This window comes from Scyliorhinus torazame, chromosome 13, assembly GCF_047496885.1.
Source record: "Scyliorhinus torazame isolate Kashiwa2021f chromosome 13, sScyTor2.1, whole genome shotgun sequence".
Classification (NCBI taxonomy): domain Eukaryota; kingdom Metazoa; phylum Chordata; class Chondrichthyes; order Carcharhiniformes; family Scyliorhinidae; genus Scyliorhinus; species Scyliorhinus torazame.
This window is the reverse complement of record NC_092719.1, coordinates 21,433,980-21,485,348: the sequence shown is the minus strand read 5'-3', so window position 1 is coordinate 21,485,348 and position 51,369 is coordinate 21,433,980. Positions and strand designations below refer to the sequence as shown.

General features: G+C 47.1%; 1 protein-coding gene across 1 annotated transcript; it reads left to right on the top strand.

Moving 5' to 3' along the window:
• Nucleotides 1-12,970: 12,970 nt before the first annotated feature.
• tspan33a (tetraspanin 33a) lies at nucleotides 12,971-51,101 on the top strand. The gene is made up of 8 exons (XM_072471168.1): nucleotides 12,971-13,319; nucleotides 37,824-37,881; nucleotides 38,564-38,691; nucleotides 39,154-39,228; nucleotides 43,312-43,407; nucleotides 44,128-44,253; nucleotides 45,993-46,154; nucleotides 50,482-51,101. The coding sequence occupies exons 1-8, from the start codon at nucleotides 13,230-13,232 to the stop codon at nucleotides 50,581-50,583; spliced, it is 837 nt and encodes a 278-aa protein (XP_072327269.1). The 5' UTR covers nucleotides 12,971-13,229; the 3' UTR covers nucleotides 50,584-51,101.
• The last annotated feature ends 268 nt before the right edge of the window (nucleotides 51,102-51,369 follow it).

Sequence of the window (51,369 nt, the reverse complement as noted above, 5' to 3'; positions counted from 1 at the left end):
GTTTCGATATTTCAGTAAGCCCAGGGAAGGTGGTAAAAGAGGGGGAGGGGTGGCATTGTTAGTCAAGGACAATATTATGGTGGCAGAAAGGACGTTTGATGAGGACTCGTCTACTGAGGTAGTATGGGCTGAGGTTAGAAACAGGAAAGGAGAGATAACCCTGTTAGTGGTTTTCTCTAGGCCTCCAAAAAGTTCCAGAGATGTAGAGGAAAGGATTGCAAAGATGATTCTGGATAGGAGCGAAAGCAACAGGGTAGTTGTTATGGGGGACTTTAACTTTCCAAATATTGACTGGAAACACTATAGTTTGAGTACTTTAGATGGGTCCGTTTTTGTCCAATGTGTGCAGGAGGGTTTCCTGACACAGTATGTAGATAGGCCAATGAGAGGCGAGGCCATATTGGATTTGGTACTGGGTAATGAACCAGGACAGGTGTTAGATTTGGAGGTAGGTGAGCACTTTGGTGATAGTGACCACAATTTGATTACGTTTACTTTAGTGATGGAAAGGGATAGGTATATACCGCAGGGCAAGAGTTATATCTGGGGGAAAGGCAATTATGATGCGATGAGGCAAGACTTAGGATGCAGCGGATGGAGAGGAAAACTGCAGGGGATGGGCACAATGGAAATGTGGAGCTTGTTCAAGGAACAGCTACTGCGTGTCCTTGATAAGTATGTACCTGTCAGGCAGGGAGGAAGTGGTCGAGCAAGGGAACCGTGGTTTACTAAAGCAGTCGAAACACTTGTCAAGAGGAAGAAGGAGGCTTATGTAAAGATGAGACATGGAGGTTCAGTTAGGGCGCTCGAGAGTTACAAGTTAGCTAGAAAGGACCTAAAGAGAGAGCTAAGAGGAGCCAGGAGGGGACATGAGAAGTCTTTGGCAGGTAGGATCAAGGATAACCCTAAAGCTTTCTATAGATATGTCAGGAATAAAAGAATGACAAGGGTAAGAGTAGGGCCAGTCAAGGACAGTAGTGGGAAGTTGTGCTTGGAGTCCGAGGAGATAGGAGAGGTGCTAAATGAATATTTTTCATCAGTATTCACACAGGAAAAAGACAATGTTGTCAAGGAGAATACTGAGATTCAGGCTACGAGACTAGAAGGGCTTGAGGTTCATAAGGAGGAGGTGTTAGCAATTCTGGAAAGTGTGAAAATAGATAAGTCCCCTGGGCCGGATGGGATTTATCCTAGGATTCTCTGGGAAGCTAGGGAGGAGATTGCTGAGCCTTTGGCTTTGATCTTTCAGTCATGTTTGTCTACAGGAATAGTACCAGAAGACTGGAGGATAGCAAATATTGTCCCCTTGTTCAAGAAGGGGAGTAGAGACAACCCCGGTAACTATAGACCAGTGAGCCTTACTTCTGTTGTGAGCAAAATCTTGGAAAGGTTTATAAGAGATAGGGTGTATAATCATCTGGGAAGGAATAATTTGATTAGAGATAGTCAACATGGTTTTGTGAAGGGTAGGTCGTGCCTCACAAACCTTATTGAGTTCTTTGAGAAGGTGACCAAACAGTGGATGAGGGTAAAGCAGTTGGTGTGGTGTATATGGATTTCAGTAAAGCATTTGCTAAGGTTCCCCATGGTAGGCTACTGCAGAAAGTACGGAGGCATGGGATTCAGGGTGATTTAGCAGTTTGGATCAGAAATTGGCTAGCTGGAAGAAGACAAAGGGTGGTGGTTGATGGGAAGTGTTCAGACTGGAGTCCAGTTACTAGTGGTGTACCACAAGGATCTGTTTTGGGGCCACTGCTATTTGTCATTTTTATAAATGACCTGGAGGAGGGCGTAGAAGGATGGGCGAGTAAATTTGCAGATGACACTAAAGTCGGTGGAGTTGTGGACAGTGCGGAAGGATGTTACAAGTTACAGAGGGACATAGATAAGCTGCAGCGCTGGGCTGAGAGGTGGCAAATGGAGTTTAATGCAGAAAAGTGTGAGGTGATTCATTTTGGAAGGAATAACAGGAAGACAGAGTACTGGGCTAATGGTAAGATTCTTGGCAGTGTGGATGAGCAGAGAGATCTCGGTGTCCATGTACATAGATCCCTGAAAGTTGCCACTCAGGTTGAGAGGGTTGTTAAGAAAGCGTACAGTGTGTTAGCTTTTATTGGTAGAGGGATTGAGTTTCGGAGCCATGAGGTCATGTTGCAGCTGTACAAAACTCTGGTGCGGCCGCATTTGGAGTATTGCATGCAATTCTGGTCGCCGCATTATAGGAAGGATGTGGAAGCATTAGAAAGTGTGCAGAGGAGATTTACCAGACTTGCCTGGTATGGAGGGAGGATCTTATGAGGAAAGGCTGAGGGACTTGAGGCTGTTTTCGTAGAGAGAAGAAGGTTAAGAGGTGACTTAGTTGAGGCATACAAGATGATCAGAGGATTGGATAGGGTGGACAATGAGAGCCTTTTTCCTCGGATGGTGATGTCTAGCACGAGGGGACATAGCTTTAAATTGAGGGGAGATAGATATAAGACCGATGTCAGAGGTATGTTCTTTACTCAGAGAGTAGTAAGGGCGTGGAATGCCCTGCCTGCAACAGTAGTGGACTCGCCAGCACTAAGGGCATTCAAATGGTCATTGGATAGACATATGGACGATAAGGGAATAGTGTAGATGGGCTTTAGAGTGGTTTCACAGATCGGCACAACATCGAGGGCCGAAGGGCCTGTACTGCGCTGTAATGTTCTATGTTCTAAATTGCCCCTTACTTGGAAACAATTAATTTTGGGTATTCTAAATTAATAAAACAAATTTAAACATCTTTATTAAATTACCTTTGGTGATTACAGAGTATTGATACAGAGCAGCCCCTCATTGAAGGCCGTGTGGGTTTTATAGGTACATCCAGCTTGGCGCAGTCCACAGTATACTTGTCCCTGGGTCAGTAGGTTGTGGATTTTTTTTTCCTTCTGCTAGAATTTTGACCTTCCAATCCAGGCTCACCCTTCTGTTCAATACTGGAGGAGGTGTTACACTGTCAAAGATGTTGTCATTTAACTGGGATGTTAACCAAGGCCCCATCTGCCTTGTCAGTAAGACATTGAATAATTCCATGGGATTTTTAAAGAAGAGCAGGGAGCTCTCCCAAATGTTCCTCCCACTGCCCAGCAACCCCCAATATAGAGAAACTGGTCATTTATCTCATTGCTGTCATTGTAAATCTTTTCAATGGTCGAATCTACACTAAAAGAAAGACTTGCATTTATATGCTACCTTCTAAAACCTAAGGGTATCCCAAAGTGTTTTTACAGCCAATTAAGTACTTTTTTAAAAAGTGTTGTCACCGCAGTAATTTGGGAAACATGGAAACCAATAGGTACTGCAAGTTTCCACAAACAGCAATGAGTTAATGGCGAGCCAAACTGCTTTAGTAATGATGGTTAAGGGATTAACTATTGGCTAGAATGGATATAGATGTGGAAGGGATAATCCTTTGGATTGATGAACTTTATCTATTTAATTTTTCCTTTGTGAGTCTCAATAGGGAGTGAATATGAATTGAAACTAGGGTGTTTGTGGGGGGGGAAAAACCGAACATTTTCGCTATGCATGTGTTCCTCCTGCAGAGGGCAGTATTGCAGAAAAACAAGTAAGCATGGGACATAATACAGTCTTTCAAACCCTTTTTTTTCCCACTAACTACATACAGCCAGTGTATTGGAGACACACAAACAAATTCACCTCCTCAAGAAGATTTCTGCAAAGGAGAGAGCTGTTGAGGATTAGGGATGGAATTCCAGAGAGCAGGACCCACGTGGATGACGGTTTGCTGCCAGTAAAAGGAATTGATGGATGCACAAGAGGCTAGAACCGGAACAAGTCAGAGCTGCAGAATGTTTGGGAAGATATAGGGCTGGGGACTATTGCAGAGATAAATTAGAATGAGTCCGTGGAGGGAATTAAGAGATGAGGACAAGCAGACTATAGTAGTTTATAGAGTGTGATCCTCGCCAAACAAAAAAAATAATAAATTAGGACCTTCCTTTAATATGCTGAGGTAGTATTTTTCAACAGTTATTGTATGTGAGCTTGGTTATATATTTCCCCATGGAGTTTGTTGCCAATCTTTCAGTGACCTCAGAAGAGGAATTCGCCGGAGTAATTCCCTAATACAAATTTCCAAGATTCTTTGAAGTTCAAGCAGGACTGAAGGAAATCAGAACTTTACCTTTCAAAATTGATTAAAGCTACTGATCTTCGGTCACAGAGCTTGTAGCCTAATGGGAGGCAGAGGATGCCGGAGGGTTTGCGGGGCGGGGGGGGGGGGGTTCTTTTGAGTCCGCACAATAGTCAGGCTTGGGCTGACAAGTGGCAAATTGTGTTCACACCCAGGCAATGATCATCTCCAGCAAGAGAGAATCTATCCAGCGCCCCTTGACATCCAATGGCATTATCATTGGTGAATCCCCTGTTATCAACATCCTAAGGGTTACCATTGCTCAGAAACTGAACTGGACCAGCCATATACATACTGTGGCCACAAGAGTAGGTCAGAGACTAGGAATCCTGTGGCAAGTAACTCACCTCCTGAGTCCTCAAAGACTGACCGCCATCTACAAGGCACAAGTCAAGAGTGTGATGGAAAGGGCAGCACGGTGGCGCAGTGATTAGCATTGCTGCCTCACGGCGCTGAGGTCCCAAGTTCAATCCCGGCTCGGGGATTTGTCCGTGTGGAGTTTGTACATTCTCCCCGTGTTTGCGTGGATCGCGCCCCCACAACCCAAAGATATGCAGGCTAGGTGGCTTGGCCACACTAAATTGCACCTTAATTGGAAAAAATGAATTAATTTTTTTTAAAAGGAGCGTGATGGAATACTCCCCACTTGCCTGGAAGAGTGCCGCTTCAACAACACTCAAGAAGCTCGACACAATCCAGGGCAAAGTAGTCTGCTTGATTGGTGCCCCTCTACAAAAATTCACTCCTTTCACCACCGATGAACAGTGGCAGCACTGTGTACCATCTGAAAGATGTACTGCAGGAACACCCCAAGAATTCTTAGGCAGCACCTTCCAAATTCACAATGGCTAGTACCATCCAGGAGGACAAGAGCAGCAGATACCAGGGAACCCCACCACCTGGATGTTCTTCTCCAAGTCACTCACCACCCTGACTTGGAAATATATATCGCCATTCCTTCACTGTCGCTGGGGCAAAATCCTGGGACACCTCCCCCTAACAGCACTGTTGGTGTACTTACATCTCTGGGACTGCAGAGATTCAAGAAGGCAACTCACCATCGCCTTCTCGAGGGCAACCCGGGATGGGCAATAAATGCTGGGCACAGATAGTGACACGCACATCCCATAATTGATTTTTTTTTAGGCTAACTTGGCTGAAATGAAGCCAAGCGAATGCCAAGCTGCGAACTGTAAGGATCCGCAGGTCAATCCTGGAGACTAAAGACAGATGAAACACAGCAAAATGGAGGCAGGCAGTCTTTCACAGTTGTGTTGCCCACCCCAAACCATAATATCCTCCCAGCATCCCCTACACACCCTCAGCATCCTTGCAGTCATCCCTACCAACACAATCCCAACACACCCACAAGTAAGACATAGGAGCAGAATTAGGCCACTTGGCCCATTGAGTCTGCTCCGCCATTCAATCATGGCTGATATTTTTCTCATCCCCATTCTCCTGCCATCTCCCCATAACCCCTGATCCCCTTATTGATCAAAAGCCTATCTATCTCTGAATTAAAGTTACTCAGTGATTTGGCCTCCACAGCCTTCTTCGGCAAAGAGTTCCACAGATTCACCACCCTCTGGCTGAAGAAATTCCTCCTCTCTTTTTTGAAAATTAAAGTACACAATTAATTTTTTCCAATTAAGGGGCAATTTAGTGTGGCCAATCCACTTACCATGCACATCTTTTGGGGTGTGGGGGGAAAGCCCATGCAAACACGGGGAGAATTTGCAAACTCCACACGGACAGTGACCCAGAGCCAGGATCGAACCTGGGACCTCGGCGCCGTGAGGCAACCGTGCTAACCACTTGCGCCAACGTGCTGCCCCTCATCTCTGTTTTAAAGGATCGTCCCTTTAGTCTGAGATGGTGTCCTCTGCTTCTAGTTTTTCCTACAAGTGGAAACATCCTCTCCACGTCCACTCTATCCAGGCTTCGCAGTATCCTGTAAGTTTCAATAAGATCCCCCCTCACCCTTCTAAACTCCAACGAGTACAGACCCTGAGTCCTCAACCGTTCCTCATATGACAAGCTGTTCATTCCAGGGATCATTCTTCTGAACCTCCTCTGGACCCTTTCCAAGGCCAGCACATCCTTCCTTAGATACAGGGCCCAAAACTGCTCACAATACTCCAAATGGGGTCTGACCAGAGCCTGATACAGCCTCAGAAGTGCATCCCTGGTCTTGTATTCTAGCCTTTTCGACATGAATGCTAACATTGCATTTGCCTTCCTAACTGCCGACTGAACCTGCACGGTAGCCTTAAGAGAATCGTGAACAAGGACTCCCAAGTCCCTTTGTGCTTCTGATTTCCTCAGCATTTCCCCATTTAGAAAATTGTTTATGACTCCATTCCTCCTTCCAAAGTGCATAACCTCACACTTTTCCATATTGTATTCCATCTGCCACTTCTTTGCCCACTCTCCTAGTCTATCCAAATCCTTCTGCCGCTCCCCTGCTTCCTCAATACTATCTGTCCCTCTACAGATCTTTGTATCATCTGCAAACTTCGCAACAGTGCCTTCAGTTCCTTCCTCCAGATCATTAATGCATATTGTAAAAGTTGTGGTCCCAGCACCGACCCCTGAGGCACACCACTAATCAACGGCTGCCATCCTGAAAAAGACCCCTTCATCCCCACTCTCTGCCTTCTGCCAGTCAGCCAATCCTCTATCCATGCCAGGATCTTACCCTTAACACCATGGGTTCTTATCTTATTTAACAGTCTCCTATGTGGCACCTTGTCAAAGGCCTTCTGGAAATCTAAATAAATCCCGTCAACTGGTTCTCCTTTGTCTAACCTCCTTGTTAACTCCTCAAAGAACTCTAACAGATTTAGAGTCAGACACGACCTCCCCTTGGTGTTGAGCTTCTTGAGTGTTGTTGGACTGCACTCATCCTGATAAGGGAGAGTATTCCATTACTCTCTTTACTTGTGCCTTGTAGATGGGGGAAAGACTTTGAAGAGGTGAGTTACCTGCCACAGGATTCCTAGCCTCTGACCTGCTCTTGTAACCTCAGCATTTATCGTAGAATCATAGAATTTACAGTGCAGAAAGAGGCCATTTGGCCCATCAAGTCTGCACCGGCTCTTGGAAAGAGCACCCTACCCAAGCCCACACCCCCACCCCATCCCCATAACCCAGTAACCCCACCCAACACTAAGGGCAATTTTGGACACTAAGGGCAATTTAGCATGGCCAATCCACCTAACCCGCACATCTTTGGACTGTGGGAGGAAACCGGAGCACCCGGAGGAAACCCACGCACACACGGGGAGGACGTGCAGACTCCGCACAGACAGTGACCCAGCAGGGAATTGAACCTGGGACCCTGGCGCTGTGAAGCAATTGTGCTAACCACTATGCTACCATGCTGCCCTATATGGCTGTTCGAGTTTAGTTTGAGATCAATGGTAGCTCCCCCAGGAAGTTGATAGTGGGGGATTCAGTGATGGTAATGCCATTGAATGTCAAGGACCAATGGTTAAATTCTCTTGTTGGAAATGGCCAATGTGTGGCGCAAATGTTATTTGTCACTTGTCAGCTGAAGCCTGGATGAGGTTACAAAGATTGGAAAGAATGAGGCCATCGAAATATTTGAACATTAGGCTGAGAATCGTACAATTGAGGGGTTATCAGACAGGGTGTCAATGTAGGTCAGCAAGCAATGGGTGATCAAAATGTGGTGCAAGCTAGGACATGAGCAGCAGAGCTTTGGATGGGCTGTCAGAGTCATAGAATTTTACAGTGCAGAAGGAGGCCATTCGGCCCATCGCATCTGCACCGGCCCTTACAAAAAGCACCCTATTCAGGCCCATGTATCTTCCCTATCCCCGTAACCCAGTACCCCCCACTAAACGTTTTTTGGACACGAAGGGCAATTTAGCATGGCCAATTCAGCTAACCCGCATATCTTTGGACTGTGGGAGAAAATCGGAGCATCCGGAGGAAACCCACGCAGACACAGGGAGAATGTGCAGACTCCGCAGACAGTGACCCAGCCGGGAATCGAACCTGGGACCCTGGAGCTGCGAAGCAACTGCTAACCACTATGCTACCGTGCTGCCCACTCAGGAAATCACTGAAACATCTAACTTTTTTCTGGGTTGGAGGGAGGGGGGGGGTTGCTGAGTGGTTAGTGGAAGAAAATTGCAAATGATTGAAGGCAGATTGTGTATTTGATCAGTCTGTCTAATTCAGGAAAATCCCTAAAATATAAACAGCCAGTACACAAATCACTTGCTTTTAGGAATTGCTGATGTTAAGGTTACTTTTGATCAATTGCAGATCCCACCACTCCTCACCCCCATCCCCATCAGTCCCCACTGTCAAAATGGATCCCCTCCCACCTGGATTGCAAATCTAAACTCTGCTGTTTTTGACCATTTATTGAGAAATTGTAAGCACTTTCCCAAATTTCCAATTTCCATTGAGTTGGATAAGAATGCCTGAGACGGCAAAAGTGATGCAAGTAATGTCCCGGTAACCACCCCATAATCCGAAAGATAACCAATTTACCCCCTTCATCTCTGAGTATTTAACATGCTCCTGATCAGCTGCAACAAGCTCATGTCTGAGTCAGAATGTTGCAGATTCAAGACCTGTCGCAGAGTTTTCACACACATTCTAGGCTTACACTTCAGTGTACCACTGAGGGAGTCCTGCATTGTTAGAAGTACCATTTTTGTGGATGAGATGTTAAACCTCTGCCTGTTCTTAATGATTTTGGTGAATCTTAAAGATCCCATGACTGTTTTGGAAAATGATTCTTCCAGTGCCCTGGCCAACTTTCCTCCCTTAACCGGCACCACCAAATGCAAATTCATTTTGTTGGTATTTCTTTTCAGGATGTGGGCATTGCTGGAGAGGCCCATTCTGGAGTTTCCCTGAAAAGCTGGAGGTAAACCTGTTTAATCTGCATTGTGTGTGGTGAACATGCTTTTGCGGTGCTGCTAGGTAGAGAACTTCAAGACAGTGACACAATATCAGTGATGGAATGTTAATATATGTCCAAATCAACATGGTCTGTGACTTGGAGACAGTGATATTTCGCTGACATTGATGCTCTCAACCCTTTCTTTGGTAGAGGCTGCAGAGAAGGAATGTGTTGTTGAAACAATTTTGATATAGATCATACGTATTAAAGCCTGAATTTTGCCTCTTTCCCAGGCCGTGAGGCCCAATTCTATCTGCATTCAGCTTCTGCTCTGGACTTTCAGGAGAGTGGAGAGAGATTCTCTAACAAAGTCATTGAGATAAGAATTGATGGAGTGAATCAAAAGGATGCAATGTTTTCTCGATCAGCACCATCAGGTTAGTTATGAATGGAATTAATTCCCAGGAAAGGAGTTACAGGAGGTTGGCACTTTTTGGAGCCACTTTTCAATACAATTACATTTAACAGCACTAGCAACAAGTTTACAGAGTTAAAATGCTTTAGACAGAGAGGCAAAAATATTGAGGATCAACAGAATATATTTAACCAAACGAGTGAACTTGTCACATTTTGCTATGACATGAAAGGGTGTATGTAGGTCAACACTTGTTTCTCAATGTGACTGGTACCTCAACTCAAGGCAGGGCCATTGTGGCTTGTTGGGGGTGTTGAGGCCAAGCATGTCGTTATTAGAATGGAGAGTAACTCAGTAGAGTGAGTCTTGCTGCTCACTACAGCTCTGTCCAGCTCCCTCCTCTATCTCCTCAGTCCTAGTGTATACAAAATTGATGTAACTCCTACCTGAAACTAATACCCACCTAGTGAGACTTGCAAATGGATATGAATGCCCTTTCAGAGTGCCGTTATTACTCTCTCTATCTCAAACACATTTAGGATGGGCAACAAATGCTGGCCTTGTCAGGGAGGCTCACATCTCATGAAAGAATTGTAAAAATCTATTTACCTCTTTATCACTTTCTCTTTATCTTTTCAATGTCTTTCTTCACTCGTACTTTTTCCTTTCTATCCCTCTATCAGCCCTTCTCGCTGTTATTCTCTCTTTTCACTGTCCATCTCTCGTCTCTCATTCTGTCTTTCTTACTACATCTGTCTCTCATTGTCTCTCTCTCTGTTCCATGCCTCGTTCTGACTTTTTTATTTCACAGCCTCCTCTTTCTTGTCGCTTGTTCTGTTTCATTCAGTTTCTGTCTTTCACTCCATCCTTTCTTTTATATATCTATTTCTGCTATTAGTTAAACTTCACAACATGTAAGTTCTGAGTGCAGAGTGCTAAAGTAACATCTTGTCAGATGTCTCACAGATATTCGTGATGCAAAGGATTATCAGGGGATTATTTTTGTGGGATATTTCAGGGGGATTTCCTAGTGGAGGTGACAGGGCATGTTAGAAGAATGTCCATGGTCATAACTGCTGTATTGCAAATATATACTTAAAAAAATTTTTTAGAATACCCAATTCATTTTTTCTAATTAAGGGGCAGTTTAGCATGGCCAATCCACCTAACCTGCACATCTTTGGGTTGTGGGGGTGAAACCCACGCAGACACGGGGAGAATGTGCAAACTCCACATGGACAGTAACCCAGCGCCTGGATTTGAACCTGGGACCTCAGCGGCGTGGGGCAGCAGTCCTAACCACCGTGCTGCCCTCTCATAAATATATACTTAACACTTTACTATTCAAACCCAAGATATAAGAATACAGTGACTATCTTGTGCAATGGGACTGCAACACCATAATTCAGAACATTGGGAAGAGATCTCAGATCTTGTTCTATTTCCTTACATATTACAACCAATTATGCCCAGCTTTTAATCAAATTTATTTTTTTCTTTCTATAATTTCTTTGATGTAACCCACCACAAAATTCAGGGGAAATCAATCAAGGCTTACAGAACCTAAAAAATGAACTCTCAGGGAAAATGCTCAAATTTCACTAATTAACCAGCACACGGAAGTTTTGACTTCTTGTCTGGTTCGAATATGTTAGGCTTGTTCCCATTGACAGTCTGAACACTAACAAGCCAGGTTGGCTGAGCGATTGGAAAATGATCTGGAATACTGCAATCCTGTCTGGCTCAGGGATCAAAAGGTGTGACTTGATTCCAATCTTCCCTTGCCAGTTATGTCACCTCCAAGCCAATTTGGCCCCGGAAAATTCTGCTTTATCTCCAACTGCCCCAAACCATATTAATGAAGAGAGTGAAAGTTGATAGGGTATACAGCCAACAAGATATCCAATCACATTAATTTTCCACTGTGTCGGTTAGGTTAAAATTACTCCTGGACATGTCATTGTTCTGACCTTTTAAAAAATAAATTTAGAGTACCCAATTCATTTTTCCAATTAAGGGGCAGTTTAGCGTGGCCAATCCACCTAGCCTGCACATCTTTGGGTTGTGGGGGCGAAACCCACGCAAACACAGGGAGAATGTGAAAACTCCACATGGACAGTGACCCAGAGCCAGGATCGAACCTGGATCCTCGGCGCCATGTGGCAGCAATGCTAACACTGCACCACCGTGCTGCCCTTCATTGTTCTGACCTGATACTGGGTTGGTGTTTGACAGACATTCAGTGTGTTGTGAACCTATTGTCCAAATATTAATATTATTGAAATCCCGTCAGGCTCTTTTTGCCCTGCCAGTTCTGACTCTGAATTTCCTCCTGGTACATTCCCATTTCATAATTACCCCTCAATTTCCTGTGTGCAATTCCGCCACAGCCCTTCCATATTCCCTTCTCCGGGGGTGCGATTCTACGAAATGGAGACAGCAAAATGGGCGTGGGATGACCTCCGGGGGCCAGCATGGCGCTGGAGGGTTCACGCCGCTCCAGCCCCCCTTCCCGGCGGCAAATGGGCACCGTGCCAACCCACGCATGCGCAGTTGGGCTGCGCCAACCCGCGCATGCGCAGGGGACTTCCTCAGCACGCTGGCCCCGACGCAACATGGCGTGGGGGTTCAGGGGCCGGCCGTGTAATAAAATAGGTACGGGGTTGGAGAGGCCAGCCCGCCGAATGGTGGGCCCCGACCGCAAGCCAGACCCCATCGGTGGCCCCCCCTGGTGAAGGAGCTCTTTTCCCCGCCCCACAGGAGCCCCCCGACCCTTCGCGCAGAGTTCCCGCCGGCAGCGACCAGGTGTGGACGGCGCCGGCGGGACTCTGCCGTTTCCGTGCGGCTGCTCGGCCCAACAAGGCCGGAGAATCGGCGGCCCGGCTGCGGACAGGGGCCTGCGACCGGCGCCGCGCCAAACACGCCGGCGCAAATGACGCCGATGCTCCACTCCTCGAAGAATCGCTGCCGGCGTCAGACCACCGCCGCGGGAAAAAATGGCGCAAACGGCGATTCTCCCAACCGGCTATTTTCCTCTCTCTCGCTGAAATCCTCTTTCCCAAAGCTGGGCAGATTAGGTGGATTGGCCACGCTAAATTGTCTCTTAGAGTCCAAAGGTTAGGTGGAGTTATGGAGATCGGGTGGGAGCGTGGGCCTGGGTGGGGTGCTCTTTTAGAGGGTCGGTACAGACTCGATGGGCCAAACGGCGTCCTTCTGCACTGTCGGGATTCTATGATTCCTTGGAATTGCTGCAAATTGCCCTTCCCTTCCTCCCAATTCCCAACCTCCTGCTCGTTTCCTCCACACCTGTAATCATTTGAATGAAAAGGAGGGGGCGGGTGGGGAAACAGGTGAAGAACAACCTAACCTGCTGGCTGAAACTGAACACCTCAAATTGTTGCGCAGCGTGATGGACATCGTTTGGGAGCAAATGGGGATGGCAGGTTGGCGCGGCCGGGCCAATGGGAGGCTGCGGAGGGCGGTTCCCGCGCGGGGGAGCCCAGGGTCGCAGGTTCGGTTGATCCGTAGCGCAGGCTGGTCAGTTACCGGGGAATTCCCCCCGAGGGGGTGTTTTGTGTTTTTATAGTTAAAGTGAAGCCAGTGCCGGGAAACGCCAGCGAGGGTAATCCTGAGCTCTCCCACACCCGCTGCAGTTGGGAGGAGGATGCTCTAACGCAATGACATTGTTTTGTAGGACCGTCTTCTGATTTCAGTCACTGCGCCCTCAATCCAGGGGAATCATTATGGCTCGAACCCGGACTCAGGGCGAAGATTTCACCTTCGTCAACCCTGTGGTTAAATATTTACTGTTTCTGTTTAACATGCTGTTCTGGGTAAGTGATTAATCCTCGTTATCTCTCGATACTCTGACCTACCTTTTCGTTTCCTGATTTTGTGTGTTAAAGGGAGATTTCTATCTCCAAGCTCCGTATTCTTTTAAAAAGGTTGTAAACTTGCAGCTTGGCAACCTTGTCCCTCTTAGTCCAGGCATGTCTCGCCCGGGGACTAAAGCGTGCACTTGGTGTTTCTAATCCCTCCATTTCATTCAATCCACCGTCAGGCCAATCACTGGGGAATTCCTCTCGTTCAAAGGATAGGCTTTTTTTTTTTAAATGCTGGAGGTCCCCTACAAAGCTTCGAAAAATAATGCTGTTCACTGCTGGAAGAAAAATGTTAATCATTAACTCTCTTGGTATGTTAGTTTTCTGGGATTTCCCAGCCCTGCTGCCAAATATTGTTTTTGAAGAGGTGTGTGATTTTTTTTTAAATACATCTTTCTCTAACCCCCCCCCCCCCCCCCCCCCGCCAAAAGGAATGAAGACCGATCCTGTAATAATTACAGCAGCCTTCAAACCGTTGCCTTAACCAGCAGAATAGTTTGGGACTAACTCACGGGCATCAAAAGGATCTGACTCTCGCCCTGGGGCTAAAAGATTTGCCAGAATCATTTCGGCTCGCATTAACTCTGGTCACACTGAATCCCAGGTTACACACTTGACACTTAGCTGACTTCCTCTTGTGAATGTGTTTAGATTTTGAGTAAATGTCAAATACCCTCTGTAAACACCCTCTCTCATCCACCATTCCCCTCCCCCTCCCAATTTGAGGAAAACGTTCATTTGTCCAACGTTTGACACGCTTTCCAGCCAATGAAATACTTTCTGATATGTAAGTCACTCTTGATGAAACGTGGCTGCCAATTTGCACACTGCAAGGTGCCACCAACAGCAATATGATAAACTCTTGAACATGCTTATCCAAAAGGAGCAGTTTTATTCTATAAGGTGCTTGGGCTTGTTCCTGGCACTGGGTTTATCTCATATTTTTAAAAAAGAATGCAACAGCAAAAATACTGGCAGATGCTGGAAATCGGAAATCAGAATGACAGGAGGGTGGCACGGTAGCACAGTGGCTAGCACTTTACAGCTTCAGGGTCCCAGGTTCGTTTCCTGGCTTGGGTCACTGTCTGTGCGGAGTCTGCTCGCTCTCCCTGTGCCTGCGTGGATTTCCTCTGGGTCCTCTGGTTTCTTCCCACAGTCCAAAGATGAACAGGTTAGGTGGATTGGTCATTCTAAAATTGCCCTTAGTGTCCAAAATGGTTGGGTGGGGTAACGGGGATAGGGTGGATGTGTGGGCTTAAGTGGGGTGATCTTTCCAAGGGCTGGAGTGGACTCAAATGGGCCGGATGGCTTCCTTCTGCTCTGTAAATTCCATGTAAAAGCAAATGGCTGAAAATGTTCAGGTCCGCATCTGTGGAGAGGGGAAGAGTTGCTGTTTCAGGTCTGTGACCTTTTCAGTTACATTTGAAAGGGATGTGATTCCAATCAAAAATAGTCTGGTGTTTGGCCCTGTCCCCTTCTGTCACTTAACTGAGCTGGGGTATTCGGTTCAATCCATTTTCCTGATCCTGCATCCAGCTGTGACTCCCCTGTGCACTGTGGGTGAAAATGATCAGTTGGTGCTGAGTTGGCAAGGTCTGAAATGTTAATCTTCTGTTTATTTTTGACTTGTGATAGATACCTGTACCCAATAGAATAGAAATGGACTGTCATTTGTATCCTCGGGGGTAGGTTCAGCAATGGCCTCGCTTCCTGCACCATCATCACTAGAGTTTCTTAATGAGTTGTCTCTGATCCCTTCCTCTTCCTTTGTTTCTACTTGGTGACATCATCTGCAAACTACTTATTTGCTACTTTTCTTGACCGCTGCACTGACTGTGCTGTCTGACTGCTTGCCTGTTGTGCAGCCACCAGCTAAACATTCTGAAGATCAAAATATGAGTCACTGCCACAAACTCCATGGACTGGATTCTCTGCCCTGCCACTCCACATTTCTGTTTAAGCACACCGGTGGCAGGCTCTGTTACATTAGCTGGTCAATGGGGTTTCCCATTGTGGGGCAGCCCCACGCTGTCGGGGAAACCTCCGGGCTGCTGGCAAAACCCGCCGGCGGAGAATCCAGCCCCATATCTTGACATCAACACCTTCATTATCGTTCTCGTGTGCCGACCAGAATGACATAGGTTTTTGCCAAGCAATTCCCTCCTTCCTTGGGCCGCTGTCTTGGGTTGAACTGGACCAATAATCTCGGTGCCATTTCGCCAAACTGAGCTTCCAACTCCATATTCCACATTGTGATTGTCACCTATTTTCACCACTGATGTGACTCCCTGTCTCCACCTACCTGTTAGAACTCATTCCTTTTGTTGCTAACTTTCTCCTTGGTTCAATTGCTCTGTTTTATTACCTTTGCTCTCGAGTCGCCAGTTATCTTTATGATACCGCCACGAGGTTCAAGTCCGAGTAATGATCAATAACCCAATACACCGATTAGTAAGATTTAAATCAAAGCATATTTATTATACACAGTAATCGCTACTCATGCACAAATTCTACGTCTAAGCTACTTCTACAACTAACAGGCCTATACTTAACTTCGGACTGGCCCACCAGGTCAGGGGAACAAATGGCCTTTCGTTCGAGTTCTGAGTCTGCGGGATTCGAAGTTGGTACGGAATGGTAGCTAGGAGTGCCTATCTCGTAGCGAGCGTTGAATTAAAACTTACTTCGTCGGGAGTCACTGCACCGGTCACGGTCAATGTTGGTTGGTGTTGCTGGGTGACCCGGGCAGGACGCAAAGGTGGAGAGTGAAGAGAGCGATTTGGGACTCAACTATTCTAGGCCCCAGGGGCTTCCTGCCTTTCGGGCGGACCCTGTACCTGGTCCCAAGTGATTGGACTTTGTCCCAATCGCTTGGTTCGGTTTTCTCCAATCCTGGAGCGGTTCCCTGATCGATGGGTGGTCTTGAGGTGCTCGTTCACCTCCTTTGTGTTGGCTCCTGCTAACGCCGAGGTGTCTGGCTTGGCTTTGTGTGTCCAAAATGTTACTTATTGTTCCTGGGGATTGCTCATCAGTATGCAGATGGCTGCTACTTTGTTATGCTGATGGTCGCTGGTATCGATGTTGTCTGGCCTTTGCAGAGGTAATTACACAGCAAACCTGCAGCTGCTGGTTTCTGTCTATGTTGGCTGACTTTCCCATCAGCCTTTGCCGTTCGCCATTTTAAATCGGGAGTTGGCCAATTTAGGTGGCTACACTTTGTCATCTCGAGACTAGTCTATTCCAATGTAATAAACAGAGCATCATGGAATTTCTCAGCTGGTCAGGCAGCATCTGTGGAGCGAGAAACCAGTCAATGCTTCAGTTCAATGACTTTCCATCAGATCTGCAAACCTTTGAACGTTAACACTGTTTCTCTCCCTAGATGCTATGTGACCAGATGAGACCAACTGTATCGTGGAAGCTGACTTAAAATTTTAACAGTTTGGATCTATTTAATCATGTCTTTGGGGCAGCACGGTGGCGCAGTGGGTTAGCCCTGTAGTCTCACGGCGCGGAGGTCCCAGGTTTGATCCCGGCTCTGGGTCACTGTCCGTGTGGAGTTTGCACATTCTCCCCGTGTTTGCGTGGGTTTCACCCTCGCAACCAAACGATGTGCAGGTTAGGTGGATTGGCCACGCTAAATTGTCCCTTAATTGGAAAAAATGTATTGGGTAGACTACATTATAATTTTTTTTTTTTTCAACTAGTGTCTTTGGGGCAGCACGGTGGCGCAGTGGTTAGCACTGCTGAGGCACGGTGCTGAGGACGTGGGTTCGATCCTGGCCCCAGGTCTCACACTCCCCCTGCCTGTGTGGGTCTCGTGTGTGGGTCTCATTCCTACACCCCAAAGATATGCAGGGTAGGTGGATTGGTCACACTAAATTGCCCCTTAATTGGGGAAAAAAAGAATTAGGTACTTTAAATGTTTTTTTAAAAGTGTCTTTAACATGCTTGGCAAAGTAAAAACATCAGTCTTTTATAAACAAGATCACAGCTTGTAAAGTGGGATGAAGGAAAGACTGCCTCATGTTGGAGTGTTTAAAGGCCTTGGAAAGTGGTGTGGGAGTAGCAGAATGGGCAGGTGCTGGATTTGAACTAAGGAAGCAAGGGCAATTCATGGGGAATGTTCTTTCCTGAAAGGTAGACCAGAAAGGAAAAGATTAGGTTTGGTTCTTCAACCAGGTTGTAGTTGGTGAGAAATTATCCGGTGAAGGCTGAGACTGGTAGGGTGACGGTTAATGGCAGGCGACACTCCTGAGAATGAGGATATGGAAACTGGTGAAGATGTAATCAGTGGCTAAGGATCAAAGTACTTTGAGATTCTGCCCTTGTGCATTTGGGTCAGGTTATGTTGGGGGGGGGGCTCATTGAACTGAAAACATTCGGGTAATGGGGCTGCAGGTCTCTGGGGATCTATTGGTATATCACAATGATACTAAGTATAGAGGGTGGCCCCTGCTCGCTCACTCACTCTTGACTCTGGTGTTCTGAATGGTCACCCACACTGCCCTGCATCGCTGATACCCAGGGTCCACAGACCCCAGTTTGAAAACCACCGCCCGGTGGCAAACTTGAAGCATTGAATAGACAACCTTAAATCTTTTTGCATTTTCTGATGGGATGAAGTTCCACCTTTTCCCCAGATATGACTTTATTTTAAAAAATGGTTTCAGCTCTTTAAATCTGAGCTGCATTAAACCTTTTACTTCAGTTGCATACAGTGACAGCAAATATTATCAGCCAGAGCCAGCTTTGCCTAAGAATGTTACAGCCTCACATTTCACTCCAGGGCAAACATGGAATCGAGGCTTGCGCTCCAGTGTAATGTTAAGGGTATGCTTGCATTGTTAGAGGTACAATTCTGCCAGTCGTTTACAAGCTGTTGAGGCACTGCCTGTTCGTGCCGCAGGATCTTTACATCAACTAGCTGAGGGTGAGCTGGAAGTTCCCCAGTTTCTTGGTAAAGAAATAGTAACCTGCCTCACTCGTCATGCTGTTTGTGGGATCGTGTGCACAGTCTGTATCCCTTTGTGCACTTCCAAACAATTAATTGTGTAAAATGCCCTGTGCTACATTGGAGAGGCCTAATGGATTCCTGCTTAATAGGCTCCTGAATAGAAAGAACGTGCATTTTTATGGAACCTGCCACAACCAGAGTATTTGCAGCCATTGAAGCACTTTCTGAAGTTAACTCACTGTTGTAATGTTCAAAAGTAAAAGCCCATGGGATCCAGGGTAATGTGGCAAATTGGATCCAAAATTGGGTTAGTAACAGGAAACCAAGGTCGATGGCTACACCTGCGAATGGAAAGCTGTTTCAAGTGGTGTTCCACAGGGCTACAGGTGTTGGGACCCCACTGTTTGCGGTATATATTTACAATTTGGACTTGAAAATGGGGCACATGATTGGGAAATTTGCAGGTGACACACAACTTTGGTGTGTAGAGGATAGTGTAAGCTCCAAAATGATATGGCTGGGTTGTTAGAGTTGACAGGAAAGCGTCAGATGGAGTGCAACTATTGAGTGCGAGGTAATGCATTTAGGGAGGTCAAAAGACTAAAAGGGGATACACAATAAACTGGAATATACTGAGAGGGGTAAATGAAGTGAGGGATCTTGGCGTGCAAGTTCACGGGTCCCTAAATGTAGCAGTATAGGTAGATGAGTTGTAATGAAGACATGTATGGAATGCTCTCCTTCATGGCAGAGGTATAGAATACAAAAATAGGGATATAATGACGGGACTGGAGAGAGTGCAGAGAAAACTTAATAGAATGTTGTTGGGGCTGGAGAGGTGTAGCTCCGAAGAGAGATTGGAGAGGCTGGGGTTGTTTTTCTTGGAACAGGGCGAGGGCAGCACGGTGGCACAGTGGATAGCACTGAGACTGGGGCGCTGAGGACCCGGGTTCGAATCCCGGCTCTGGGACACTGTCTGTGTGGAATTTGCACATTCTCCCCATGTCTGCGTGGGTTTCACCCCCACAACCCAAAAGATGTGCAGGGTAGGTGGATTGGCCACGCTAAATTGCCTCTTAATTAGAAAAAAAAATAAAAATTTCTTGGAACATGGTTTGAGGTATAAAATATTGTGATGTGTAGAGATAGACCGAAGGAACCTGTTTCCTTTCGCAGAATTCAAAAACCAGGGATCATAGATCCAAGTGGCCGAAGGTGCAGAGGGGTCGTGAGGGAAAACCAATTTTACACAAGTGGGTGGTGGGTGTCTGGCATTCACTGCCTGAGTTGGTGGAGGAGGCAGAGACCCTAAACTCTTTTTTAAATAAAGTACCTGAAGGGGTGGCATGGTGGCACAGTTGTTAGCACTGCTGCCTCACGGCGCTGAGGATCCGGGTTCAATCCTGGCCTTGGGTCACTGTCCATGTGGAGTTTGCACATTCTCCCCGTGTTGGCGTGGGTCTCACCCCCACAACTCAAAAGATGTGCAGGATAGGTGGATTGGCCACACTAAATTGCCCCTTAATTGGAGAAAATAATTTTGAGTACTCCTCCTGGATCTGCACCTTAAGTGCTGTAAGCTGCAGGGCTATGGGCTGAGTGCAGGAAGATGGGATTAAAAAGGGCACCTGGGTGTCTTTAGGTCAGCATGAACAGGATGGGACGAAGGGCCCGTTCCGTGCTGTTATCTTTTCTACAGCTCTAAATGCAGCAACCAATTTGCACACAGCAAGATCCCACAAAGTGCAGTGTAATATTGTGGAATTCTATCACTTCAGTATTATTGGAATTACTGGAATTACTTTCTGCACACCAGCAACTTTGAATCATCAGCTTCTGGACGTTTGGACAGAGTGTTTAGTACTATCTGTCACATCATGTACCCAGCCTCTCACTGGCTGGTGGCTTCAAAAGGTCAACTGGGTTGCCATGATGTTGAACATTCACTTATGAAAGTTATAAAACTAATGGTATTTATATCTTCAAGGACAAACAGATGCCTGACACATTTAGCTCCTGCTTTCATGTTCTCTTGTGGTTTGGAAGCTGAACTGCTGTATATGTTTAAACATATTAAATTATGTGGGGTGGGGGGGGCAAACAGCAGTGGAGTGGGATTATGCTGGGTGGGATAGGGATAAGAGAGCTGGTGGGGAAAGTGGGATTAGTTGGGTAGACGATTAAATGGTTTGGATAGTGAGGGAGAGAGTGGGAGTAGACTGGATGACCTGCACAGAAAAACAGCAGGACAGACCGGGTATGCTTCATGGCTTTCTCGGGTTTTGAAGCATTTAATAATTCTGCACTCGCCTTGCCTTCACTAAATTGCCACAAGTAAAGGAATGCTCTCCAGCTCACCATTGTGTGCAATGAGGAAGTAAAACTGACATTTGCAGTTCCGTTCTGAGCCAGTCTCGACTAGTTCTGGAACCAGTGTTTACAGCCTAGCATCATGCTGGTTTCTAGTGGATTACACTGATCACAGTCACAGCTGCGCACAGGCTACCCAATTGTCTTCTGGCCTTGGATAGGGAAGGGCAGATTCTCCCTGCTCATTGTAAGCCCTGGGTGTGAGTAGTTGTATTTCTTGATGAATTGACCAGCTATTGCACTGGCTGGGTGTTAGCACCTGGGGCAGAATTGACGCGGCTGTAGTTAATGGTTTTAGGATGGGAGAGGAAGAAATAAAATCTGGTTTACAAAAATGGGGTGGGGGGGGGGGGGGGGGGGGGGGGGAAGCGTGCAAGTGTTTTCACTGGCAATTTACCTCCACTGAGAACTGGAACAGTTCATCCACACCACCTTGAGGCAGCTAGAGATGGGCAGCAAATGCCAGCCTTGCCAGCAATGGCTGCAGCACGAGAGCAAAGTAACTGTCCCATTCCTGATCTTTGGGAAGCAGGTGGGCATTGAGCCAGTTAGAGATATTGTTAAAAGTAGATCACTGTGATTACTGGAATCTGAAAGAAAAACAGGAAATGCTAGGCCATCTCAGCTGGTCTGATCGCTTCTGTGCAGAGAGAGAAGAGAACTAACATTTAAAAGTCTGGCTGACTCTTTGTCAAAGCTAGAAAAAACTGAAAATCGGATCAGATTTAAACTGTGGTTTGGGGTGGGGTGGGGAAAGCAGTGGGGCTGGATAGAGGGCCAACCATAGGTGGAAATTGACAAAGATGTCGTGGGCAAAAAGACAAAGGGGATGTAAATGGTGGTGATAATAACTGGAAGGGTGCTGATAGTGGCATGTTAAGAAATCAGAATGTGTTAATGGCAGAACAAAGGTGAGCAATGTGTCAATGGGGAACAGGGAAACAGATGGCCCCGGGTGGGGAGGGGAGGTGATGGTGAGGGGGAAAACAGATCGATGGAAGAAATGAAAATAAATTGAGAAAAATGGGGTGAAGGTGGAGGAGAGAGTTCACAGTCTGAACTTGTTGCATTCATGTTAAGTCCAGAAGGCTGTAACGTGCCAAACCTGATGAGATGCTGTTCCTCCAGTTTGTGTTGAGCTTCACTGGAACGTTGCAGCAGGCCAAGGACGGATATGTGGACATGAGAGCAGGGTGGTGTTGAAATGGCAACAGGAAGGTCTGGGTCCTGCTTGCAGACGGACCAAAGGTGTTCTGCTAAAACGGCCACCCAGTCTGCGTTTAGTCTTGCCAATGTAGAGTAGATCATATGGGCATTTTCTGTTTTTGTTGTAGCTTGTATATTGGTTTGGTCCCTCTGCAGGGAAGATTTTGAGGTGAACGCATTATATGTATGTTAAAAAGGGCAGCACGGCAGCATTGTGGATAGCACAATTGCTTCACCGCTCCAGGGTCCCAGTTTCGATTCCGGCTTGGGTCACTGTCTGTGCGGAGTCTGCACATCCTCCCCGTGTCTGCGTGGGTTTCCTCCGGGCGCTCCGGTTTCCTCCCACAGTTCAAAGATGTGCAGGTTAGGTGGATTGGCCATGATAAATTGCCCTTAGTGTCCAAAATTGCCCTTGGTGTTGGGTGGGGTTACTGGGTTATGGGGATAGGGTGGAGGTGTTGACCTTGGGTAGGATGCTCTTTCCAAGAGCCGGTGCAGACTCGATGGGCCGAATGGCCTCCTTCTGTACTGTAAATTCTATGAAAAAATTTATAGACCAGGGCTGTACAAAATAACCCCTATTGGTGGATTAAGTTGGTTGCCAATGTTCATTCTGACTTGTGTATAGCCTGTTTGCGCTGCATGGTCCTGGACCCCACGGCATGAAGGGAACATTGCCCTGCTGCCACTTACTGCCTTAGAGGTCCTCGCAAAGTCCCAAATGAATAATATTTCAGCTAATGTTACCTGTTTGAAAGCATAGCAGTCAAGTGGGACAACTAAGATCTGGCCTGCCATCCAAGGGGGCGATTTGGGATAAGGTTATTTTGGCTGTATATTGTAATCTCCCTGACTCCCTCCCTATGGAGGTATAGTTCCAACTGTGACTTCTGTCATGGGGGGGGACTGATGTGCTCATGTCAGGCTGTAGCTCAGGGCAGTTTTGAATTTGAACAGGATCGAGGTTCTGCAATGTCGCTCATAATGTTGAGCTTCGGCAATGAAGGGGAAGAAAACGGGCTTGTGTTTATATTTATACTTATCATGCATTCACCTCAAAATCTTCCCTGCCCAGTAAAGTAGAGGGACCAGACCAATATATAAGCTACAACAAAAACACAAAATGCCCATATGATCTACTCTACATTGAAGAGACGAAAAGCAGACCGGGTGACCGTTTTAGCAGAACACCTTCGGTCTGTCCGCAAGCAGGACGCAGACCTTCCTGTCGCTGCCATTTCAACACCACCCTGTTCTCGGGTCCACCTATCCGTCCTTGGCCTGCTGCAATGTTCCAGTGAAGCCCAACACAAACTGGAGGAACAGCATCAGGTTCGGCAAGTTACAGCCTTCCAGACTAACATTCCAGACTTGTATTGTGCCAATAAGTGTTTTAGAGCATACCATAGAACATACAGCGCAGAAGGCGGTCATTCGGCCCATCTCGTCTGCACCGACCCACTTAAGCCCTCACTTCCACCCTATCCCTGTAACCCAATAACCCCTCCTAACCTTTTTGGTTACTCAGGGCAATTTATCATAGCCAATCCACCTAATCTGCACGTCTTTGGACTGGGAGGAAACCGGAGCACCCGGAGGAAACCCACGCAGACACGTGGAAAACGTGCAGACTCCGCACAGACAGTGACCCAGCGGAGAATCGAACCTGGGACCTGGCGCTGTGAAGCCACAGTGCTATCCACTTGTGCTACCGTGCTGCCCCATTGGTTTTATAGCCAATTAAATATATTGGCTGCTACGTTTCCACCTTACAACAATGTGCACACAGCAGAGTTCCACAGTACAATTCTTACAACAATGTGCACACAGCAGAGTTCCACAGTACAATTAGATGAAGGCTGTGGAATCCAGATAGACCTCCAATAAAATGTTAAACTGATGTCTGTCTGCTTTCACGGATGTAAACGGTCCCATCGTACCCTTTCTCAAGAAGCAAGGAATTTCCCCTGGTATTTGGCCGATATACAATGCCTCGTATAACTTGTCATCTAGCCCCGAAGAATTTCTAGTAATGATCACATTGTTGTTTGTGGAACCTTGTGCACAGATTGGCTTCTGCATTTCCTCCATTTTAAACCTAAACCTGCTTAATTGACTGGAAGGCACTTTGGGGAAATCCTGAGTTTGGAAAGATGCTATCGAAATCCTTTCATTCTTTCAAACTTGAATAACTGATATGTCCTCTTTCCCCTCCACAGTGTAGCCAGTTAATGTCCACGTGTAATTGCTCTCACCCTCGGGTCTCTAATACTTTCCAAGGCTTTGCAATATTTATTTCTCTTAGATTCTGTGTCAGTTGTCCCAACCTGCCCTAGCTTTGTGACGGGAAAGACACTGGAGATTTGTTCGCACAACCTTTCTATCCAATTGTCGGTATGAGTGTGGGGAGGAATGCTGTGAAACGTGTAACCAGAGAAGAACATTTTACCATAGATCACTTTGTCAGACACAAATGAACAAATGAAGGTCTATTAAGTACAGGGAGGCAAGGGAAGCAGGAAGAGAATGCATTAGTAATTTGAATGCAAGCGTGTGGTTAAATGACTGTGTCTCAAGGGATCCTTGGAGTTATTGATGTGCCCTTGTGGAGCCATCTTAAACTGCACCTGTTGAACATTATTCGTCAAGGAGGCTGAAAAGCTTGGAAGTTATGTTAATTTATATAAAGCTTTATACTTGGTGTACTGCAATCCCTTCTGGGTACTGCACCGCACCAAGATTATATTGGCCTTCGAAGGGATGCAGCAAGGATTAATGAGAACAGCATTGGGCCTAAAACTGGTTCCTATTAGGACAGGTTGCAAATGATTAGGCTTGTATTTTCCATGCATATGGATAGAAGAAGTGTAATTTAATCAAACTATTTAAGATGATCAAAACAGTTGAAATGAAATGAAATGAAAATCGCTTATTGTCACGAGTAGGCTTCAATGAAGTTACTGTGAAAAGCCCCTAGTCGCCACATTCCGGCGCCTGTTTGGGGAGGCTGGTACGGCTTGACAACTTCTCTCTATCTATTCTGTTTTCCCTTTAATTTAATAATCTTTATTATCACAAGTAGGCTTACATTAACACTGCAATGAAGTTACTGTGAAAAGCCCCCAGTCATCCCATTCCGGCGCCTGTTCGGGTACACAGAGGGAGAATTCAGACTGTCCAAATTACCTAACAGCATGTCTTTCAGGACTTGTGGGAGGAAACCGGAGCACCCGGAGGAAACCCACACAGACACAGGGAGAGCGTGCAGACTCCACACAGACAGTGACCCAAGCCGGGAATCGAACCTGGAACCCTGGAGCTGTGAAGCAACAGTGCTAACCACTCTGCTATCTGTTGAGAGAATCCAGAGCGAGGGGGAATAAGCCTCAAATTAGCAATAGGCCATTAATGGGTGATATCAAGAATTGTTGTGGAAATCTGGAACTTTCTCCCACACAAAGCTGTTTGAGGTGTCAATTGAAAATCTTAGAATTGAGATTGATTTGTTTGTTGGGTAAGGACGGTAAGGATATTGGAAAGATCTAGAATTAAGGCAGGTAAATAGAGTTGAGATACAGTTCAACCATGTTCTAAGCGAATGAAGGAACCAGTTTGAAAGGCGGAATGGCTTCCCTCTTACTCCTGTGTTTCCTCTGACCCATGTCAAGGGCCTGTTGCTATCCTGTTTGTATTCAAACGTAACCTGTTGTTAATGGGCACAGTTATTTGCCATCTTTTCCCCACCTAGTCTGACTATATTGCGCACTTGGCCAAGCCTACATGTAGAGTAGCAGTCTCCTGTTGGCTGCAGAGAAAGGTGAGCTGAACCCTAATCGGTCCCATGCACACATTAGAGATAATTTAGAGAACTGCCAGGGCATCTTTTCAGTAATGTGTCTAGTTTTTGGCTCCTCTACTCAAGTGTGCAATGGCTCCACAATGTCTCTTCAACAGGCCCCTTCTTCTGTTCTCCTCCCACCATCCAGAGTTGAAAGTGGACCAGATGATCTATATATGCGAGTGACATTGGTTTGCTCTATTTTATGACCGTGTTCATTGTGTTAAACCGATTCCAGGGAAGTGTCAGTGTATTGGATAGAGTTCATGATGGGGGCGATTGTGATGGGGTTTGTGTGTGGGCAAGTGACTGAATGGCCTGATTAATCTTCGTTATCCTTCCTCATATTTATTTCCACAGCTTTCTTGCTCCTCTCCTGATGGTGACTGGTTCGGAGGAACCAGCAGACTGATGAGCTCTGGTTATATTCTGGTTTGTACCTGGAGAGGTTCAGGGGCAGGGAGGGAAGAGAATGGGAAGTTGGAAAATATCAAGCGTTTGACAGTCCCTGTGTGTTGGCCATCTTCAAAAGTGAGTGCTGTTGAACGATTTGACTATTGTGGGCATCAAAGCCTTGCCAGATCCCCTTCCCAGATCCTCATCGCTCGCAAACTGCACTTTCTAGCAAGGTTAATTGGGTAGTTGTCGGCACCATAAACACGTGCTTGTTGATGGGCTGGGGTCAGGATTGGCAATCTGCTCTGAGCTACCTTGCTGCTAGTTAATAAAAAGTGCATGTGACAAAAGATGGGTGACTTCGTGCCAGGCACTTGGGTTGACTCTGAAATGGGTTGTAGCTGCTTTTGACTCGAGCTGCAGCATGAGCAAACTTTCACCCCTCTTGATCGGAGCCAGATTTGAATCTGTGTGGATGAGCAGTGTTTAACTCACTTTTATCAACCCTTCAACCTATTAATTGGTTCTTGGCCCTGTTCAATTGTTGGAAACTGAATAACTTTGTTTTGTCGCAAAAAAGTAGCCCCCATCCCCTCTTCCTCCCACCAACAAACCACCACCGTGCTGAATCCATATTCCCAGCAATGTGTGGACTGATCCTGCTGTTATCCCCTCTTAAAGCAAAGGCATTCTGCAGTGTAGTTCTTAATAAGCTTGGCTGTGAACATGAGGGTATACAGACTGTGAAACGTGCTATCTGGTTTTGGAAAATGCACGACAATGCCACCAAGCTTGGCCAACAGCACCATTTAGTTGCACTGGACAGGAAAGTGTGGCAAATAGGAAACCTGGAAAGCTCTGGAAATATACCCGGATCATGGCACTGTCTGCTTGTGGGAGGTGAGGGATGGTTGGACCTAATTGTCCCGAGTTTTATGAAATGAAACAATTCCTGCTGCTTCCCAGTGACTAAAGGATTAAAGATGAGTGAAAAAGGAAATGCAGACGGGTTGGATGCATGCATGATTCTTTAAACATAGCCCCGCCCTCAATGTCTCTACAACCTTATTTAATTTTCCAACCAGTTTGGATTTGCCTCCAGGCACCTTATTATCTCAAGCCATTCACCAGCTTTCAAAAGGTTTACTGATCACAGGCCAGCGACTTTACGAATCCTAATGAGTTCTGGAGAAACTTAAAAACTCGAAGCCAGATATTTGCTCAGTGGATACCAATCCTGCTTCTGAGGTTGGGGGTGTGGGGTGTGGGGGGGTTGCGAATTCAAGTCTCCCTCTGGGGTCCCAAAATTCAGACTGGTTGAGGGATGATGTTGAAACGAGGTCCCATCTGCCGCCTCGGACAAATGCAACAGATCCCATGGTGCCATTTAGAAGAAGAGTAGGAGATTTCACTCGTGCCCTAGATGATGTTTATCCCTTAACCAACATCACTTGGTGCAGATATTTGGTCTCTTTTTATCACGTGCTGTTTGAGGGGCCTTGCTGTGTGTGAATTTGCTGCTGCTTTTCCCTACATTACAACAATGACTTCACCTCAACGACCGAACCCGCTAGGGCGGCGCAGTGGTTAGCACTGCTGCCTCACGGCGCGGAGGTCCCAGGTTCGATCCCGGCTCTGGGTCACTGTCCGTGTGGAGTTTGCACATTCTCCCCCTGCTTGCGTAGGTTTGCCACTTCAGAGGGACCTGCCTTTGCTTTATTGCAAAGCCCCTGTCTCACCTGACCGTCCTCACTCTGGCCGGGTGAGGCAGAAACGGTGATACGCTCCCTGGCTTCAACACCGTGGTGTAAATGAACGTGGGGTAACATGCATCTTTTTTTACAGCACTAGCTGCCGTAAAGCAGGTGTTTAAAGGGATTGCTGAAAGGGAGAAGGTTAATTTCAAATGAGGTTCTGTGTGTGTGTGGTCTTTAAAATAGTTACTCTGAAGTTAGAAGCGCTTTTTTTGAGTAGCTGAGGGTAAAACTGGCAGAACCAGTTTTGGTGATTTTAAATCGCTTTTTTGGGTGATTCCCAGCTGAGTGCAGTTGTCCAGGGGAGGTTAGCAGTTCTGGACAATTGCCAGGGGACTTCAATAGGGATTCCCCAGCACATCATTGGGTAATCCCCCAAGTGTGAGGCTGGGGAACCAGGAGTTTATGGCTTGTATTTTATTCTCAAGTTTTATATTTCAGTGAATGCAGTGTGGCTGTCATTTTGTAGATGTTGGGGTCGGAATCTCCAATTGGTCTCCATCACCTTGTGGATGTGTGGGTTTTGCCCCCACATCCCCAAGATGTGCAGGCTAGGTGGATTAAACATGCTAAATTGCCCCTTAATTGGAAAAATGAATTGGATACTCTAGAGTACCCAATTCTTTTATTCCAATTAAGGGGCAATTTAGCGTGCCCAATTCACCTACCCTGCACATCTTTGTTTGTGGGGGTGAAACTCACGCAGGCATAGGGGGCGGGATTCTCTAACCCCGGCTGGGCCGGAGAATCCCAGCGACCGGTGCGAATCACGTCACGTGCGGAGAATCGGCACCGTGTGGTTGGCGCGGCACTGGTCGAGGGCCACTCTACGCGGCCGGCCTGCCGATTCTCGCATCGTGAAACGGCGAGTCCCATCGGCGCCATCCACACCTGCTCTCAGCTGGGGGGACTCGGCATGGAAGGGTCGGGGGGCGGCCTGTGGGGGGCAGGGGGGTCAGACACTGGGTGGGGGGGGGGGGGCTCTGGTGTGGTCTGGCCCGAGATCGGGGCCCACTGATTGGCGGGCTGTCCTCTCTAGCTGGGGGCCTCCTTTCCTATGCGCCTGCCCCTGTAGTCCTGTGCCATGTTGCGTCGGGGGTGGTGCGTTAAAGGAAGCCAATGCGCATGCGTGTGTTGGCGCCACTGCGCGTTGGTGCCGGTGCCACTGCACATGCGAGGATCCCACAGCGCCCAGTTCGCCCTGGATCAGCAGCTGGAGCGGCGTTAACAGCTCCAGTGCTGTGCTGGCCCCCTGTAGGGGCCAGAATTAGTCGTGTGGTTGGCCCGTTCACGCCGTCGTAAACACGACGGTGTTTATGACGGCATGGACACTCTACCGCAGGATTAGAGAATCCCGCACAGGGGGATTGTGCCTTGTTCTTAATGACTGAACTGTTTCTGAGGTGATGGGAGTGTTGTTCAACACTGGTAGCCTGCAGCTGGAGATTTCAGTGCGGTGGTTTTCTGAGTGAAACCATCTCCTTTTTTCCCCTTAGGAAAATGGACATAATGTTTGTATCCTGGTCTCTTAACCGAACAGTCTCCTGACGCCTTCAATTCTCTGCCTCCACCCCCTATCACGTTCCTTTCATTCCTTCCTGCGGTTATATAACCCTATATACTAGGGGCTGCAACTCCTTCTATTTGAATTAGACAGCCTGAGATCTAGAAACCTCTGTATTGCAAAAACATTGTTTCATTTAAAACAAAAATCAGTTTATTTTCAGTTAGCGATGCAGGAGTTTATTCAAGGTAACTATGCCCAGATATGGAGCAATATTTATTTATTTCATATATTTATTATAATTAGTATACCCGATTCTTTTTAAGGGGCAATTTAGGTAGCACGGTGGCGCAGTGGTTAGCATTGCTGCCCCCCCCCCCCCCGCAGTCCAAAGATGTGCAGGCTAGGTGGATTGGCCAGGCTAAATTGGAAAAATGAATTGGGTACACTAAATTTTAAAAAATTCTAAGGGGCAATTAGCTTGGCCAATCTATCTACCCTGCACATCTTTGGGTTGTGGGGGTGAGACCCCACACAAACACGGAGAATGTACAAACTCCACACTGACAGTGACGAGGGGTCAGGATGGAACACAGATCCTCAGCGTCGTGTGGCAGCTGTGCTAACCAATGCACCACCTTGCCGTGCCCCCCCCCCCCCCCCCCCCCCCACCCCAATTTAAAAAAAGTTATGGAGCACTTTTTAACAAGGTCAAACAGCCCAAGGTACTTCCTAAGTGTTATACTGAGCTGATGATCAAGAGCTTGGTCAAAGAGATTTTGTGGGGTGTCTAAAGGAAACGAGGTGGGATGAGTGACCGAGAGGGAATATCAGAGCTTCAGCTGAAGACATGGCCATCAATGGTGAAGTGATTAAAATTGGGAATGCTCGAGGCCAGAATTTAGGAGTGCAGGTTTCAGACAGTTTTTGGAGCCGGAGGATGTTACAGAGATGGGGAGAAGTGAGGCACGGATTGACAACCAGGATGAGAATTCTTCTGTTTAAGCAACATAGTTCTGTGAGCGTGGGGGTGATAGCGAATGAGACTTGGCACAAGTAAGGACGCAGGCAGCAGAGTTTTGGATGGTCCCAAATTTATGGAGGATGAAGATGGGAGGCTGGCTAGGAGTACATTATATAATAGTCCAATCTAGAGTAGCAAAGCAGCAGGTGAGGGTTTCAGCAGCAGATATGCTGCGGTAGGGGCAGAATCGGGCAATGCCTATTTCCACTTCTGTGGCAGCCTCATTAAAGTATGTGGTCGGAACTAATCTTGGGGTCAACATTAAGTTCACTATCAATCTGGTTCAGCCTCACAATTGCCATGGCATCAGTGGTTAGCGAGCAAGAGCTTGTGGCAGAGAAATGTTTCATTGGAGGAAAGTCTGCTCACCGACTGAATGTCTGCTAATTTAGAAACCGTGGCAGAGTCGAGTGGGGTGGTGAGTTAGAGCTGGGTGTAGTCTGTGTACATGTGGAAACTCAGGCTGTGCTTTGGGTGATGTCACCAAGGGAGCAATATGTCGTTGAGAAATAGGATTGGTGGGGGGAGGATGTCAAGGATAGGTCCTTGTGCGACATCAGAGATTAGTAACTAAACCCATCATGCTGCAAAACAGGAGTTAAACATTTACAATAGATCTGTAAGAATAGGATGCAGCCCCAGCACAGATAATCTGTCCTATACTTGCCTTACCCCAGGAACTGCTGCATATTGCCCTCCGTATCTTCCCATGCCTTTGCTAGAATTTCCTATTAACCTAAAGTTCGAAATCCAGACTGACACAACAGTGCTGTACTGAGGGCATTGCTTTGCTATTTGAGGCATTACCTTTCAGAAATGGTGCTAAACCTAGCCCTGTCTATCCCCTCAGGTGAACTATGTAATTGGTTTGAGGAATGGGTCGGGGGGGGGGGGGGGGGGGAGAGAGAGGATTATGGGGGGGGGGATGGGAGGGGGGGGGAGGGATGGGGGGGGAGAGGAGGGGAGAGGAGAAAAGAGTTTTCCCAGAGGGGGCATGGTAGCACAGTGGTTAGCACAGTTGCTCACAGCTCCAGGGTCCCAGGTTCGATTCCCGGCTTGGGTCACTGTCTGTGAGGAGTTTGCACGTTCTCCCCGTGTCTGCGTGTGTTTCCTCCGGGTGCTCCGGTTTCCTCCCACAGTCCAAAGATGTGCAGGTTAGGTGGATTGCATGCTAAATTGCCCTTGGTGTCTAAAAGGTTGGGTTGGGTGGGGTTACGGGGATAGGGTGGAGGTTTGGGCTTGGGTGGGGTGCTCTTTCCAAGGCCGGTGCAGACTCGATGGCCGAATGGCTCCTTCTGCACTGTAAATTTCTATGAGGTCACCTGACTATTTCTCAGCTGACATCGAGAACAGGTCACCTCAATGCTGTTTGAGGACTTTAATGTACACATTGATTATTGTGTTTCCTACATTTCAGCAGTGACCATTCCGAATTACATGCTGGATATGCTGAAAATACAGATCAAGCAGCACCGAAACATAAAAGGACATTTGTGATCTTTCTCTCAAAATGGGCCCCATATTGGAGGGCACTGTTCTGACTGCTGGAACAGCTGTAGCTGTGGTGCCCAGATGTGGATTTATGAATGTTGTACTTTTCCCAGAAGAAAATAGACACACTGCTAGAGAAGCTTCCAGGCTCCATACCAAGCCTGGGAAGTCCTGTCCAATTAAATCTCAGTGTCCAGCGTGGAGCTTCCTCTGATTCAGTGCAGCCCTGCATACCCCTCGGTCCTTCGGATTGTAATGTGGAAATCTATTCTCGTGGCCAACACATCCCATTCTCTCACTCTTCAACTTGATTGAATTCACCAGACTTCCTGAGCTCTAATACCGATGGTGTTTACAAAGGACAGTGCACTGAGTCCTGATTTAACACCACCATGGAGATGTCACCTCAATGAAGATAACTGCCCACAAATGTACCATATGACAAAAGATCTTGGATTTGTATAGCCCCGTGGCATATTCCCAAAACTCCTCCCAAACCTTTCAATGAACTGCTTTGTAATGTGCTTACACTGTTTTCATCTTAACTGAATGTGCAAATATTATATAAACTTACAATCTAGTAGGTGCACTGTGTATATTTATTTTTTAATAAATTTAGAGTGCCCAATTATTTTTTTTCCAATTAAGGGGCAATTTAGCATGGCCAATCCACCTAACCTGCACAACCAAAAACACAATTTTCCACACCTGGTTTCCCAGTGAGCCACATGCAGCTCCTGGCTAACTAATTGGATAACTGGTGTAACAAAGTATTCTTCTCCACCCTGCCCATATTGTGATTTTTGCTATCGAGCTGCATGCCAACCACCGATGAATGGGTGGGCAGGCAGTACATTTTGATCTGTGGGGATTTGGGTGGGGGAGAGCGAGAGAGAGGGACATTGAGATTTCTTTCACCCCTTTCCTACATCCCATGCTGCACTGTTGGCCGCCTCTTAGCATTTCCCTATGATGGCTGATCTGGCAATCCTTGGCCTAGACGTCACCTCGGGTGGGTAGACTGGATGGCTCGGGGACAGGGACTGGGTCGGCAGCTCACCCCGTGCATTGATATTAAATTCTGTGATTGAGCTTGTCTTGTGGGTTGTTTTGTTTTGTTGGTGTCTGTGTTTGGATGTTAAATGCTGCGAGAAGAACATTGGAAGAGTTATTCGAGAGAGGAGAGGATAAGTTGTATTTTGTCAGTCTTTCTGTGTGCTAACTGTACAGAGTTGTCTGCAAATTTTGAAATTATACTTCTGATTCGTGAGACCGAATTGTTTATTTAAATGAGCAACAGTTGCCCCAGATACATTTTTGACAATCTCCCTCGTCTGTCTAAGTAACAAACTTTTACCTCACGCATTCTGTTTGCACCTATTCTGCTACTTGTTCCCGGATTGCACCTGTCTCGACCTAGACAGGAGTTTCCTACTCAATAACTTACCCCTATACTCAATACTGGAACACTCAGTCGGCTCAGCTGGAGTGCGTGTCAACCTGGCCAGATACAGGGCAACACGTGGCACAGTGGTTAGCACTGGGACTACAGCGCTGGGAACCCGGGTTCGAATCCGGCCCTGGTCACTGGCTGTGTGGAGTTTGCACATTCCCCCTCTGTCTGCGTGGGTTTCGCCCCCACAACCCAAAGATGTGCAGGTTAGGTGGATCGGCCATGCTAAATTGCCCCTTAATTGGAAAAAAAAATAATTGGCTACTCTAAATTTATTTTTAAAAACATGGCCAGTGCAGTGGTAGCACTGCAGTCTTGCGGCGCCGAGGTCCCAGGTTCGCTCCCGGCTCTGGGTCACTGTCCGTGTGGAGTTTGCACATTCTCCCTGTGTTTGCGTGGGTTTCGCCCCCACAACCCAAAGATGCGCAAGGTAGGTGGATTGAACACGCTAAATTGCCCCTTAATTGGAAAAAATGAATTGGGTACACTAAATTTAGAGAAAAAAAAACATGGCCAGATAGTTTGGAGGACATCCGATCAGAGACTTATTACTCCCTTCACTTGATTTTTTAAAATTTGATTTGAACCTCGTGCAGAGCACAATAAAACTCTTGATTGGATGAGAACCAAAGAGTGGGAAGGAAAGTCACCGTTGGCAGGAGGCAGAAGGGGAGGGGGTGAGGTATGGGGGCAAATGAATGTTGGCCAGTGGAGAACTGGGAGTAGAGAACCTGCTGAGGGAGGCAGTTTCTGGGCATCCAGATGCAATGGCTCATCCATAAGAGTTGGCTATGCAAGAGCAGGGCTTCGATGCTGGCAGATGCAGCTTCTTGGAGGATGCTAGCATTGGTCTGGCAGTCCTTTCATTTGATCTCCAGGATTAGACGCAAGAACCACTGATGCAAGCTCTCAAGGATCTTAACATGGTGTCGATAGAGAGTCCGGGTTTCACTACTATAGAGGACGGCGGTCAACGCAATGGCCTTGGAAACTAGAACTATTGACTTTCAAATGTCCCTGTTGTCAAAGGCTCATTAGCGCAGCTTGAAAAAGGCAGTGCTGACATGGTTGACTCAGTGCTGGACTTCCTCATCGATGGTATTCTCTTTGGAGAGATAGCTACTGAGATATGGGAAGTGCTGCACGTAGTTCAGAGCCACCCCGTCAGCATGGATGGCAGAGTGGATGTTCATCTGCCCTGGGAAAGGTTGGTGAAAGCCCTTCATCTTGGCAATGTTTTGAGGATAGGCCAAACGTCTTGTAGGAGGTGTTGAAGTGATCAGGAGGGTGGTGGTCACACTGTCATGCAGGACTCTCAGGCTGGTGAAAAACTTTCAACGGGCAACCTAAGCATTGGCACCTTGTCTAGCCCCTCCCTGTTTGGGGTGAGCAGAGGGTACCCTGATGAGGGCTGCTCAGTCGTGGATGCAGCTGCTAAAAGGCACACCTGTCCTGACACGGGTGCCCAATGACCACACATCTGTCACCTGTGTGCAGAATCCTGGCTTGCCCCCCCCCCCCCCCCCCCCCCCCCCAGGTATCTCGTCCCTACCCCTGTCGCTAATCCTCCATTGCCACAGGGATTTTGATTTTTGCCTGATGGAGGTCTGTGCGTGACATTGTTTAGCATGGGACCCCGGTGCACAGCCGGGTTCCACACAGCCTTGGCGATTGGTGGTCGGATTCAGTGGCATGGCGAACCATGATGGCTGGGGCCACTTTCCCATTGCAGCCTTCTTTCACCTTCGCAGCTGTTGGGGCAGCTCTGCCGTTGAGGATTACTTGGATCATTCTTTGTCTGGAACATGCCCCCCCCCCAATGACCTTGCTACCTTAGGAGTCCTTACCAGGAGTGTGAGCTCTGCACGGCATCGCTCATGGGTTTTGGAACACACAAGCCTCTCACCACAGCAAGTTGGCGATCCTCGGAAAGGAAATTTATCGGTACATTTCCTTCAACCCCCTGTGGTACAAAGTCTAGTATTCTCCCCACTGAGTAAGGAAGTTGCTTGTTTTTGCTGTCTCTCCTAACCGTTTACTATTCCCTTCAGCCTCTTTGTGTACTCCTTTTCTGTGCCATTTCAGGTAAAATGGTTACTCTTTTTTTTGTTTCATCTTCACTGTCTGGTTTGTTCTAACAAATTGGCTACATAAGATATTTGGGACAGGTGGCATAACTTGGCCAAAGGGTCAGTTTTAAGGAGCATCCCAATTGGGAGCGGTTAAGGGGTTTAAGGAGGAACTTCCAGAGCTTGGCTCCGAAGGCAGCTGAAGACGTGAGAGGCTGTAAAATGATTGATTTACAGGACCAGAATTGGAGGAGCATGGAGGCTTTCAAAGGATTTGGGTTGGAGATGATTGCAGAGGGTAGGGAGGACGACGTAATGGAGGGACTTGTGAGACTTTAATTTGAGGTTTGCGACCCATGAACCAGTGTAGGTCTGGAATCAATTGGAATATACGATACAGGCAGAACTTTGAATGTGTTGAATTTGAATTGCTGGATTTATGAAAAAGAATAGCATCAGAAACCCCAACTTGGGGAGCTTTTCCCAGATGAGTGGTTGCATCTCCTCCTCCAGCCTGACCACTCTAGTGTGAGGCTTTGCTGTTGATTTAAAGGACTAAGGGTGTCCAGATTGGCTACTGTGAGGTGAGCTGCCCTTCAGCAATGCCAACAAAACCCCCCTTCCTTTTCTAAGGTTCCAACTTGCAGCTATATTCAAGCTTGATTTCAAACAAGGCAATGTGAAGCAGTTTTATCTGAACAAGGGTTTGAGTACATTTCATATCTGACTCTTGGTCAGCATCTGGCCCCTGAGGATGGAGCTCTGTTCTGACAATTGCTGATGTTTTTGTACAGGATGGGACGTCACTATGCAATTCTTAGCTCCTTTAAAATGTTAATCCGAAAGGAATAGTCATTTCATTATTTGGGACAAGCTTTTTGAACTCCTGGGGAGTTCTATATTTCTTCAAAGAAACTCTTGTCAGCATTAAATGTTCCAGTTCAAGTGTAGCAAGTCTGGATACTAGCTTCCTTCACTGTCCATCACCAACACTCGCAGGGCAGGGTACAGCATGGATTAGACACAGTAAAAGTACATGGCCCCCTACTTCCACTTATGGCCTTGGACAGGTTTCTTGGATACATGAACGGTCTTGTGGGTAATGGGTCTTTGGACATTACACATGCACACCATGTAGGCTCCCTTAATGCTGTGTTGACTAGCCAGCCAGGGCACATTTGTTGTCAGGACTTGACTCTGGGTTGTTTGGGGATCTACATCACCATCTGTATGGCACTTTTCTGGCATGTCCCTACCCCAGAATCAGCATTTTTATTGGTTTCATTTCCATGTTTGGTTGGTTTGAAATGGACCTTTTGCAATGAGTGGTTTAATGTGGAAATAGCCAGTGTTGGTTAAGGAGTCACAAACTGATCCACAGCTTTACTCCATAATCTGCATATAGATGGCCACAGAGACGAGACAATTTTTAAAGACTGAGATTGACAGTTTTGTTGGATTAGGATGTTGAAGGTAGAGCAAAGGCAGGCGAATGGGGTGGGGTACAGATCAGTGATTGTCTAATTGAATGATGGAACAGGCTCAAGGGGCTGAGTGGCTGCCTTCGGCTATGAGATGTTTCAACATTTTGCTTGGTTTGGAGCCTCCTAATAATGGTCCATGGACTGTGTGTGATCTCTGAATCCTGGTAGTCAGGCCTTCCATTCCAGCAGAGCTTCAACATTGAAGCAAGTTCTCTGAGCAAAGAAAGGGTCTGGGGTTTTTTTTGGGGGGGGGGGGGTGTAATTGACCATCCCCTGTATTGATCCCACCACCCATACTAGGGTGACTGAGTCTTAATCAGACAATTTTGGATGGGCACTAATCACTGGCTTTGAAGTAAAGTTGACAACTCCACTGGATATTATTCCTGGAGGCTTTATCACAAGACCTCCAAATCATCGGTCGCTAACATGTCCATCCTCCTGCCGTAGCATCTTTCCCATGGTCAATCGGAAAGTGAATGAATTCTTTTACCTGATTCATAGTCAGACAATCCCCTATTTCTTCCCTATCTTCCAATATTTATTTATTGGTTATAAAAGTGCATTAAAATAAATTAATTAAATGACTGATTTTCTTCTGGGTTTAACCTCCAGCACTGTTTTCCACATTTAATCGTGGAGGGTCCAGGTCTATCCTGGATTGTTGGCAACGTTAAGCGATGCCTACATCCAAAATAATGTATTTTAGAGCAGAATTGAGTGAGGCCTGGGGCAAGTGTCTCCAGGAAGAGAGTGAGTTGACATACCATTTTTTTTTTTTTCAGGCTATCTTTCAAACTAGCTGTTGGGAAAGATTCCAGCCTAAAGTCAAGTTTAAGCTTCCCTATAACCAGTGAGAGAATTTAATCTTCCTGTCTAAATCTAATCTGTTTGTATCTATTCTTTCCAGAGTATTTCCATGGTGATGGTTGCTATCGGGTTGTATGCCAGAGTCATGAAGCATGCAGGCAAGTATAATTTTAATTATTTCATTTCTCCATTGTTTTTGAAGTTACAGGCGAGATTACAAGATTGTGGATGGGGCAGGTGGGGACAGGGTTAAGAATGGGGGTGGGGAGGGCAGCGCAGTGGTTAGCACTGCTGCCTCACGGCACCGAGGTCCCAGGTGCAATTCTGGCTCTGGGTCACTGTCCGTGTGGAGTTTGCACATTCTCCCCGTATCTGCAACCCAAAGGTGTGCAGGGTAGGTGGATTGGCCACGCTAAATTGCCCCTTTATTGGAAAAAAATTAATTGGGAACTCTCAATTATATATTTTTAAAAAAGAATGGAGGTGGTGGTGCATCATGGTGGCACAGTGGTCAGCACTGCTGCCTTACGACGGCGAGGATGCGGGTTCACTCCCGGCCCGGGTCACTGTCCGTGTGGAGTTTGCACATTCTCCCTGTGCCTATGCGGGATTCAACCCCACAACCCAAAGATATGCAGGGTAGGTGGATTGGCCATGCTAAATTGCCACTTAATTGGGGAAAAATGAATTATGTGCTCTTACCTTTTTTAAAAAAAAAGTGTTGGGGGGCACATGATTTTGTGTGGCCATTGATTGGTTGGGAGGATTTTAGGACAATGTGTGTGGGATTGGTGTAGCAGGTTCAGAGTTGCACAGTGACAAGTTTGCTGTATTTTTCAGAGGCTGCCATGGCCTGCCTCGCAGTGGACCCTGCCATTCTCCTCATCGTTGTGGGCGCACTGATGTTCCTGATCACGTTCTGTGGCTGTATAGGATCGCTGCGCGAGAACATCTGCCTGCTACAGACAGTGAGTGACACACAAGAAACAGCTGGGGGTGGGGGAGCAGAAAGAGTAGCTGTGATTGAATATCAGGTGTGGTTAGGACCTTGGAATTCATTGCGTGTGCGCCTATGTGTGTCTGTGGCCAGTTGGGCAATTATCTGAAGTGAAACACAATTGCAGGTCCACAGGGAACGACTGGGGGAATTGTTCTTGCAGAGAGCAAGGACCGTCATGACAGACCAAATGGCCACTTGTTTTTTGTAACAGCTCTATGATTCTACCCCATAAGTATTGGTTCAGGCTAATTACGGGTATTGATTTGTGGAGCTGTGTGGGGCCTGGACTGCTACAATGGTCATTACAGTTCTAACTTCCTGTCTACCACTCAACACCACTTGTTGGAACATTAACATTGTTTGCCCGGCTGCTCTAACTCTAACCATTGGGTGACTGGTGATATTGATTTGCTGTGATTTGATTTTCCAGTTCTCTATCTGCCTGACGCTGATTTTTTTGCTCCAACTGGTCGCCGGGGTTCTGGGCTTCGTCTTTTCAGATAAGGTAGGATTGGACTTTCTTTCGTTGAGAATAGTGGGTCAGTCCATGGGGCAAGGGGAGTCGGTCCATGGGGCAAGGGGGGGGGGGTGGTCCCACTGGGCAGGCACCAGTAAGGTGGAACAGATTAAAAAGAATTGAGTTTAATGAGGCTGTTGTGATCTGGTGACACCAAACTGAAGAGGTGAGATGTGCTATGGTGCAGGGGAATGGATGGTGAGTCCTCGGGTGGAACAGATGGTTGTACATCTGTAGCTTGAGGAATATATTTTTCAAGCTGAATCAATGTGCAGCTCCATATTTTCTTCGAATTCATTTTTACTATAAAAGAGCTGTGTATCCCTGGTTACAAGAGCATTGGCACTGGGCTGGCATTCATTTGATGACATAGCTCTGTGTTCATGGCAACAAAAAGAGCAAGAGTAGCTTTTGACTTGTTTAAAAACCCAACTGTGTGTGAGAGTAATCTGCTGACGGCAGAGGGATTGGAATTGTCACCACTGCTTTCCTAGAATCAGCACTAGTGGTGTCACATTTTAATATATATTGCTCGCATGCTCTGGTGCCGTCTGCCTGATCTGTAACCTCGACTACAGCCTGTGCTCCCAGAGCAGCCCCACATCCTGACGGTCACATCCAGACATCCTGTTGATGGTGTCAACCTGGCAAGAATTCTGAACTCCTCCAGACTTGACATTTACAGATTTTGGCGAATGTAATTTCTTTCATTCTTGGGTGTTGCTAGCAAGGCTGGCATTACCCATGTTTAGTTGCCCTGAGATGGCGATAATGTGTCTCTTTCTTGAACCATTATAGCCCCTGTGGGTTTTTTTTTGTAGTCACTTTAATGTCTGTCTTGGCCATTTCACAGGACAGTTGCTGGTGTTGGACTGGAGTCACCTATAGACCAAACGAAGTTCGACCAGCAGGATTCCTTCCCTGAAGGACATTAAGTGCTACAGTTTAGTTTTTATACCAATCGAACCATTTCATGGTCATTTTTCAGTTTTTTGTTCTGGGTTTTAAACTGACCTCAAATTCTTTGTGATTTGAGCTTTCATTATTGCTAGTCCAGTAACAATTACCCGTTTTACCTAATTTATTCAATTTTCCCCCAAAACCTGGGAAAATGAGTAAATAATGAATTTGCTCAGACATCCAATTTGTGTTCCTGTAAAGTAGGAGCATGTCTAAATCAGGAATCTCTCGTTTTTATTGCTGGGGTTCACAACAGTTGTGTAATGCACAGCCTGGTTCCTGATGTTCTGTAATGTCTTTGTTTCAGTTCCCTGTTACCTGGCTGAGATGAGTGAGATTGTTATCATGGGCAGATTGAAAAATGTTTTTCCTCCAACAAATATTTGTGATAAATGCGTGCATGCAGACATGTCAAATTACACAATTGCCCAGAAACAGACCATTTGGACCAATTAGACAACACTGGCATGTATGTTCCTCATGAGCCTTCAAATGTCCGGCTTCATACAAATATATTTGCATATCCTTCAATTACTTTTTTTTCCCTCATATGTTTATCCAGCCTTAAATGTATCTGCTATTTTCTTCAACTACTCCCATAGTAGCAAGTTCCACATCCAAGTTTCTCTTGAATTCCCTATTGAATTTATTAACGACTATTTTGTATTTGTCACTCCTGGATCGGGTTGACTCAGTGGACAGGACATATCTTGTCTGCATTTACCTTTCAGAATTGTAAAGACCACTGTTGAATAACTCGTGTCTCCTGTTTGAGTGAAAAGAGGCTCCAGCCTGTTCACTATTTACATCTCTCTCTGGTATCATGCTTGTAAATCTTCCCTATCTTTTTTGAGAATATGGAGACCAGAACGCTTCAGATGCCAGTTTAGGTTGAGAAGAAACTGGGAAACATAGCTCAGGAATACTTGCTGGATTGATCTCTTTTTCAGAGTAGAGAAGGCTATGGTGGGATTCAGTAGAGGTGTTCAAATTAGCAAGGATTTTGATAGAGTAATTGAGGAGGATCTGCTTCCACAGGCAGAAGGGTGAATAACTGGGGAAACACAGACTTAGGATGGTGGATAAAAACAAAAGAACATAGGACAGCACAGTACAGGCCCTTCGGCCCACGATGTTGAAGGTGAGAGAATAGTTTTTACAGTTTAAAAAATGTTTTTTTTTTTAAATTTGCTGGAATGTTGGTATCGCTGGCAAGGCTAGCATTAGTTACTCATTCCCAATTTCCCTGGTCAGCTGCCGCCTTGAACTGTTGAGGTCCACCTGGTGGGAGTTCCAGGATTTTGATCCTGTCACAGTGAAGGAACGGTGGTGATAGTTCCGAGTCGGTGTGTGTGGCTTGGAGGGGAGCGTTCTCCTTGCCTGCTGCCCTTCTAGGTGCCCAGAAGGAAAATAGATCAGTGGACTATTTGAGATGAGTGATTCTTGGCTGAGTTCCATTTTAAGGCATAAAGGATCAGCTCGAACCCAGGTCCTCCGCACTGTTGAGGCGGCAGTGCTAACCACTGCGCCGACGCAGAGTTTGGTTCAATCTAAGCATTCAAAAGGGAATTGTACTGTTATCTGGAAAGGAAGGATGTGCATTGTTACGGGGAGTAGGAGGGAGAATGGTATTAAGGGAATTGCTCATTGAGAGCTGGTGCAGAGGTGATGGGCAGAATGGCCTCCTGTGCTGTAACAATTTTGATTCTCCAGGTTCCAACTGGGATTTTGTATGTCAGTTTCAATTGTATGGCGTTTCTGCTCCCTCTGGTGGCTCACTGTGAATTGAAGCATTGCAGATCTGACGGTCCAAAAATGAATCTGTAGTTAGTAGAAATGGTGGCCCATCTTCTTAAACCACTCTAGTCTGTGTGCTAAAGGTAGCTCCCAGAATTATTAATTGCAGCAGATTTGGTTACCAGAGTTGCTTGCTTCAGTGCAGTTCCAGGTCAATATTATTCTAGGGCTAGAATCACATGTAGGCCAAACTGGGTAATGGCAGCAGATTTCCTAATGACCTTTATTTCTTTACAACAATCCAACCGCTTCACTGTCACTCTTGCTGATACGAGCTTCCTATTTCCAAATTTATTTGAGCTAAATTCAAATTTCTAAACTTGATAGAATTTGAATTGGCTTTCAAAGTCCAGAAATGTGGTTTCCCATACTCTAGATATCCAGCAGATAATTGCTATTGAAGATCGCTTATGATGAACAGGTATGGGTTTGTTCGTGAAGTGGGGAAGTATTTGGGGAAATACACCTCAGCAAAGCTCCCGGTAGTTAAGAGGAGAAATCCACAGATCCTGATGGGAATAAAACTGCTGCAAATGGATGCAATGGTTCTGCCCATCAGTGAATGTGGTAGGTTGTGGAGGGGGCCTCTGTTTATGAACATGTGTTTTACGCTAAAGTGCTCGCCCCTGTAATGGGTGGCGCAGTGGTTAGCACTTCTGCCTCATGGCGACGAGGACCCGGGTTTGATCCCACGCTAAATTGCCCCTTAATTGGAGGGATAAAAGAATTGGGTACTTTTTTCTCCAATTAAGGGGCAATTTAGCGTGGCCAATCCACCTACCCTGCACATCTTTGAGTCGTGGGTGTGAAACCCACGCAGACACTGGGAGAATGTGCAAACTCCACACTGACAATGCCCGGGGCCGGGATCGAACCTGGGACCTTGACACTGGTGCAGCAATGCTAACCACTGCACCACCGTGCTGTCCCAGAATTGGGTACCTAATTTATTTTTAAAAGTGCCAGTCCCAGCAGCACGGTGGTGCTATGGTTAGCACTGCTGCCTCAGGGTGCCGAGGTCCCAGGTTCGATCCCGCCACTAGGTCACTATCTGTGTGAAGTTTGCACATTCTCCCCGTATTTGAATGGGTTTTGCCCCCACAATCCAAAGATGTGCAGGCCACGCTAAATTGCCCCTTAATTGGAAAAAATGAATTGGGTACTCTAAATTTAAAAAAAAAAACTAAAAGTGTCAGTCCCAGCAAGTGAGCCAGATGCTAATGATTCGGGAATGTGGGGAGAAGCTGGATTTGGTAAGTGGGAGCTTTTAGCTAACTTTTTAAATTCCTAAATGTTCTTTCACCTCCAACACAGGCCCGATCAAAGGTGAGTGAGATCATCGACAGTGCAATAGTCCACTACCGGGATGACCTGGATCTCCAAAACCTCATCGACTATGGACAGAAGCAGGTAGTGTCACATAGTCTCCAAACTAAATAACTTTTAACCTGCCCAGTATCCTTGGCTCAATCTCCTTGACTTTCTACATCCTCACTCTCCCATTGATTTTTCACTTGTTTCTTCTTGTGCTTTGCTTGCTTCCTCTCTGTCACCCGTTCCCTAGGTCTGCAAAATATAATTGTCCCAAAGTTACACTGAAAGCATTTATTTTTGAGTTAGTGAGATTTAAAAGGAGTCGCTCGTTGTAGGCGTTTTTGACATTCTCAGCATCCTGGTAAAACAGAAGAATCCTCTGGGTTTTCTGTCCATATCTAGTTGTGTTCCACCTGTACCTACACTCCAAGGTGGTTCTCACGTAACATGTATCCATTGATGGGTGGCATAGTGGTTAGCACTGCTGCCTACAGCGCTGAGGACCCGGGTTTGATCCCGGCCCCGGGTCACTGCGTGGAGTTGGCACATTCTTCATGTTTGCGTGGATCTCACCCCCACAACCCAAAAATGCGCAGGTTAGTTGGATTGGCCATGCTAAATTGCCCCTTAATTGGGAAAAATAAATAAATTGGGTACTCTTAAAATAAAAAATAAACATGCAGCCATTGTCACTAACCGCACTGAGGGTCGGCATCTTCCTGTGGGAGGCTGGGGGAATGCTCCTAGTGAGTGCACTAACCAGCTTGTCTTTCTCTATCCGCCACCCCCCACTCCAATCCTCATTTGATCCCACAGTTCAGCTGTTGTGGGGGAATCTCCTACAAAGACTGGAGCCTGAACATGTATTTTAACTGTACGCTGGAGAACCCCAGCCGGGAGCGCTGCTCCGTGCCTTATTCCTGCTGTCTGCGCTCTAAGGAGGTGAGTGAAACAGGTGAACTTAGCAATAATATAGATGCATGGACTGCATGGACTGCTGTGTTAATGATTTAAACGCAGCTAAAAACTAAAAGAACCTGCAGATCCTGGCAATGCTCACGTCAGTCAAAGAACACTGAAGTTTATTAATGATAAATATTATATTTGCACCCAACACAAGGTTGTTAAGGTTGCTTTTTACAGCCTATACTCCCATTCATGTCAGGTGGGTTGAACCCTCTGGGTTCTCACTCCATCACTGTGCAATTGTCTTGCTTTGGGTAAATTTGGACATTGTAGCACTTCGTCCCTGACCTACACTCTGATTTTATATCGGGTATTATATCAAGCCAGAGTTCACAGTGGACAAAAAAAAAGTTAGGTGGGGTTACTGGGTTATGGGTTAGGGTGGGGGTGTGGGCTTAAGTGGGGTGCTCTTTCCAAGGGCCAGTGCAGACCCGATAGACCAAATGGCCTCCTTCTGCACTGTAAATTCCATGACAGGGGCAAACCCCTAATCCATCGCTTTGTCTGCTCCCAAAAACCAATTCAAATTGAATCCAATTCATGGTCCCCACAAGAGAGACATACCAGTTCCAGGCATTACACCTGACTTCACGCTCAATCTTAGCCAGAAGGCCAAGAAGCAATGGTATCATTATCTCAACGTGCCAAAGGTTCCACAGAACCATCTCTACAGAAATTATGTGTCTGTTTAATGGGACAGAAAATAATGTTCAAATAGGTGATTCATCCCCCAGGTGGAGTATTGTGACCTATTCTGGGCCCAAAACTTTAGGAAAGATGTATGGGCCTTGGGTGAGGTTCAGAGGAGAGTTTTTCTAGTGGATTGATGCCAGGGTTAAAAGACTTCAGTTACATGTAGATGCTGGGGAAGTTGGGGTTATTCTCCTTACCAGGAGAGGTTATAAGGGACACAGGAGTTCAAAACTATGAAGGGTTCCGACAGAGTAAATAAGAAAGAATTGTTTCGGGTGCCAGAGGGATTGGGGTTTGGTAACCTGGGCACACCTAGTTAAAATAGTTAGCAGGGCAGCACGGTGGTGCAGTGCTTCGCATTGCTGCCTCACTGCGCTGAGGTCCCAGGTTCGATTCTGGGTCACTGTCCGTGTGGAGTTTGCACATTCTCCCCGTGTCTGCGTGGGTTTCGACCCCAAAACCCAAAGATGTGCAGGGTAGGCGGATTGGCCAGGCTAAATTGCCCCTTAATTAGAAAAATGAATTGGGTACTCTAAATTTATATGAAAAAATAATTAGAAAGAACACTAGAGGTGACATGAGGAAAAAGCAGGTGCAATAATTTTCAAAAGGGTACGTAGGGTTTAGTTGTCCAGGCTGTGGGCAGAAGTGTGGGGGAGGGGAACTATTGGATCAAAGAGACAATGCAGGCAAATGAGCCAATGGCAGCTCCTGTACTGTATGCCTCTATATTCCTATGTATCCATGAGAAGATTATCCAATGTATTGGGACCAGTAGGCTTCAATGAAGTTACTATGAAAAGCCCCTAGTCGCCACATTCCGGCACCTGTTCGCTCGGGGAGGCTGGTACGGTAATTGAACCTGCCCTGCTGGCACTGTTCTGCATTTCAAGCCAGCTGTTTAGCCCACTGTACTAAACCAGCCCTGTCATTTGAAGTGTGTCTATCTGAATGAGGGTGGGTCCCTCTCCGTTGGCAGACTTGTTGTCTCTCACTCTGATCCCAGTGTCCTTCCAATGCAGAAAGTGATCAACACCATGTGCGGGCAAGGGATGCAGGACCTGGACTACTTAGCAGCAGAAGAATACATCTACACCAATGGGTGCATCGACAAACTGGTCAACTGGATCCATAGCAACCTCTTCCTGTTGGGAGGGGTGGCCCTGGGCTTCGCAATCCCACAGGTCAGTGTCACAGCCTATATAGGCCATTCAGCCCCTCACGCCTGTTAGATCGTGATTGATCTGTATTTCTACCTTGGTTCCATATCTGTTAATTACCCGTACCTATTAATCCCTGTCTTATTCATTGTGTTCCTCCCTCCCGTTGCTCTGGGTGCAGAGGTCAATTTCAAAGCGGCTGAGGTCAAATTCAGTGCCCTTTCGCTAAAATCAGCTGGTCCCCATCCAGTGCTAGTACTGCACGATGTGTTGGGTGTTCTGGATCACAAACCGGTCACCAACACTGGAAGTGGTGCAACTCTATTTTATTATAAGGTTAACTGTATTACTTGAACTGTGGGTAAATGCAATACCAGCTTTAACTGTTGACCCTTGCCTAGTCCTAACCAGGTGATGCACTCAGCACATGGTGAACGTCTGTGTTGCAGGCTGTGAGCTCTGTGCTCCGAGCTGGCTGCTACTAGAATGAGCGGGAACTCTCCTGTCCCCTGTCTTTATAGTGCGTGTGCTCTCACTGGTGATTGGCTGCGGTGTTGTGTATGCTGATTGGTCCCACTGCATGTCCATCAGTGTGTGTGTGTGTTTCTGCACCATAATATACTGGTGTATATTATGACACTGAATACCTACACAATGATGCTTTATGTAGTCGAAAGCACCCAATGAACAACATGAGTTGCGAGCATCAGTGGAATTGAACACATTTGGCACTTGCTAGTAGAGTTAAAGGGAGAGAGGGTCAGATTAATTTATTTTAACAAGGAACTAGTAATGTGGGAAAGTTGTTTTTTTTTTTTTTTTTTTTGTTAAAATATTACAGCATTTGTGATTTTATAACAGTAACAGTAAACCATATACAAAAAACGATAAACAAAGTGCAAAGACCCACTACCTCCCTCACGGGTCCCACCTTCCTAGAAATGTAATCTAGAATAACCCCCCTCCCCGCCCCTGCTGACTGTTAATTTTCTCTAAAGAAGTCTACAAACTGCTGCCACCTCTGGACGAACCCGAGCATTGACCCTCTTGGGGCGAGCTTGATTTCCTCAAGACTGAGAAACCCGGCCATGTCACTAACCCAGATCTCTGATTTCGGGGGCTTCGAGTCCCTCCATGCCAAGTGTCCGTCTCCGGGCTACCAGGGAGGCAAAGGCCAAGACGTCGGCCTCTCTTGCCCCCTGGACTCCCGGGTCCTCCGACACTCCGGAAATCGCCACCTCTGGACTCTGTGCCACCCTTGTTTTTAACACCGTGGACATGGTGTCTGCAAACCCCTGCCAGAATCCCCTAAGATCAAACATGTGGACATGGTTCGCTGGACCTCCCGTGCACCTTGTACGCCTGTCTTGTATCGCAAAAAAACTTGCTCATCCAGGCCACTGTCATGTGTGCCCAGTGAACGACCTTAAATTGTATCAAGCTGAGCCTGGCGCATGATGTGGATCTGCCCAGAGACCTGCCTCTATCTCTCCCCCTACGTCCTCCTCCCATTTGTGCTTTAGCTCCACTGTCTGCGTTTCCTCTGACTCCATGAGTTCTTTATAGATATCTGAGACCTTTCCCCCTCCCACCCATTCTCTAGAAGCTGCCCTATAGGGAGCAGGATTCTCCCGGGCCGGAGAATCCCCGCCACCGGGCCACGCCGCCCTGACACCAGCACGTGATTCTCCGCAGAGCGGAGAATCGGCGCCATTGGCGCAGGCGTGTTTGGCACGGCGCTGGTCGCGGGCCGCTCTACATGGCCGGGCCACCGATTCACCGGCCCGGATGGGCCGAGCGGCCGCTCTAAAAAGGCAGAGTCCCGCCGGCGCCGTCCACACCTGGTCGCAGTCAGTGGGAATTCTGCACAGCGTCGGGGGGGGGCGGCCTGTGGGGGGGGTTCCGACACCGGTGGGGGGCCTCCGATGGGGCCTGGCCCGCGATCGGGGCCCACTGATCGACGGGCCGACCTCTCACTCCCGGGCCTATTTTCTTCCGCACCGCCCCCTGAACTCCCCCGCCACGTTGCGTCAGGGCCGGCGCATTGAGGGTTGACGCCGGCGCCACTGCGCATGCGCGGATCCCGCGGCGCACAGTTCGCGCTGGGGTGGGAGGTTGGTGCAGTGTCAACCGCTCCAGCGTCGTGCTGGCCCCGTCGGGGCCAGAATCGGTACTCCCAGCGGCCCGTTCACGCCATTGTGAAACGCGACGGCGTTTCCGATGGCATGGATACTCTGCCACCGAATGGGAGAATCCCTCCCCTTGTATCCCACGTGGCGGTAGGAGCGGGATGGTTGGAACCTTCCTTCGCAAGAAGTCCCGAATCTTCAGATACCTAAACCCATTCCCTCCCGCCAACTCAGACTTCTCGTCTAGCTCCCTCAAACCGGGGAAGCACCCACCTGTAAACAAATTTCCCATCCTCCCAATCCCTGCTCTCTGCCATCCCCAAAACCCTCCATCTAGTCTCCCTGGGGCAAACCGATGGTTGCTACAGATTGGAGCCCGAACCGATGCTGCCTCCACTCTCGCATGTTTCCTCCACTGCCCCCAGACTTTCAGGGCCACCACTACCACCGGGCTTGTGGAGTACCGGGCCGGCAAGAACGGCAGAGGGGCCGTGATCAATGCCCCTAAACTCCTGTCCTTACAAGATGCTGCCTCTACTCGCTCCCCGCCAACCCTTCCCCCACTTCCTAATCATGGCTATATTTGCCGCCCAGTAATAGTTGCTAAAGTTCGGCAGCGCCAACCCCCCCTCTCCCCGGCCATGCACCAGCATCACCTTCACTTTCGGAAGTCCTCTTTCATTTGTTCCACTAGCCGGGTCCAGTTTAGTTTATGTAACAGCCCCCAGTCTCGTGCCACCTGGATCCCTAAATAATGGAAACTACCTCCCCCCAATCTGAACGGCAGCTCTCCCAGTCTCCTTTCCTGCCTCCTTGCCTGAATCGCAAACATCTCGCTTTTCCCCATGTTCAATTTGTACCCCGAAAAACAGCCAAATTCCCCTAAAATCCTCATGACCTCTCCCATCCCCTCTAACGGGTCGGAAACATGCAGGAGCAGGTCGTCGCCATATATCATAGAACTTACAGTGCAGAAGGAGGCCATTCGGCCCATTGAGTCTGCACCGGCTCTTGGAAAGAGCACCCCACCCAAGGTCAACACCTCCACCCGACACTAAGGGCAATTTATCATGGCCAATCCACCTAACCTGCACATCTTTGGACTGTGGGAGGAAACCGGAGCACCCGGAGGAAACCCACGCGCACACTGGGAGGATGTGCAGACTCCGCACAGACAATGACCCAAGCCGGAATCGAACCTGGGACCCTGGAGCTGTGAAGCAATTGTGCTATCCACAATGCTACTGTGCTGCCCCCAGTGGGTGCTGTACTGTATAACGAGACATTGTGTGCCACCCCACCACGGACCAGCCCCTGGAAGCTCTTAACGCCATACCAGTGGCTCAATGGCCAGAGCGAACAGCAAAGGAGCGAGGGGGCATCCCTGCCTAGACCCCCGGTGCAGTCTAAAATAACCCAACGTCAGCCGGTTAATTCGAACATTCGCCTCTGGTGCCTGGTATAGCAGCCTGACACAGTTGATGAAACCCCAACCGCCCCAACACCTCCCACAGATAGATAGTTCCATTCCACCTGGTGAAAGGCCTTCTCCTCGTCCATTGCGACCACTACCTCCACCTCCTTACCCACTGGGGGCATCACGATTACATTCAAGAGCCTTCCAATGTTGGCCGTTAGCTGCCTAGCCTCAACGGACCACGTCTGGTCTTCCCCTATCACCCCCGGGAAAACAGTCTTCTATCCTTGAGGACAAGATTTTAGCTAACAGTTTGGCATCAACATTCACCAGGGAGATCGGCCTGTAAGACCCGCATAGCTCAGGGTCCTTCTTCCACTTCAGGATCAGTGGTAATGTGGGAAAGTTATTAGCTAATTTGCACTCAGACCATAAATAAGGTCTTGGTTGAGGGATTATTAGTCAGGCCATCGGGGGAACACTGTTTGAAATAGTGTGATGGGATGTTTTACATTCTGAAAGTGAGGCCACACCTTCACTAATGTCTCACCTGAATGGAGTACCTCAGACAGTGCAGCACTCCCTCTGTTGCTCAGTTATGTGCTCGTCAATGAAATGGGCCTTGAGCCCTTGATCTTTTGTTACCCACAACTTGGCTACTGTAAGTGAGAAATACAAAAAGGATATCGGTGAGAAATTAGCAAATGTGCAAATATATTGTTATAGGGCACTGTTCCTTTAACAAAACTGTATGGGTCTCTCTTCAATTATTGGTTTTGTGTCTCTCCTTCCCTGCCATCTCCAGTTAGTGGGAATTCTCCTCTCCCAGATCCTCATCAACCAGATCAAAGATCAGATTGAACTCCAGAAGTACAACAGCCAGCACAGAGCAGACCCATGGTACTGATCGCTGCCTGCTACACAACACCTCCATCCCAACACCACAGCTATTTACACACTGGAGGAGGCGCATTATTTTCCTGGAGCCATTTTACACGTCGCTGACGTGAAAACCAATGCAATTCTGGGGCCTTTTGGTTGTTTGCTGAGGAAGGACTGCAGCCCATCGGGATTGTCGGAATGCCACTCCATCACAGGATGTAAAGATCCTCAGGAGCTCTGCTTTAAATTAATTTCTCATCCAGCCCATCAGCACGTTTAACAAATTAATTTGTTTTCAAACTGTCTATAGTAGCACGTCCTGTGGTATGGCTGTCATGTACTGGTGTATAGAACAATGTCCCACATACATCATGGATACCGGCCAAATCTCCCTAGGGATTTGTTCATCTGTTGCTGGAAAACTGTTAATCGATGCCCACATGTGTTGCTATTTGTGAAGCTGAGTTCTGTTGCTTCTCGCTGTGTTCATGAATGTTACTGTTAATCGTCTATTTTTTGTTGTGTTGACGTCTTGCCTCTGAAGGACAGTCCAGGATGAATTTGGTGCCTCCCAAACGTCTACATGTCGGAGGGCATTCAAAATTAAATGCTTCCTGGGTCACTTTCTGACTATTGGTATTGGTGTATTTAAAGGGATGTTACAATTGGAAAAAGCCACATTACTGTATGTGCGCATTCTGGGGGGGTGGGGATGGGGTGGGGTGGGGATTGGGGGGGGGGAGTGAATGTTGATGTCTACCTGTTAATTTAATATTTTTGCTAAATGAAATATTTTTGTCTTCTAATAAAA

Excerpts from the sequence above, each read along its gene's own strand:
- tspan33a (XM_072471168.1), top strand. The coding sequence starts at position 13,230 with ATGGCTCGAACCCGGACTCAGGGCGAAGATTTCACCTTCGTCAACCCT. Across the intron at positions 13,320-37,823 it reads TGTTTAACATGCTGTTCTGG|AGTATTTCCATGGTGATGGT; the intron begins GTAAGTGATTAA and ends TATTCTTTCCAG. Across the intron at positions 44,254-45,992 it reads GCTGTCTGCGCTCTAAGGAG|AAAGTGATCAACACCATGTG; the intron begins GTGAGTGAAACA and ends CTTCCAATGCAG.